Source organism: Miscanthus floridulus, chromosome 12 (assembly GCF_019320115.1).
Source record: "Miscanthus floridulus cultivar M001 chromosome 12, ASM1932011v1, whole genome shotgun sequence".
In the NCBI taxonomy this organism is placed as follows: domain Eukaryota; kingdom Viridiplantae; phylum Streptophyta; class Magnoliopsida; order Poales; family Poaceae; genus Miscanthus; species Miscanthus floridulus.
Genome location: NC_089591.1, coordinates 45,484,289 through 45,554,988, shown reverse-complemented (window position 1 = coordinate 45,554,988; position 70,700 = coordinate 45,484,289). Strand labels below are relative to the sequence as shown.

The following is a 70,700-nucleotide window of genomic DNA, read 5'->3' as shown; positions in this document are numbered from 1 at the left end:
GTGATCGTGGATATTTTGGGCCTGATTTCATCAAAGGAGCTCGAGAGCAAGTTAGCATTATTTAGAGCCATTTGAAGGCAGCTCAAAGTCATCAGAAAACTTATACGGGCAAGAGAAGAATTCCCTTGCAATTTGAAGTTGGTGATCGTGTGTATCTCAAAGTGTCATCCAAGAGAGGGGTGCATCATTTTGGTGTTCGGGGAAAGCTAGCCCCTCTCTATGTTGGACCTTACAAGATTTTGGCCCAGTGTGGTTCTGCTACCTACCGTATCTAGCTCCCGGATATTTTGTCTGTAGTACATAATATCTTCCAGGTTTCCCAGTTAAAGAAATGTTTACGGGTCCCTGATGAAGCTATGGAAATTGAAGGACTTCCCCTCCAGCCTGACTTGTCTTATATTGAGCATCCTATCAAGATCTTAGATGAAAAAGAAAGAGTGACTAGAAACAGTATGGTGAAGTTTTTATAAAGTTTAGTGGCAAAATCATTCGGAGGACGAAGCAATGTGGGAGCAAGAAAGCAATATCTTGAAGCATTATCTCCACCTTCTTTCTAGTTCACCGAGGTAATTGTTTAAATCAGAATTTATTTCTTATCCCACACTAGGCACATGAAATCTCAGGACGAGATTTTGTTTAAGGGGGTAGATTTGTAACACCCTCCATGTTATACTATAAATCATTTACTAAAATATGTCATGAGCATCATGTTTATGTGTTCAAGCATGTGATAAAGTGTGTAGATCAATTTCTGTAACTCGAAACGATCAACTAAAATGCAAAACGAAAGTTGATTCGGTAGTCATGTTATATCACTTAGGGTTTAAAACCAATTTTTATTAAGCAAAAATGTTATAGAACATGTATGTGATACTTAAATAAAGTTTGAAATACAAACTTTATAGGTGACAATAAAATACTTGCGGTCAAAAAATGATATTACTAGTTAATATTTCCACTTGCTTAGAAATCGCAAATGGAAATCAAATTCAGCTCAAAAACATAGAAATTTTCAAGTCTGCCAACGGTTAGACACTGCTATGTTTAGCAATTTGTTATGAGAGATTGGGTTTAAGGAGTGTTGCAGTGTTATAGCTCAATTTGGTCGTCTCATGTGCCATCTTGAGGATGGTGAAGATGGTTTAGGTCCTTCTACGGCGTCCTGGCTCGTGCAACCACCGCCCATCGTCTCGCGTCGAACCCTAGGTGAGCGTTGGCCTCATAGATAGGTCAGCGTGGGTCTCGTGTGGCCGGCGCAAGTGCTAGTGCCACCGCTCGCCGCGCTAGAGCGCACTGGGAAGGCCAGGGGCCTTGTCGTTGTAAAGAGGAGAAAGATCCAAGGGTTCCATTGCAAAGTCGTTGTCAATAGAAATAGTAACACGGACTACGGGTTGTTTTGCTCATAGTTCAGGGGCGTTTTTGCTAATGTGTCGGCGCACGTGGGATTCCTCCACCGTAGGCCGCCTCACGTGGGCCGCCGCGCGCTCACGCGCGTGCGAGCGTTGCATCGCGTGGGCCACGTTGAGCCAAAATCAGTTTAGTGTTTTCGTGGAGAATAGAAATATCTTTTCATTTTAATTCTGAGCTAAACTTTGGTAATTAATATAAAATCATGTATGTATCCAAAAATTGTGAAACCAATTTTGTTAAGTTCCAAAAATTGTGCTCTATCTGTTAGTGTATTTAGTTCATATATATACTTATTGGTACCAGGAGCTATTAAATCATTTGAGAGTGCTTAATATTATTATGTTAAATATAGTAGGAATTTTTGTGGCAAAATAGTGATAGCTTTAGCTTTGAAAATTTTATAGTAGCTTCATGGTATTATTATGTGCCTACTGTAATTTTTGTAGCTTTAGAATAGACTTAACATAAGGGTAGTTAAATGCTCTTTGTTTCAAATATACATTAAATCATTAGTAGAAATAGAGATATATCCTTCATTTGTAAAGCTAGGTGTTTGTTAGTTGAACCCTACACTTTACTTGATGAAGATGATAGTTAGATTAGTATCTTAGTCATTAGAGCTAGCTTAGTAGTTACCATGTGTATTCTTATTTTAAAAGTTATTGTTGCTGAAATGCTAAGTGTTGCATCATCATCGCATGCATGTAGAGAACGAGCTGGCGGAGATCGTGACCATCAGAGATCATGAGTTCAAGAAGGTGATCGAGGAGTATGAGGAGGAGATCCTCGTGCAGGAGGAGGTCTTGGAGCCACCACTGACTGACTGAGCTGACACTGTGCCTACCCATGGCAAGCCCCGGTGCATAACCCTTATTTTGAATAATCACTTGATATATATATGTGATGTGCATTTACGTTACAGGTTTATTGTTGAAACTACATGCATAGATATACCTACCTATGAGTCCTACTAGCTTAGGCCGCGTAGCTGCTATGCTTAGGTTTTTTGGTAGTGTGAGTAACCTATCGTTACTCGCAATAGGTGATTATTAAATATTACTCTCATGATAAAATGGTGAAAGGAAATAGAGACTGGACAGGGATATGGTATAGGTATTGGTGGGTGTAAGAGGTTGTGGCCAATGGGGCATAGCTTGGTTACATTATTTTTCCTATCCATATCGGTTAAGGACTAGCCATTGCATTGAATTCTAGTCAGGTCACAGACTTATTATCCTGAGCACATACTTGCTTATGGGAGCGGGAAGGCTCGTTGCTCTCTTATCGTGGGTTCTGACTCTTTCTGGACTGACTGATTGGAGGCGGGGATGGTGGAGGTCTAAGCACCACACTGAGTTCGGGACTGAGGTGTGGGGGCTTCGAGTCCAAGTTTGGACGAGGACCTGGACCCCTTGACAGGAGAGTGTGTAACACCCCTAGTGTTACGAGCTTATTTAGCACCGCGATTTAGGCCTAAGTAAAATTTTCGTAATGAGTTTCTTGGAATTTTTTATTTAAAACGTACTCCTATAGGTAACTTTGGCGCTAGTACAGCTGTAACACATCCCTATCTGTCCTCTCCGCAAGACTGTGAAAGTTGACCAACTGCTCCTCTCTTGCTTGCCTTTTCTTTTCTCCACTCATCTGGCTCTGCTGGTTACTGCTGTCGTGTATTGGTTTGCTTGAAATTTCCCTCAGGATTTCACGTAAACGTAGCCCCGGTCGTAGTGCTGATGGGATGCATCGCTGCTTGGCCTAACCCTACCGACCACATTGGGCTAGGACGTCCTGCCACGCCGTGTTGATGAAGAAGGTGACAAAGCCACTATTGTCTCCTTCCCACTCGATTCTGAAAAGTCGCATATCAGCATTTGCCTTAACTGAGTATATTAGCAATTTGATTCAGGTTCTAGTGTACCCGCGCTTAGCATAGGGAAAATCCTAGAATGAAGTAAGTATCATTTTTGTTGTCATGCCAAAGCACATACTGTTATCCATCATGGTATGCAGAGGAAACTGAGAATGGTAAAACAACTGGCAGCGATATTAGTGACCCCAAAATAAAATAAAATAAAAACAATGGTACTAGTGTCCCTATGCGTATTTTCTATCTTACAATGACATGCCATACCAGAGTGGTCTTGTCTAAATATTTTAATGTGAGCACCAGTAGCTAGCGCATTTTTACAGCACCAGCAACCGAGCCATCGCAGCTAAGCCCGTTCTTCCTTGGTTTTGACTGCGTCCTGTGCCGGCCTCCGCCAACACATAGTCTTGGCCGCATGTGCTGTTGTCTACCCTACCCTACCGTGTCCTTTCAATTTCCTATCGGTGCGCTGGAGCACCACTGTCGGTCGTGTCATGTCGTGCTGCCTCTGCTTGCCTACCTCTGTTGTCTTTGTCTGTCTCTGCGTTGCCCTACGTTCGCGCTCAAATGGAGTCCAAATCCTCGCGCTGCTCCTCTCTCCCTACCACGCGCTTGAGCCCCGGCATGTGCTGATTCACCACCCGAGCAAGCGCCGATCCCTTGGTTCTATGCTAGAGCCACAGCATCCCACCATTGTCCACGCTGGGTCCACCACTGCCTAAGGGTCTGCCCTCGTCGAGCCACCGTGACTCGCAGCACCCTATCCGCGCCGCGCTGGACCGCTCCATTTCTGGCCGCCCGTGCCCTGTGCCTGCTCGCCCTTTCAACCACACTGCTGTGAACCAGGCCGCCCTCCCACCACCGTCGCACCGCCGTGGCCACTTCCGCTGCCACCGCGTGAGCGCGAGCGCGCAAGACCCGCGCTGGAGCCGGCCCTCCCTTCGTCGCCATGGCACACCTCCCCACGCTGCCACCTGGAGGTGTTCCTGAGCTACGCCACGCACACCAAGCCATAGCAGCTGGTCCTCTCTGTCGCCGTGGACCTCTCGCTGAACCTAGGAGGCCATGTACGCTGGCTTCTTGGCGTCCACAGAGTGGAGCACGCAGCAGCCATCGGGCGTCGGTCGGTTTCCCCTGCTGTGCTCTATTTTGAGGAGAGAGCAAGGTGAGGAGGATATAAGTCCAAGCTAAAATGTTATACAGGGTCCTTACTACGAATACGTGAGCCATAGGAATAATACTGATTGTACTATGGGGCGATTTAGTAGAAGCTCAAGGACCGCTTTGCAAATGTGTCGCGTCACCAGCTGCCTGGGCCGGCATGCTACCGTTGTGCTGAAGCCATGGGCTGGCTTGGTTGGGCCGCCTGGTTGGAAGGCCGCACGCGCCCCTATGAGCCGCACCGCGCTGTTGGGCCATGCGCGCTGTGCCCGCTTGGGCCGCGCGAGCGCTTTTGGGCCAGGCCGGTTAGCCGGTCATGGGCCATGTTTGAGGCCACCATTACTGGGCCACTGCTCTGCCCTCGACTGCTGGGCTGCTCACGCCCCATCCATGCATGGGTCGGCCTGCCGATGCGCCTAGGCCGCTTGCACCACGCGCCGTGCCCGCCTAGGCCGGCCTACTCCCACGTTGCTGGGCCGGCCTTGCATCACTGGGCCACGCGCGCGCTATGCACCTACAGACTGGACCAGCTCACCACCGTGGGCCTCGCTGAGGCCGCACCCTCCGCTGGGCCAAATAGGTGGCCGCTGGCCCCTTTAGCTTTCTAAAACATTTAGCTAATTTAGTTTTGGAATAAAACTTGTAAAATCAAAATAAAATTGTTGATGCAAAAGTGGATCCGCAAACACAAAGGGCTAATACCCGAATCGATATCCAAAGCGTGCCAGTCGATTTGACCTGTTAATCGACAAGGATGAAGATACGAGCACTTTGGTCCTGACAACAGCGATACGCCCGGAAGTCACGGCCAAGAGGTACTCATGCGGAACTCGAGAATCGCCGAAGGTCGCACTAAAGCGATGCAACTCGCCGAATCAATGAGAACTCGTAAAAAGGAGAAATATGCAAATTGACAAAGTCACCAAAAAGTAAGTAGATGCAAATAGGAGTAAAAATTGGTTTTGATATTGATTGATATATATTACATTGCCCCTCAATCTATATTTATACCCTGATCTAAAGAGACATAATCAAATACGACTAGGACACCAAGTCCATATCTAAGGAAACACGTAACTCTTACATGAATCATACTCTAACAAATATAGAAAAGGAAATCAACTCCTATCCATTTCCCTGTCCGCCTCAATTACGATGGAATTCTCACCGACCTCCTTTCCATCGGCATACTTCCTGTTTCATCGGTAGTAGTTTTCAAGCCTTCCTTCATCGGCATCGACAATAACATCTCCAACCTTATCGGCAACGCCTGAGTCTAAATCAACCTTTCCATCGATCACCACCATTCATTGGCAACCATCTTTACAAGCTGATTTTCATCGGCTGTCAGCGTATACAGTAACTTTCCTCCTGCCGATTAGCCCACTCTGATCATTTTGACACGTGCAAAAAATGGTGTCAACACATGCCCCCCAATTTCGGAGTATAAAACCATTAATGCTCCAAAATTTACTCCAGATAATGTTTGCCTTCGCCCAATTACCGTAACTCATCCTCCAAGCCAAAACTTGATCTGTTATCAAATCTAATCTAATCAAATCTAGTCCTGATTCACGCACCTCAGTAAATATCGCACAATTTCCAACCACTCTTGCCCTGATTATGGTTAAGATACCGAAACAATAATCCATTGGCAAGATCCTAACATAATAATGCTGCCATTTTTAGAATTAAAATATCCTGTACCGAGATCTCTTCCAAGTCATAATTACTTGCCATCAAATCATCTATACAATCCCTTGATTATCGTGCGAACAGTTACCATATCCATCTGAACCACCTCGACCCACATGCGCACGGCATAGAGATAAGTCCAGAATACCCCTACTCCAAGCGGCTTATAAATAGATTTCTTCGGAACGCTCGTCTTCTACCCTCAGACTCCAATCTTTGACATTCTCTCTTTCCGGCGGTGACTCCGACGAACAACTGCGCGACCTCAACCAACAAGAACTTTTCTCCAGCGTCAACCTCGAGTCTCCAGCTCATGCCCCCATCTACCTCAAGATAATGGCAATCAACTTCGACGTCCCTGCGGTTCGTTCCACTTCCGTTACTTTTTACCTCGATTCCTCTGGTCTTTGTGAGTTCATACAGTTGGTAATCTTTTCTCTTTTTCTTTGTTCTTTGGATCCTCTAAACTTAGGAACTTCGCAACAAATTAGTTATTCCAACCGATCAGCCGCATTTCCAATGCCTAGGACCAATGGGCAACCCAGATCCAACTGACCTGATTAATGCAGAGGTTAACAAAATCCCTTTTAGAGCCCAAAATTTCTCTCTGAATTTATGGAAAGATACATTCCGATCTTGGCCCAAAACCACCAAAGGGTGGAAAGATTGGTACTTGAGGGTCAACAGGTCGATGCAAGTACACTGGGCAGAACAGAAGCTAGACCAATGCATTAGGCTATCCATTGCCGATATGCAAAAGAACGAGTCAATGATGATTGCAGCTGCTTACTTCTGGTCAGACACAACAAACACTTTTATGTTTGGACATGGCCTAGCTACTCCCACACTTGCCAATGTCTACATGCTCACTGGCTTGAACATTTCAACTGCCGATGAAGGCTCCATCTATGGTAGAAAATCTGAATATAGGGTGAATACCCACAACATCGGCGGTTGGACGGGATACATTCAAGAATGCCAGAGGACCAGGACAGTTAACCAGACGGAACATGCCACATTCTTGAATATGTGGTTAGAAAAATTTATCTTCTGTGGTTGATCAGTAGGACCAACCAACGCCTTCCTCCCCGCGGCTGAACTCTTGGCCAATGGTGTAAGGTTCCCTCTTGGCCGATACCTTCTGAGCTCCACTTATCATCTTCTTCATCAAGTGTCTCAGAAACTTTTGCTTGGTGAAACCATCGGCAACTTAGGAGGCCCGTGGTGGTTTATCAACATGTGGTTGAATGCCCATATGCACAAACGTTTGTAATGGGACTTCTTTGCCCAACAATTCCCACGAGAAATTGCTGAAGACCACGTGCTTGGGGATGAGGAATCGGCAACACGCTCACCCCTCAATTTTGGTGAAGCCATAATTGTCCTCCCTGGAACAGAGGCTAATGAAGACCAGATCGGCAGATTCTTCCAAAGCTTCTACAATGGTCTTTCTCGTGATCATAGGACCTGGGTACCTTATATTGACGAAGAAAACAAATTCCCCCTTCTTTTCAACTTTGCCGATGACACTCTGAATCAAGATAATGAACTCATGATGGCCATCATTACTCCTAGGGCAATCCCAGTAAACACATTCGGTAGCGGGAAAAACACCAATATTACGTATGAATTTTACAATCCATCGGCAGTATCCCGTCAATTGGCTTTTGGGCAACTGCCAATCAAACTTTGTTTTGCCGATGTGATCAAACCTAGAGAAACAATCACCTATGGAATAGATTGGAGCAGGGTAGTGCGACTCTCCCCCGATGCCGATACTATAGATGTCAATATATCCATCTGGACGCCAGCATCTTTCATCACCAAATCATATAAGCAATGGAGGCGAGAGTGGAGGGAACAACTGTTTGCAACATCTGCTCACACATATCGGCACATGATCGACCCTGAATACGCCATTCCCGATGACGCAGTAAGTTTCTTTTAACTCCCTTCTGCTTTTTCCTTTCATATATCGGTAACTAACTTTCTCGTGATAGGTTAACAACCCAGCACCATCTATGAGCAAAAGTGGGAAACCCTTCAATCTTCGGCCTATTTCCCCGATATCACCGATCGGCTACAACACCCCCACCTTAGCTGCTTTGACTCACCAGAAGACCCATGCCAAGACCATCACCTCTAAGTCCAAATTGGCTACAGCTAGGGCCACTCCATTGGCTGCTGCTACAACCCTGATCAAGGCATTCAAGGTAACAACCCTATTTATTTCTACTCATGCCGATCACAAACTGTATTAACATTAATCATCAGGGTGTAAGAGTCGTTGCTGGATCATCATCGGTAATTCCTCCGACATCAAGCACCACTACCTCTAACAAACCTTCAGAGGTATTCCTTTGATTTTACATTTTATCTGTTAAATATCATACCTTACACTTGTTTTACAGCAACAAATGGGTACATCGGCAAGCGTACCAGATGTTCAAGCTCCACAACCAACAAGTGTCGATACCCCCCAGCCAACCGTTGCTGAGGCCCAAGCAAAGTGCAAAGCCTTAATAGATGCCGAGGCACAGCCAAAATGACAGAAGTCCATGCCGATCCCCACATCTGCCCCAACGTCAGCGGTCATCATACCCCAAGGGCCAACCACCGATGAGGCCACAGAGGATATCCCATCGGCAAGCTCAGCCGATCCTCCACACGACATACTCTAGGCTGCTTCCTCCAGCCAAGTACAGGAAATTGCCTTGAAACAGGTAAGTCAATTGACCTAGTCGATTTATAATATTCATACTTATCCTTAACTGACCTCTTTTTCTTTTTCTCAGGAACAAGACTCCCCAAACAGCCTATTTTCCTTTGCCATTGACGTTTCTGACGATGATGGAGAGGAAACAAGTTCTTCCCTTGCACTGGGAACAATATCGGTAGAAATTAAGTTCAAGTTGGAAGCTCTCCTGGACTTGTTACAGCAGGATACCGCCCAACTGGTAGATGACTCGGACCCCGCAAAGGCAATTTTCAAAATAATCCGTGGCCAGGTCCCTACCGATGTTGAAGAAGCACTCTTCCCAGCAGCCCATTTAGAAAGCCGCCAACTGCAATATCAACGGGCTGCTCAACGCATTGCCGATAGAGCAGCTCAGGCTCAACTCAAAGAAGAGATGCTACAACTGAAACAGATTGCCAATGAGAAGCACAAGGGCATCGGCAACTTGTAGACTTCGGGCGCTGAACTTAAGCAAAAAATCTTAGATTTATCGGCAAAGAGGATGGCTCTATTGGCTGAATTGAAAGAAGTCGAGGCAGCCTTAACTCATACCCAACAAGAAGAAAGCCAGCTACCCGATGCCATCAAGGCCCTTCAGCAAGAAAGAGACATCCAAGCTCACAAAGCCTTGGCCATGAAGAAAAAACTCAAGCCTGTGGAGGGTGCTGCCGATGAAGACATCAAAGAAATGAAGGAAGCCGACCAGATTCGCCTGCGTGCGATATTGGCTATCCAATCCTTGTTAAACTTGTAAATCTTGTCTATTGCATCGTCACTTTATGAGACATTGACATCCTTGTATAATTTTAGCCGATAGGACTGTTATCGGCACTTATACTTTTATGCATCCATCCAGATACTAGGGTAATATTTCTTTAAATATTTTCCATTTAATGCTCTATGAAACACAACCCCTTCGAGGGTTTCTAGAATATATGCATTACCAGGAATAGACTGATTTATCCGATATGGACCTTCCCAATTAGGAGACCACTTTCCAAACTTTGAACTTTTAGTCCCAATCGGTAAAATCAATTTCCAGACCAAATCTTCATCGGCAAACTCCTTTACCTTCACCTTCTTGTCATACCATCTGGCTACTCTTTTCTTATTTTCTTCGATGCTAACTAAAGCCCTTAACCGATGACCCGCCACATCTTCCAACTCATCCTTCATAAGAGTATCATAATCATCGGCTGTCAGCTGATTTTGAGAACGTATTCTCCTAGAGCCAGTTTTAATTTCCCAAGGCAATACTGCGTCGTGTCCATATACTAACTGATAAGGTGTTACTTTGGTTGTACCATGACATGACATCCGATATGACCACAAGGCTTCATTTAATACTGTATGCCACCTCTTAGGATTTTCTTTAATTTTGCGCTTAATGAGTTTGATGATCCCTTTGTTAGAAGCCTCAGCCTGATCATTAGCTTGAGCATAATATGGAGAAGAATTTAAAACTTTAATTCCCATACCTACAGCAAACTCATCAAATTATCCCGATATAAACATAGTACCCTGATCGGTAGTGATAGTTTGAGGAATACCAAATCGGTAAACAATATGCTCTTTCACAAAATCGATCATATTAGCCGATGTCACTTTTTTTAAAGGAATTGCCTCAACCCATTTTATGAAATAATCGGTAGCAACCAGAATAAATTTATGTCCTTTGCTCGATGGTGGATAAATCTGACCGATGAGATCGATAGCCCATCTCCGGAACGGCCAAGGTTTAATTATAGGGTTCATAGCCGATGCAGGCGCTCTTTGAATATTACCAAACTTTTGACACCCCTGACATCCTTTAAAATATTTAAAACAATCTTCTAGAATAGTCAGCCAATAGTATCCATTCCTTCTGATCATCCGCTTCATCTTGAAAGCCGATTGATGCGCTCCACACACTCCTTCATGAATTTCACCCATCAAACTTTTTGATTCATCACTGCTAACACATCTGAGTAAAACTCCATCTATAGTTCGATAATATAATTCATCATCGAGGAGCACATACTTGGTAGCTTGGAACCTTATACGTCTTTCAACCTTTTTATATGGATCCTTTAAATAATTGACAATCTCCTTTCTCCAGTCATCGGTATCGACTACCGATGTTAGCACTTCCTGAATAGGCTGATACCCTGAAGCATGCTGAGCTAGTCAATTAGCCTTCTCATTATGCAGTCGAGAAATATGTTCTAGATGAAAATCTCTAAACCCTTTCAACAATTGCAAACATCTTTCATAATACGAAATTAAAACTTCACTTCGACATTCATAAATCCCAGCCAATTGATTTATAACTAGCATAGAATCACCAAAGATTTCAACAGCATCGGCACATATCTCCTTCAGCAATTCTAACCCTTTTATCAAGGCTTGGTATTCAGCCTGATTATTTGTCGATGTAGCAGCAATCGGCAATGAAAACTCATACTTCCTTCCTTGAGGTGAAATCAACACAATGCCGATACCTGCTCCTTCACCACATGTGGACCCATCGAAGAAAAGTGTCCAAGGAGCAATCTCCAGAGAGTCCACTGTATTACAATGCTGAGTGACAAAATCAGCCATAACTTGCCCCTTAACTGCCTTAGTCAATTCGTAACGTAGTTCAAATTCTGATAATGCTAAAATCCACTTGCCGATTCTACCACTTAATATCGGCATCGACAGCATATACTTGACTACGTCGTCTTTGCATATGACCGTACATTCGGCAGATAACAAATAATGTCTTAATTTGACACAAGAAAAGTATAAACACAGACATAATTTTTCGATGGCCGAATACCTTGTCTCAGCATCCACTAATCTTCTGCTCAAATAATAAATAACATGTTCTTTCCCTTCAAATTCTTGAATAAGAGCTGAACCGACAACGGTATCATCAGTTGACAAATACAACCTGAAAGGTTTCCTGTGTTGAGGTGGAACTAGCACTGGAGGATTTGTTAAATATTTCTTAATTTCATCTAGGGCTAACTGCTGCTTAGCTCCCCATATAAATTCCTGATCGGCTTTCAATTTAAGTAATGGACTAAAAGCCTTGATCTTACCCAACAGATTAGATATGAATCTTCTAATGAAATTAATCTTACCGATCAAAGATTGCAATTCAGTTTTATTGGCAGGAGCAACCACCTTGTTAATTGCATCAATAGACTTCCTACTGATTTCGATGCCCCGCTGATGCACCATAAAACCCAAGAATTGACCTGCCGATACACCAAATGCATATTTATTAGGATTCATCTTCAATCCATGCTTCCTTGTGCACTCCAGTATCTTTCGTAGATCGGCTAGATGTTTTGTGATATCTCCAGACTTAATCACTACATCATCAATGTAGATCTCCACTAATGTGCCGATGTATTCATGAAAAATAAAGTTCATAGCTCTTTGATAAGTAGCGCCGGCATTTTTCAAACCAAACGTCATGACTATCCACTCAAACAACCCTACATAACCTGGACATCTAAAAGTAGTCTTGGGAATATCTTCTTTAGCCATGAATATTTAATTGTAACTTGCATTACCATCCATGAAGCTGATAATTTGATGTCCGGCTGCAGCATCAATCAACAAATCAGCAATCGGCATTGGATAGCCATCCATTGGTGTGGCTTTGTTGAGATTCCTAAAATCAATACAAACACGAAGTTTTCCATTTTTCTTATAAACAGGAACCACATTAGAGATCCACTCTGCATATTGACACTGTCGAATAAACTTTGCCTCAATTAATTTAGTTATTTCGGCCTTAATGTCAGGGAGTATATTAGGGTTGCATCGGCGCGCTGGCTGCTGATGTGGCCGAAATCCAGATTTGATAGGTAACCGATGTTCAACTATCGATCGGTCTAATCCAGACATCTCAGTATAATCCCAAGCAAAACAATCTTTATACTCTTTTAACAAATTAGTTATTTGCTGCTTACACTTGGAATCTGACTTAGCACTAATAAAAGTAGGTCTTGGCCTATCGCCATCACCAATATCTACTTCTACTAAATCATCTGCCGATGTGAACCCTTGACCTAATTTTCCATCATCGGCAAACCTATCCATTAAAACTCTTCTTCAGAACCGACTGCTTGGATCGGTGGAATTTCATAATCAGCAACTCTAAGGAACTCTTTTTCCCAAACTTCTCCTGATATGCATTTAGTTCGCTCATAAGTATCTGATTCTGCCGATGCGATGATATAAGAAGAATCACCAGGGACAAACTCAATCTTATCCCCAATCCATTGTACGAGGCATTGATGCATTGTAGAAGGAACACAACAATTAGCATGAATCCAATCCCTCCCTAGAAGAAGATTATATGCACCCTTGCCTTTAATAACAAAGAACGTCGTCGTCAAGGTTTTGCTGCCGATGGTCAATTCAACGCATACTGCCCCTTTAGCCGGTGACATATTGCCTTCAAAATCCTTCAGCATCATATCGGTTTTGGTCAAGTCTTGATCTCCCTTACCAAGTTTCCGATACATCACATAAGGCATAATATTAATCGCAGCCCCTCCATCGATAAGTATCTTAGATACAGGTTGCCCATCAACTCTGCCTTTCACAAACAAAGCCTTAAGATGCTGTCTCTCGTCATCGGTAGGTTTCTCAAAAACAACCATCATTGGATCTAGTGTCAACTGAGCTACTTGATCAGAGAGAACAACTTCTTCCTCATTATCAGATAGTGCCAAAAACTCCATTGGCAACATGAATACCATATTAACATCTGCCGATGGACCCTTATTTTTGTGTTTTACCTGCCACTGCTGATGACCAGACCTCTCATTGGAGGAATTTTCCTCTTGGTATAAATCCTCCTGATGCTCACGTTGCATCCTCCTTTTCTATGTCTTTGTCAGACCCTCCGGGCACCATCGAGGAAACTTGGTTTTCCAAACCGGCTGATAACAGGTCCTAGTTGATTCTACACGGCGTATATTAGGGTCCCTATAGAATATTTCTTCATCAGGAACTCTTGCGTTTGCCATCTCCTCAAGCTCCTCTTGATTCCTTAGAAAATATCCAGCACGTTTACCAAGCCTCTCATGTACACTAAGTCTGCCCCCCAGCCGATCATGCATTGATGCTCTGCCTCTGATCGGCTCATTGATAAATAAACCCTGATTGCCAGGTTGAAACCTCCTTTCTGACCGATTGACCCCATAATAACCATTGCACTCAGGGCAATTTTCAACAGTTGGCAATTTAATACCTTCTTCCCAGCAATAGATGAAAAATGGGCACCTCCAATGATCTTTATGCCGATACCATTCTTCCCGACATCTCTCTTCTTGTTGTTGTCGATATCGGTCCTTACGCTGATGCCAACCCTCCTAGTGCCTTCGATGGGTAATCACAATGCCAGGTCGAGAAGGGTTTTTGGAACTACTGCTTTCTCCCAGCAAACCCTTACTTTTTGCATCATCGGTAGTTATCCGATGTTAGGGATCCACTGATGCGTTTTTCTCAGCAGCTTCTGACGTCAATACCTTGGTCTTCCCTTTGGCCTCCAACATATTTGCTGGAAAAGGTTGTTGATCAATTTTCATCGGCTTCTGGGCCTTGGAAGTACCAAACTTAATTCTCCCAGATTCAATAGCCGATTGTAACTATTGCCTGAACACCTTGCACTCATTTGTACTGTGTGAAGTTGCATTGTGCCATTTGCAGTACAAGATCTTCTTCAACTCTTCTGCCGATGGGATCACATGATTAGGTGACAGCTTAATTTGGCCCTCTTGAAGCAGAAGATCAAATATCTTGTCGGCCTTGGTGATATCAAAGGTAAACTTTTCTGGCTCTTTCTGACCAAAGGGACAAGATATCGGCTTTTTATTCTTAACCCACTCAGCTAAGCCGATAACTGGTTCTTCATCAGAATCAGAATCTCCTACTTCTTCAACAAATGATACTTTTTTACTCCAATTCTTTTTAGGTTCAAAAACCCTAGTATCTTGATCAGAGATCCTTTGCACAAGATGACTGAGGCTTTCAAACTCCTAAGAAGCATATCTGTCTTTAAGATGTGGCAATAACCCTTGGAAAGCCAGATCGGCAAGCTGCCGATCATCCAGCACCAGGCTGTAGCACTTATTTTTTACATCTCGTAGCCTTTGCACAAAGCTTTCTACCAATTCATCATTATGCTGTCTCAATTTTACTAAATCGGTAAGCTTCTTTTTATGGATTCCAGTAAAGAAATACTTATGAAATTGTTTTTCTAGATCAGCCCAAGTAATAATAGAATTTAGTGGTAATGAAATGAACCATGTAAATGCCAATCCAGACAAAGATGATGAAAATAATCAAACTCTTAATTCATCTCTGCTAGCTGCCTCTCCACATTGAATAATGAAGCGATTGACGTGTTCCATTGTTGATGTATCATCTTGCCCAAAGAATTTAGTGAAATCTGGTACCTTGTACCGATTTGGGAGAGGAATTAAATCATATGCAGGAGGGTATGGAGTCCGATAAGAATAAGTATTGACCTTGGGCTTTATCCCAAACTGATCCTTCATAATTTCTGCTATCTTATCGGCCCAAAAAGCATCAGCCTCCTGCTGACGAACTGGCTGAATTTCTACAGGAGGTACCTGCTGATATCCCTCCACATATCTTTGTGGCCCACGATCTCCAGCAATCGGCATATTTGCCGTTACTTGTGGTCCATTAACCTTCTAGAAAGGATTCATCGGCTGAGCTGCCGATGCTTGATTCTGGAAACTAGCTTGCATATGACCTTGTTGAATCCCTGCAACCTGTTGATTTTGCTGAACTGTATGTTGAACAGGTAACTGTCCTGACCAACCATTATTAGAACTCATCGGTACAAAACTTATCGATGGCTGGTAATTTGCTGACATTGTTGGATAATTATAACCAGCTTGAGGTATGAACTGAACCCTAGTTTGACTCATAGCAGGGGCTTTCTGCTGCATCAGCAGTAAGCTTGCCGATGGACTTGAATTGGGTGTTTGAACCAAAGGCATCTGGAAACCTCCTGGAGTTAATTACACAGTAGTTGCTGTGGCATATTGAGGCACTTGAGCCATCGGCAAAACAGCCGATGGTATAGGAGCTTTTCCTACTACATCAAACACTTGAGGTAACCTAGGATTGAAAGCAGCTGACTCCGGAGGCATACCATATCCCCACCAATTAGCAGGAATCTGGCTATTCTGAGACACAGGGCCTGACATAGCTGATGTCAATAGATCTATATTAAGCTGAACTCGTCCTCCTGGTAGTACCGGATCTGATCGTATCGGTGTAGATTGAATATTAGGTAAGCCTGCCGATACTGGAGGAGAAGTAACTTCTGTATCCACAATGGCCGAGGGAGCCGATGGAGTATTGATAGATGCTAGCTCTGGTTGGTGATAGGCAGGCCCAACGTAATGCGGTGATGCTTGTCCTTCTTTGAGAGTTCGAACCATAGCATTATGAATAGTATTGGACAGCATATTAGAATGATTAATCAAAGCATGATTTACTGTAGAATTAACCATCTCTTGAAGTTTACCAGGATTGGAGTCAAAGGTAACCTACCGAGGCAACGGCAAATCTTGCTTCTGGATGACTTGTCCACTCTTGTTTAGGCTAAACGATCTCAGACAAAGCTGCTTGTATTCTTCTATAGCCTTTTCCATAGCCTGCCTCTGCTCTTCCTTAAGATCTTCTTCTAATACCGCGATAATGTTCCCTGAATCGATCTCGGGATTGAACATATTGATCGGATTGATTTGTCCCACCGAGCGTGCCAAAAGATGTGTTGATGCAAAAGTGGATCTGCAAACACAAAGGGCTAATACCCAAATCGATATCCAAAGCGTGCTAGTCGATTTGACCTATTAATCGATAAGGATGAAGATACGAGCACTTTGGTCCTGACAACAGCGATACGCCCAGAAGTCACGGCCAAGAGGTACTCACGCGGAACTCGAGAATCGCCAAAGGTCGCACTGAAGCGATGCAACTCGCCGAATCAATGAGAACTCGTAAAAAGGAAAAATATGCAAATTGACGAAGTCGCCGAAAAGTAAGTAGATGCAAATAGGAGTAAAAATTGGTTTTGATATTGATTGATATATATTACATTGCCCCTCAATCTATATTTATACCCTGATCTAAAGAGACATAACCAAATACGACTATGACACCAAGTCCATATCTAAGGAAACACGTAACTCTTACGTGAATCATACTCTAAAAAATATAGAAAAGGAAATCAACTCCTATCCATTTCCCTGTCCGCCTCAATTACGATGGAATTCTCACCGACCTCCTTTCCATCGGCATACTTCCTGTTTCATCGGCAGTAGTTTTCAAGCCTTCCTTCATCGGCATCGACAATAACATCTCCAACCTTATCGGCAACGCCCGAGTCTAAATCAACCTTTCCATCGATCACCACCATTCATTGGCAACCATCTTTACAAGCTGATTTTCATCAGCTGTCAGCGTATACAGTAACTTTCCTCCTGCCGATTAGCCCACTCTGATCATTTTGACACGTGCAAAAAACGGTGTCAACAAAAATTATGTAGGTGCCCAAAAATGATGAAACCAGTTTTGTTAGTCTCATAAAATCATGATCTATTTGTTAGTATATGTCGTTCCCATAGTTTGATAATATTCTTGGAAGCTATATAATTAATTTAAGGTACTTAATATTGTAAAATATAAACTTGTAGGAATTTCTATGATAAATGGGTAATATTGTTGAATCTAAAATTTGTACAGTAGACTCATAGCAATATTAGGCACTTACTGTAATTGTTGTAGCTCCGAAATAATTAGCTTGCTAGATAGATAATGATGTCCTATTGCGAATAAACATTAAATTGATAGAATAGAATAAAGAAACAATCTTGGTTTACATAACTAAAATAATTGTTGAGAAATAACGCCTTATCCGACAATGTATATATGTAGCCTAAATATGGTCGTCGTTAGAACTAGCCGTTAACTTGAGAGGCATATATTGTATTTTACGAGTCACGATTGCAGCCAATTAATTATGTCTTTGCATTGCATCGCATTGCATATCATAGAGGTACGATGATGGATCAACGGATCAATTGAAGGATGATTGGGAATCCAAAGATGGGGTAATGGTATTCTCTCCAGGAGATGATGCAATGGGCTTGTTATTCAACTGATGGTGGATGATCTGAAGATGCAAACACTAACTTTTTAATATATCTTACCCAGGCAAGCCCTGGTGCATAGCCCCTACTTTCTACAGTTTAAATTATATTTGTGCATTAATTTTAAGGAGTTGAATGAAACCCACTTGCATATATATCTTTATCCTATGAGTCTTACTAGTATGACAGGATCGTGTAGAATGCTATGCTATAGGACTCCGGTAGAAGTCGAGTGATTGCCTGTCACTTGCGAGAGATAGAAAATATATTACTGTATTATTATCATTTGAAAAATATAAATGGTGGAAAGGAAAAATGGTGACTGGGCAGGGATAGGGTTTGGGTATTGGTGGGTGTAAGAGGTTGTGTTGCCGTGGACTCGGGGCATAGCTTGGTTACACTATTTTTCCCTATCTGGTCGGTTAAGGACCAATCGTTGCATAAGCCATCGAGGCAAGTCACAGATCTATTGTCTCGAGTGCATACTTAGGTATGGGCGTAGGGAAGACTTGTTGCTCTCTTGTCACGGATCCGGCTCTTTCTGGACCGACTGATTGGAGGCAAGGATGGTAGAGGTCCTTGCACCACACAGAGTCCGGGACTCAGGAGTGGGGGCTTGGAGTCCAAGTTTGGACAGGGACCTAGACACTCGGAATAGGAGAGTGATGGGTTAGTGTGGTAGAACTGCCTAATCTAATGTCTCACAGGAGTTCTTGTCTTCTATTAGACACTAAGTACTCAAGGGAGAACACTAAATTACTCGGTTCCGTTGGGCACACCCTAGGGGAGAACCCGAAAATCCACATTTTTGTCGTCAGAATCACAAATGAGAGAATAAAGCTTACATCACTCTTAACCATTTCTTACATCACTTTTAGAACAACATCAGAGTATAATATTTATTTACTATAACAGCGGAATGTAATTATATTATCAGAATTATGAATAACTTAATGTAACAGCGGAATATAAACATGTTAACAGAGTTATGACAATTTAAGTTAACACCGGAAAGAAATATCTATTCATGACATGTTGAAGTATTGATATATAACAACTATGACAACAGATTATAAACTTTCAATTATAAAAACATTTGGTGAGAGTTATAAGTATCAACTACGATCGCAGGGTAAAGGAATCCTCGCTGAGCCCACCAGGAGGTATCCACACACAAGGGTCAGCTCTAGCATCCACCTTGTCACCTGCAATAGGGGGAATAAAACCCTAAGTACTCAATTATACTCAGCAAGACTTACCCGATAGAAAGAAAGAAAAGACTCCAAGGATATGCAAGGCTATATGGCTTATGGGTTTATTGCATTTACAGGAAGCATTACTAAGTGTGTGTCCTTATATTCGATTTTTATTAATAGCCACATTGGTTCATTAACAAACCATTCTATGTAAGCACCTGAACTACTTTCAAGCAGGTGGTAAGCAATCAGATTTCCTTTTTCCATCTTCTATCTTTCAGTTCTTACTACGGTGCTAGAGTTAAGACAAGTCGTACCGACTCGGCGGCGATTCACGAACCAATGTGCCTAGCTAGGTGCCTCGAAACACACGCCCCGCTTGTATCCTAGGCACAAACATGACTAACCCATCACTCTCCTGTCCCAGGTGTCTAGGTCCCTGTCCAAACTTGGACTCTAAGCCCCCACTCCTGAGTCCTGGACTCCATGGTGCAAGGACCTCCACCATCCCTACCTCCAATCAGTCGGTCCGAAAAGAGCCGGATCCGCGACAAGAGAGCAACAAGTCTTCCCTGCGCCCATACCCAAGTATGCGCTCGGAACAATAGATCTGTGACTTGCCTAGAGTCATATGCAACGATTGGTCCTTAACCGACCAGACTCGGAAAACAGTGTAACCAAGCCATGCCCCGCGTCCGCGGCGACACAACCTCTTACACCCACCAATACCCAAACCATATCCCTGCCCGATCACCAGTTTCCCTTTCCACCATTTATAGTTTTCCAAGTGATAATAATACAGTAATATATTTTCTATCTCTCGCGAGTGACAGACAATCACTCGACTTCTACCGGAGTCCTGTAGCATAGCAATCTACATGATCATGCCATACTAGTAAGACTCATAGGATAAAGATATATATATATATATATGCAAGTGGGTTTCATTCAACTCCTTAAAACTTAATGCACAATTATAATTTAAACTGCAGAAAAGTAGGGGTTATGCACCGGGGCTTACCTGGGTAAGATATATTAAAAAGTTAGTATCTGCATCTTCAGATCATCCACATAATCTGAATAGAAAGCCCATTGCATCATCTCCTGGAGAGAATACCATTACACCATCTTTGGGTTCCTAATCATCTTTTGATCGATCTGTTGATCCATCATCGTACCTATATGATATGCATGCGATGCAATACAAAGATGTAATTAATCAACTGCAATCGTGACCCGTAAAATATGACGTACGCCTCTCGAGTTAACGGGCTAGTTCTAACGACGACCATACTTAGGCTACATATACACGTTGTCGGATAAGGCGTTATTTCCCAACCATAATTTTAGTTATATAAACCAAGGTGTCTCTTTATTTTATTCTATTCATTTAATCTTTATTCGGAATAGGGCATCATTATCTATTTAGCAACTAGTTATTCCGAAGCTACAAAAATTACGGTGAATACCTAATATTGCTAGGAACCTAGTGTAACAGTTTCCGATCCAACACTATTACCAATTTATCAGGGAAACTCCTCCAAGTTTATATTTTACAATATTAAGTACCTTAAGTTAATTATATAGCTCCCAAGAATATTATCAAACTATGTGAATAAAATCTACTAATAGGTAGCTCATGATTTTAGAGACCCAACAAAACTGGTTTCATCATTTTTGGACACCTACATAATTTTATTTAGATTTTACAAGTTTATTTCCAAAACTAATTTGCCAATTGCTTAGAACTTAAAAGTCAGCGGCCCATGCGAACAGAGCGGCCCAGGCGCGTTGTCAGCCGGCCCAGCGTGAGCGCGGCGTGGGCGGCCCAGTGCACGGGCGCGAATGGCCCAGCAACCGGCAACGCCGACCCACGTGCGGCGAGCGTGGCCCAGCGGCGCAAGGCCGACTATGGCCCAAGCGGCCAGGCAGCACGGACAGCCCAGTGGACTAGCGATTTATGCAAAAAGGACCTTGCGTTTTCTTGAAATTAACCCACAGGACATTGGCACTATTTACTTGAGTCATGTATTTAGCAAAAAGGACCCCGTATAAAACTTTTTCTTGGACTCTTACCCTTCTCTCCTTTACTACTCTTCCCAGGAGCAGATCACGGATAGAGGACCTTCGGCCGGCGACCAATCTCGGTCGGAAAGGACACGGCAACGGCAGAAAGCCCACCGACGAGCTGCACGACGCCCGCGCGGAGAGGCACGTGGCTGCGACCGGCTCGCCTGCCCACGGCGCGGACCGAGGTGGTCTGGCCACGAGAGCTGGCGGCCGGCAGGGATGCCCACGGCTCCATGCGGCCTTGCGCACTCGTGCTCACGTGGTGGCAGCAGAAGTGGCCACGGTGGCGCGACGGTGGCGGGAGGGCGGCATGGTCCTCAGCGGCGTCGGCGATCTCGGCGCGCAGCCATGGTGCGACTGGAGGGCAAGAGCCGTGGAGTAGTGGCAGTGGCGTTGCGGCTTGGTCCAGCGTGGGGTCACGGCACGAGACCCGGGCACACAAGTAGACGCGATAGCCAACAATGGGAGCACGGCCATGGCGGCGCTGCTGGACCAGTGCAGGCCACCGAAAGGCAGCGGAGCACGGGATCATCATCGCGAGCAGTGGGCAAAGCTGCACGCGGGTCGTGGCTCGCTCGCGGGGAGGGCCGATACCGGCTGCGAGGCGAAGTGCTATGGGAGGGGCGGTGCTGCGGTCGGCCACAGAGCACCTGCAAATGGCGCGGTACGATGACTATGGTAGGCAGGCGGGCACGGTGGCCACGCACGGCCGTGGCAGAGGAGGAAGAGGAGGGGCGAGTAGCCACACATGGATCAGGCGCACCAGCGCGTGCGGTGGTCGAGCAGCGGCATGGCTTGCGCCGTAACGCCAAAGCCAACAACGAAGGCGAGCTGGAGAAAAGCAGGGCTGGGGTCGCGTCTCTAGCGCAGGGACGGTACGCGGCCACGATCGGCATGGGTGCGCTCGCAAGGAGGAAAAAGACTGGTGCCGGTGCAGGACGCAGTCGAAGGCAAGGAAAAGGGACCTAATGCAGCTGCGCTGGCTCGGCTGCTGGTGTAGTAAAAGAAATGCTAGCTGCTAGTGCTAAAAAAAGGTGAGTCGCGGAGGACGGCTGGTACTCCCATAAAAATATTTGGACAAGACACCGGCTATCGCTACTAATAGAAAGTGCACGAGCAGCACGGGCAGCAGTGCAGCGAAAGGACAGAGAGAGAGAAGGGAGAGTGCACAGGTAGGCAACTGAAGCACGCAAGGCAGGCAAGGCAGCAGAGGCATTCAATGTGATGCAAGGTGAGGTGACAGAACCGGCAGTTGGACGGTGGCGCGTAGCGGGGCATGGACACGACAGCAGCGTGGCCGACAGAGCAACACGGCGTGACGCGAACGAATTGGATAGTTTTTAAAATCTAACTTTGATTTTTGAGCTATCATATATATATATATATATATATATATATATATATATATATATATACTATTGAATACTTTTACTTACCAAAACAAGAGTTGCATTTTCCTTAATTAAACTTGCGCTCTCGATTTATTAAGTACTAAATACAAACTATATTTTATTTTGTTTATAAAACTATTTTTCATGTTTAATCAATTAAATACGTCGTTCGCTATTTATTTGCTAGAATCGTTATCGGATATTTCTAAACATTTCTACGCACTGCGTAATTTATCTAGAGCGTTTATTTGAGTCCACGAAACTAAATCACACAGGATCCGCTTATCACGGCAAGTATATTTTAATTCAAAATCTGAGAAACTCGCTTTGAAAACTTTAATTAGGCCTAAATCACGGTGCTAAATAAGCTCATAACACTAGGGGTGTTACAGTTAGTCCTGCTTGTGCCTTGGGTACAAGCGGGGCATGGGTTTTGGGGCACCCAGCTGGGTACATCGGTTCACGAATCGCCACCGAGTCGGTACGCTTTGTCTTAACTCTAGCATCGTAATAAGAATTGAAAGATGAAAGATGGAAGATGGAAAAAGGAAATCTGATGGCTTATCACTTGCTTGAAAGTAGCATAGGTGCTTACATAGAATGGTTAGTTAATGAACCAATACGGCTATTATTAAAAATCGAATATAAGGACGCACGCTTAGTAATGCTTTCTGCAAATGCAATAAACCCACAAGCCAGATGGCCTTGCATATTCTTGGAGTCTTTTCTTTTCTCCTGTCGGGTAAGTCTTGCTGAGTACAATTGAGTACTCAGGGTTTTATTCCCCCTGTTGCAGGTGACAGGTGGATGCTAGAGCTAACCCTTGTATGTGGATTCCTTCTAGTGGGCTCATAGAGGATTTCCTTTACGCTGCGATCGTAGTTGTTATTTATAACTCTCACCAAATGCTTTTATAAATAAAAATTTCATAATCTATTGTTGTAGTTTATATATCAATACTTCATCACGTCATGATTAGCTATTTATTTTCTATTGTAATTCTGATCACATGTTTATATTCCGCTGTTAAATTGAATTGTTCATAACTCTGATAATATGATTATATTCCGCTGTTATAATAATAAATACCATACTCTGGTGTACATGTAAAGTGATGTGAGAAATGGTTAAGAATGATGTAAGCTTTATTCTCTCATTTGTGATCCTGATGGCAAAAATATGGATTTTTGGGTTCTCCTCTAGGGTGTGCCCAACGGAACCAAGTAATTTAGTGTTCTCATTTGGATGCTTAGTGTCTAATGGAAGACACGCACTCCTGGGAGGCATTAGATTAGACGGTTCTACCACAGAGTGGTGGGTTGGTCCTGTTTATGCCTAGAGTACAAGCGGGGCGTGTGTTTCGGGGTATCCAGCTAGGCTACATTGATTCGTGAATCGCCGTATAATACGGTATGACTTATCTACGATTTAACACTGTAGTAAGAACTGAAAGATGAAAGATGGTGAAATGAATCTGATTGCTCAACCCTTGCTTGAAAGTAGAACATATGCTTACATAGAATGACTAGCTAATGAACTAATCATGACTGCTAATAAAACACATACATAAGGATTCACTACTAGTATTGCTTTTTATAAAAAGAAAACTCAGCAAACCATAAAGCTTATCATACCCTTTAGAGTCGGGTAAGTCTTGCGAGTACATTGTGTACTGAGGGTTTATTTACCCATGTTGCAAGTGCAGCTTGAGAAATAGCTGTTGTGTGGAGGATTCTTCTGGTGGACACAGACGGATCATTGTACCTTATTGTTAGATGTTTATTTTAATTCCGCGCTCTGAACTTGGTATTATAATAATGTATTTCTGAGAACTCTTGATATATGAAATTGACTAAGTATTATAAACTCGTTCTCATTATTAGATTCAGGAGAAAAAATGTGGATTGTTCGAGTTCTCCCTTGGGGGTGTGCTCGACGGAACCGTCCGATGGAGCTTGTTTTCGGGATGCTTAGTGTCTGGTGGAAGACGAACGCCTTCGGAAGCGTGCTATTTCGGACGGTTCTGCCACATTGGGCAAATCTAGCATCAGCTCGCACATTGTCGATGTAAATATTAAGCTCCATTATACGTGTATAGTTGGTGTTTGTTGCATTTGCATCTCTTTTGGAAGTTCCTCTATCTGGATTCTCACTGTCATCTCTTCTCGAAGTACCTCCACCAAGATTCTCCATTCCATCTCTTCTGGAGGTGCCTCCATCTCCATCAACATTTTTATTATCACTTGCTTGGACTGATTTCCTTTTTCAAAAAACAATCCATTGTGCTTTGGTTGCCTATCAAATTATTCGATCAACAAAATTAAACGCACAAATAGATATTGAATACACAGTTAGGCATTAGCTACACTATGATTACAAAGTCACTAATTTACTATCCATTCGGCTTACCTTATATCCGGCTTGTTGGACTGATTTACTTTTTCAAAAAACAATCCATTCGGCTTACCTTATATCCGGCTTGTTCGATTTTTTTTTTCAGCCGGAACAATATTTTTCTCTCATAATATTTTAGTCAGAATAGTATTTTTCAGCTAATTTCAGCCAAGTTCCAGCGAGCCGAACGGGGTCGATAAATGTCAAACTCACGCCGATGAGGAAATGGGATACGGAAGCCAAAAGCCCAAATGGTGGGCGCTTGTAGCCTGCGTGGTCGAAATTGGGCTACTCTCCTATGTTGGTTTTGGCCTTCTTCACTCATTACCAGTTTGGGCTCAAGCATCGATCTTCCCACTGGAAATATTGAAGGGCCGGGGATCTGTGCCAAAGTTGGGTAGGGCAGCCGTCACAGTCCACAGCTCGCTGGCAGGTCCGCCACTGCTGACCATCACCGGCGACACCAACGTCGGCCGCGGGCGAAGGAACAGCCAAGCCTATCCCATCGACGTGGTCTCTCGTGGACACGCCGCCCCCGCTTCCCTTGCCCGCCCTCTGCTGGGTGGGACTGCACCGGCGTGGAGTATACATCAGGGGGACTTGGATCGGTTTCTCCGTTCCAATGGCTAATCCAGCCTGAGAAATGACCTAGAGCGGATGTATACTATAATTTTTTTGCTAACTAACGGTGACATAGATGTTAAGAGCTAAAGATGTAGAACAACAAATAAAAAACAAAATGTTCTTCAGATTGAGCAACATTACCGCTTTCACGAGTGCTTGGGCTCAATTACAACCACCTGCCGAGTTTTCTACTACTACTACCAAGGAAGTTTTTCAAATTTGCATAAATAATAAATTGAATCGGACAATGAGTAATCAAATCAAATAATCAAGGCATAATTTGCTACATGATACTAAAAGCGACATCCCTTTGCTGCTGGACATAAAAAACAGTGAGATTTGCTGGAGTACACTTTGGTTCTCCTTAAATTTGCTAGTGGACAATATACCCAATAAAATATTTATTTCTGACTTTCGAGTAGAGAGAAACATGGTGAAATGTCCTTTTTTTTTTTGCCCCTGCCCCTTTCTTCTTCATCACTCCCGGATCTTCTTCCCCTGCTTGCCCGGCTGGCCGCCGCTGCGCAGACCGAGCAGGCTGCGAGCACGGGGCCTGCTGCAGCGCAGGACAAGCAGGCCCCCAGGGGCGGGGCACCGCTGTTGGGCACCACAGCCAACGAGCACGCAGGAGGCGCGGGCGTGGGCACTGCTGCCGCCCCCGCCGTCGGTGAGCACGTAGGAGGCGTGGCCACGGGCACCGTTGCCGGCCCCACCACCGTCGGCGAGCACGCAGGAGGCGCGGGCGCGGGCACCGCTGCCAGCCGCCGTCACCGGTGAGCACGTAGGAGGCATGGCATGGACCCGCCTGGGCAGCTAGCCATGGTTGGGACAAGGCCGTCGTCGCCAGGGAGGAGGAGGACCTGCAAGCCGCAGAGCGACGGAGAAAGGATAGACAGGGAGAAAGGGAGAGGGGAAGAAGAAAGAGGCAGGGGCAAAATGGACCTTTTAGCGCGCTTTTCTCTTCTCAAAAGCCAAAAATAATTTTTTTGTTGGGCACGGTGTCCATCAGTAAATTTGACGAGAACCAAAGTGTCCAGCAAACCTTACCATTTACGGTGTCCACCATAAAAGGGAGGGCACTCTCAGTGTATTGTAGCCAGTTTTACCAATAATTAACCATAAAATCCTGCATAGGCAGTAGAACTGGATACAACACAGGTCCAGGGCAAGTGGTAGGAGCTGGAGCTAGTCACCAGGGGCTGGTCTGGGGCCTGCCAATGGCTGAGTCGGGGAGGCGGGGGAGCCTTCGGCGGGGGCTAGACTTGGACGGGATCCGCAGATCCAGGGATGGCAAGGGCGAGGGCGAGCTGTAGCGTTGGAGGCCGCGGGGCGCGTCGGTTGACAGTGGTAGGAGCTGGAGCCGTGGAATGGGCGAGCGTCGAGCGGTGCCCACCCTTAGAGCAAGTATAATAGCACGCTGTAAGCCGGCTGAATATTGAGGTGGAGAAGAGAAGAGAAGAGAAGCAGGCTGTAAGCTTATAGCCGGCTTAGATATAAGAACCGAAAAATTTTATGAGAGAGACAAATAAATCATGTATTAACAGTGAATAGCTAACTACTGTATGGGTTGGCAGAGAAAAGGCTGTATGTTGGGCCGCGACCCAGTGTAAGGCGCTAGGCCCACGACGCTCTCCATTCTCCATCTCCGCCTCGTCTCAACTCGAATTGAACGGGATCAGCGAGCATTGTCGCCGTCGTCTTCAACCTCGGCTCTTGGGGTGTGGCGTAGGGGTGCCCGGCCCTAGGGCGGCCGCCCTAGCTCGCTAGTGGTGGCTCCGCCTCTGTCCATTCGTTGGTACGTGTAAAAACCTTATCCTGCACTGTTGTAGTTTGTTCGTTCGTCCGTCAGATCTATTTTCTTTCTCTCCGTTCAGTTATTTGCGGATTTGTTTGCTTATCTAATCCGACCCATCCACCATGGATCCATTTGGCCCTTCTTCCTATTCCTAGCGACAAGGCCCATCTATTCGAGGCCCCGAGCTGCTTGGGGTTGCGTGCGAGCTCCCGTTGACGGAGGAGATGGACAAGTTGTTGCAATTCGGGCGGAAGGTATGGTTCATCGTGCGGGTGATGTCTGGTCACGAGGAGAGGAGGATCCGGTCCTACAGGCTGCAGCTGCAGAAGCGCCTCGAGATGGCAAGTGTTTTTTTTTCCCCACGAATTGCATGGATAATGTTGTAGTGCCTAAATGGCCTTTAATTGTGGAAACATTTCTTGGTAAAAGTAACCATTTATGCTTTCTAAGTGCATGATACCAAATCTTCTAGTTGTCCACATGTGCTCTTGTTTTGTTCAGTGGCTGGCGGATCCAGAAACGAGGCAAGAGGGGGGGGGGGGGGGGGGGGGGGGGGGGGGGCGGGGCGCTGAGCGTTAGGGCATCTGACTGGGCCTTCTAGGCCAGAGTTTTGATGGGCTGTTGAGGAAGAAAAAATAGTAGTAGTAGTCACTTTGTTTTGGGTTTGACCAGGGCTGGAGCCCCTCGAGCCCGGGTGCAGATCCGCCCCTGCTTTCAGTAGAGGTTCTGTGGTGTAATTGCCATTACCTGTACCAATTGAAGTTGTGACATTCTTGTTTAGCTGATTTTCATGGCTGTGGATGAAAACACCATTTTACTACAGGTTTTGTGCTTATTGTTTCAAAATTCTGCTGCTTTAGTAGTTTAGTGTGAAACCCATATGCGTGTGTGTTTCCCTTTTTGATTGTTCATGTGTGCGAAAATAGTAGTAGCTACAGGTGCTTGCCTCGAAAGTCTCCCTTTTTTTTCCATCAAATTGATTGATCGATATCCCATGCATTTCAACTTCTATCTAGTTCTTACTGTTGAGGATAACCGATTGTTACATCATTATCGATTTAGAAATGATTGTTATTGCCATATTTTCCCCTACATAATGGTTGATCATTGGTTGACAACATCAGTTACTCTTATGACTGAGTACTTCAGAATACTGTCAAATGTAGCTTCATTACGTGGTACAACCCAGATAACTTCCAACGTTTTTTTTTGTTAAATGATGTAATTTTATAGGAAAACCATGTGGTTTCCTCTTTGATCTTGGTGTTACAACAGACTACCTTGTGGACTATTTAGTGGTTTAACTCGTTAATTGCCATTGTTGTCAGAAACATGTTGCAAGTATTTTACCACCTGTCCACTTGTATTGTCTTTTAGTGAGGTTTAATGTATCACAGTTCTTATTATTCATGTTACTGTTTTGTACCTCAACATTTTAGCAACCTAAATATTGAGCCAACAAAGTTCTGAGTTTATTTATACCAATGATGTTGTACCATCACCTAGTGAAACATATATATGATACTATTGCTACAATGTTAGCAAGTAGTAGCACCTTTATGTCATGCAAATCAGTGGTCTGTTCCAAAAACTATTTCATTTACAGTGGAAGGAAAGTGGTATTCTAGAGCTGTCCTGTGAGAGGTAATTAGGAAAATGGTGTAAGGCTGTCTGTTGATTGTTGAAGATACAAAAAAAAAAAAGAACAAGCTCTTCATCTTCTTAGTCTCGTCTATATATACGATGGGGCGAAGTGCTGTGCTCACTTCTCCTTTTTATATGCAGAGAATTTACAAATCCCTCAGCCCTCATGGTAAAAGTTTAATCTCTTTGTTTTTGCTATCATTCATTCAGGCACAAGCTAGAAAGGAGGAGCTGCGGAAACAGCCAGAACAAGTTATCTTATCGGAGGTTCGTCAAGTGGTTCAGCAGATGCAAGCTCTAAATCAGCACCTTGACGAAGCTGTAAGTTTAAGTCGCAAAAAATTGATTCATTGCTTGCATGGGAAATGTACACAGAATTTTACAAGAAAACTATTAGTTTCTGAATAAATGAATTCATTTGTGCTGACATCAGTGAGAGACGATTGGGCAAATATTTTCTATCATACTGTTGGCACCCAGAAAACAATGCAGCTGTTCTTTTTTTTAGAAAGGCGGCAAGAGCTTTGCCGAAATTATATTAGACGAGGGAAAATAAAAATAAGTACAGAAAGGGGAAACAAATGGCCTCTGTCCGGTAAACTACAACTGAGACCCCTGGGACGGACACAGAGGCATCATTTCCCCTGAGAACGAAGCCGAAACAAGCCACTGACAACGCCTGGACAAAGCACAGAACCAACTGAAACTACTAAAACCACTGAAAAAGAAAATACTGAAACGCCCAGACCAAAAGAAACTAAGCAACTAACCATCCGTAACAATCGGTTTCGTTGCCAACTGAAATTGCCGAATATCATGTTTGCAGAGTATCGCGACTTGACTTGGCTGCATAGAATTATTTTTGGAAAGTTCGTCTATTCCGTTCCTGCCAAATAGTTACAGCTGTTCATGAGACATTAATTTATTATATTCCAAAGAGGCCAAATACAGTAGACTAATTGTTCAGTTCAGGTTTCTGGTGACACTAAGACTGATGCTTCCTGTCTTATTCACAACCATTTGCAATAACTTTCTAACTTTTTTTTATCATAATTTTCAGGAAGCTGCTATAGATGAATATTTTAAACCAATTGACAAGAATGCTAAAATCATAGCGGATCTGCAGTTGGAGAAAGAGGAAAAGCAAACGAAGGAGATGGCAAAAGTTATGCAGGAACAAATAAAAATGCAAAGAGAAATCACAATGAAAAGAGCTGAGGCTGCAAGCGTCAAGTCTAATGATACTAAAGTGGGTGAAAAAGTGGCTGAAATCCCACCGAAATAAGAAACTGTAAAATAGATGCTAGGTATTGTTCCTCTTTTTTTTGAGCGAAGTTATTGTGCATGTGCATACTATTTGCATATGTGCTATGGGCTAGGTTTTAAGTGTGTACTAACAATGAGACAATCGCCAATTTTGTGCTTATCAAAGGCTATCGGGCTGCTTCTTCCTTTTCTTGTTTTAATACCCACAGAAGCTTTGTTTTGCGCCATAATGTGTTCTGTCCATTAACATGTTACCTCAGTCTACAGCAAGTATGTTGAGGTGCTGTGTCAGTTAATTTTTCCGAGGGGTTGATGAATTTTGCAAGCGCTGTTGGTTGTGATGATTTTGCTTTACTCAGGGAAGGGAAACCTGTTTTCTCTGGAACTTCTCTGGATTATAAGAATTTAAGTACAAAATTTGACATCAATTGGTTCCATAGTGTAGTGGTTAGCAGTCCAGACTTTGAATCTGGCGACCTGGGTTCGAATCCCGGTGGGACCTTTTTTTTACATTGTGTTTTTTGTGTTATATATGCGTAGTCTGATTAAGCTCGCTGATGAGTGGTGATCGATCCACTGGACTCTGGATCCTTCTGTTGTTGTTCCTTTGTTTTTTCTTCTTCTGTTAAGGATCATTAAGGCGATGGACAACTGGTTGTTCGTGTAAAATGGAATGAAATATGGAAACGGTTTTTTCCTTTTAGCAAGAGCTATATGGACTCACAGGGAAAAAGGCATTTGGGCAGAGGATTTGAGTGCATCGCAACTCAAGCAAGAACATGTGCTACGCGTGTGATGGCATTTGAGTGTTGCGGCACAAGTCAGCTCTTTTTTTGTTAAAACAAGTGCTACGTAACAATAACAGAGCCTTATCAATCTCTTTTGCCAATTGGAACATAGACACTGAAACATGCGGCCACCGATGCTCCCAAGAATAAATGACACCCAGTACAAGCTTGATATATATCATAGCTTAATATTGTTCACAAATCACAGCAGCCGCCAGCGGTATCAGGCAAGCACACAACCAGCTGCCTATTGGTTCATCAGAGACTGCATATATACCAACATGAAACAAGCTCAGAGCAGCCACAACAGGTGCACGCAGGCGCGCGCACACAGACGCAGCCGCTGGTTATTCAAAAGCTACTCCGTCTCCAGCAGGGTAGCAGGCACTCACCAAACCACACGAAATCAAACACACACAATCACACATGCAGCAGGATTAGGTCTGCATGCACACCCAGCTGCTGCTTCATCAATCCAAACTCGCAATCCACACGCACCGGCGGAACCTGAGCGCAACACGCGCGCAGCCACAAATCCAGGCCGGGATTTATTGCAAAGCAGAAAGCACGCAGCAGCAACAGATATATAGGCCAACCCGGCCATCAGCACAGGCAGGAGCCAACCAGAGGCCCGTACCTCTTCATGCACAACAAACTCGACCAAAGGTAGCAGGAAGCAGCTGAAGGAGGGGTATCCAAATCCAACAAACATAATCAGCAACAGGCGCACGTACGTACGCCGTGAACCAAATCAGCATCAGCATCGAGACACTGATCTTGCACACCAGGCCCACCAGCCGTAGAAGAGGCAGGATTCACCTAGGCAATGTAAGCAAGAGGCAGAGTTATACTAATGGCGAGTGAGTTTACACACAACAAACAGAGTTAAATAAATAGCGGGATGGATTATTTTGTCCACCAATCAATCATTACGCAGAGCACGTGAGATTAATTAAGAATGAACGTACCTGAGCACGGTGCCTCTGAGGAGATGGCTCCGCCTGTAGTAGCGCGAGTGCGCGGGCTGCTCGAAGAGGTCGGGGTGGTGGCCGGCGGCCAGCCCGTCCCACTCCAGCGAGTCCCACACGTCCTTCTCGATCTCGACGGTCGTCTTCTTCACGCCTGGCTCGCGCGCCGCCATGGTCGGAAGGCGCGAGCATCTAGACCTCGGATATCTCCTGCAGCTTCGGCAGGTCGTGCAGGTGGATGGTGGTCAGCTTCAGGAACGGTAGTCCTTGGACACATATCTTCTCTGGGTACTTGTTGTCCAGCACGAAGACGTGCGTGAGGTTGCCGCAGTGGATGATGTGGAGGGTCTCCAGGTTGGGGAAGGAGGCGACCCACACCGGTAGCACGAACTGGAGCCTTGGACAGGAGCGCAAGTGCAGATGTTGTAGATTCCAGAATGAAGAAGTTGACCGAGAACCTTCGCTCCAGATGCAGCGTGCCATCAGCAGATGTGATGCCCAAATGGTCTGTAGTTCGTTTTCATGCCCCCATTGCTCTTCAGGAAAGACCGTGTCTAGGACATCTCTCAATGCGACACCACTTTAGTTGCCCTGCACTCTGCAGACATACCAGCGCTAGTAGAGGCATCGTGCAAATGCAGGGAACTAGCATATAATCTCATTATCCCAGCTAAACCGTCATCCAGAGAATAACGTTCCATTTCACTATCCAAACCACGGCTCCCATCACTAATCTCGATGTGGTGATCCAATGGCTGTTTCGGAGGTCGTGGGAAGATTAACATTGGGGCAGCACCAGTTTTGAAAAATGCATCACTATACATGTATGTGTTTAAAAACAGTAGTGATCGAGAGAAAGAATGAATCGAACCAACCTTTTCCATTGATCGATCTCACAATTTATACAGGTTGAAGCGACGCCACGGGAGTTGTCAGACGCCCGTTCGGGGACGCGGATACGTGGCTTCCCAACGGGTAGCGCTCCCGGTGATGTCGGTTCCGAAAGATGGAGTAGTCCGTACGAAACTACAGTGATTACAGGGAGAGATTACACTGATGGTTGGATTTAGATCTAAGGCTAAGGTTGATCCATGTCACTAATCTGGTTGGATGGGATCTCTGTAATCCTATTGGTTCTTCTTCTTGATGAACGGATTGCTTCGTAACACTCCCCCTGATCGCATCCAGTCTTGAGATCAAATAATATCTTCAGGGCCTCTAAAAACCTTGTAGGAAAAATATGAGGTGCTATATTGTTGATATGTCATTAAACTCCTCAAAAACCCAGTGGGGAAAAATCAGGAGAAATGATATGACATATTTTTAGATTATTGTCCATTGTAAACTTATACGGAAAAAAAAAAACTTTATAGGAAAAATCCATAATTTAGTTTAGAACAATATAATGGTCTATGGGCAATGTCCTCCTCCAAAACCACGTGGGAAAATATGAGGAAGAGAATGCCTTTGATATTCCCCTTAAAAACCTCTTGTGAGAAAATAGGAAATATGACATATTATATATTAGATATTGCCTCATTAAAAACCTTTTATGAGAAAGTTTTTTGTAAAAACTCATAATAGGAAAAGAGTGCAATATAATATTTAACACAAATGATTATTTTCAGAGATTATCTCCCCCTGAAACTTGCAAGTCTTTAAGTCGTCGCATACCAATACTATGAACAAAATTTTGGAACATGGGACCTGGTAATGACTTAGTGAATAAATCTGCAAGATTATCACAAGACTTTGTTTGCAAGATTTTTATTTCTCCATTCTTTTGTAATTCATGAGGATAAAATAATTTGGGAGAAATATGTTTAGTTATATTGCTTTTGATATAACCTGTTTCCATTTGTGTAATACAAGCAGCATTATCTTTGTTACGAAGCAATCCGTTCATCAAGAAGAAGAACCAATAGGATTACAGAGATCCCATCCAACCAGATTAGTGACATGGATCAACCTTAGCCTTAGATCTAAATCCAACCATCAGTGTAATCTCTCCCTGTAATCACTGTAGTTTCGTACGGACTACTCCATCTTTCGGAACCGACATCACCGGGAGCGCTACCCGTTGGGAAGCCGCGTATCCGCGTCCCCGAACGGGCGTTTGACAACTCCCGTGGCGTCGCTTCAACCTGTATAAATTGTGAGATCGATCAATGGAAAAGGTTGGTTCGATTCATTCTTTCTCTCGATCACTACTGTTTTTAAACACGTTATCAGCACGCTCTGAGAATCGAGAGAAATTTTCGTCGAGAAAGGTGAGATGGATCCCGAAACCTCACCGTCGATCATGACCGCCATTCTCTTCGGAGTTCCCCTCACCCGCCGCGCTCCTCTGCTCCTCGACGCCGCACGCCTGGCGGAGAGCCGCGCCCAGCACCGTCGCGTCTTCGGCCGTCGCCGTCGCCGCGGCCGCCGCAGCCGCCGTCGCACTCGCCGTGGCCGCGACAACCGTCGCCGCCCTCGCCGTAGCCGCGGCAACCGCGCCCAGCGCCTCATCGCCAACAACGGCGCCCAGGCTTCAGGAGCGGTGCCGGCACCACCAGCGCCGGTCGCGACTCCACCGCCACCACCGCCGGCCGCGCCTGCAACTCCTCTTCGTCTGCCGTCGCCGACCCCAGGGTCCTTCACCCTGGTGGCCGGACCAAGGGACGGCCCAGCGCCGTACGCGTTCCAGCAGGCCGGCCGGTCCAGCGCCGTCACGGCTCCAGCAACCGTCCCGGCGGCAACCCCGGCGGGCCTGGCTCCAGCAACTCCTCCGTCGGTGTGGGCGCGTCGCGTCCGCCACCGCCTGACCACCGAACCCGAGGAGTACAGCCCCGGCCTCCGCCCCGGCTCCTGGACTGCGACCTTCCAGAGGCTCTCCAATGGAGTCCTCCCCAACCGCTCCAATGGCGAGACTGGCCCCTCCGGTGAGGGGGGCTACTCGCCCAACTAAGCGACGAAGCAGGACTGGAAGGAGGCGGAGGCAGCAATGGCAGACGACGGAACGACCGAGCAGCGAGTCGGAGTGGCTGGATGAGTTCTCAACCTTATCCCCGCTAATAATTTATTTGCGTCGTCCTGCCTTCACGTGTCGTACAGAAAATGTCGGCATTGTGTGCTCATCCTAATAAAGCTGCCTCTTGCTTGTGGCGCATGTGACTTGTTTAGTAGTATATTCTAATTTGTGATTTGTGACTAAGTTTAGTACTAGTGACTACAGTTAGTATTATCAGCAGCCATTCACTTCAAATCCTTCGGGGGTTTTATCATGTAATTAGCGCTGCACATTGTGTCAGGACTCGGTTAAATGTTCAAAGTATTTGTTCGTGTGACAAATCCAATAGCATTTGTTCCTGTTACTATTTTATTGCAATTATTTATATTTGTATTTTTTGCAATACGACACAATTTTTAAGTCTACTTTAACTATGCAAAAGTTGAATACTTAAATAAATGTCACAATCACTTCACGTGTACCTTAAAGAAATAATATTGGATATTTTAAATTTATTTGCCTTTGCAAATAAATAATTTTTTTTATATGGTCTATATATTATGTCATCACATAATCATTACCTATAAAATGTTTCCAATATTTAAATTTCACATTAAATAAATCATTCTTGATTCAAATTTAATGTGCCATTTTACGGTTCACATTTAAGTTTTAAATTTTTACTTAAATATATTTTACATATATCTTACAACACATCAATTGCCTTACATTAAAACATTTATACAAATGTAGGCAAAATGTCCGAAGTTGTTGGCAAATTAAAAGACAAAGAATTTGACCAACTCGCACTTGATGGACATAATTTTCCAACATGGTCAATGGATCTCAAAGTTAGCCTCTCTTTACGGGGATTTTATCATGCCATTCTTCCACCAAAAGAGGGTACTTCGGCACCTGATGACAAAACTAAATATAGTGCCTTATACATCATAAGGGCTCATATACATCCAGACCTCAAGTCTGAATATTTGATGGAAGAAGATCCACGCACTTTGTGGAATGCTCTCAAACAACGCTATGAACAGCAAAAGGCAATTGTCTTACCTGAAGCTTTGCATGAATGGAACCATCTCCGTCTACAGGATTTTAAGACTGTTGGAGAATACAATCATGCAATTCACAAACTTTGTGCAAAACTCAAATTTTGTGAGAAAGAGCCTTCTGATGCGGACAAAATAGAGAAGACTTTGTCTACTATGATGCCTGCAGATAGAATCCTTCACCAACAATACCGTGAGCGAAATTTCCAAGTTTATTCTGAGTTAATTAATACTCTACTTCAGGCCGAACGGCATAATGAGATCCTTCTTTGGAACTCAAATAAACGCCCATTGGGTGCTGCCCCATTACCTGAAGTACACAACCACTCAGAACACAAACAAACAGGATGGTGCCAACAGGAAACCATTCAGGAAATTCAAAAACAAAGGTAAAGGTAAAGGACAAGGTAACAATAACAAGCGCAAAAGAGAGCAAAAACCGCATGATTTTAACAAGGGTAAGGACATTCCTAAAAAGAATTTTGACAAATCCCAACTTTGTCAAAAATGTGGTTGTTACAGCCACATCACTAAGAAATGTCGTACCCCCCGTCACTTGGTTGACTTGTACTTAAAGTCCGTTGGTCGTGATCGCCCAAATCAAGGACGCAAGTACGAAGCTCATTTCAACTTCCAGAATGATGTTATGATGCAAGATGTTGCTCCGTACAACTTCACTAATGACATTAACATGGCAGAAGCTAGTTGCTCCAAAAGTGTCCCCAATACACTGAGCAACCACAAGACTCCACCACCTGCGGAAGACGACTTAATGGACACGGACAAGATGCTTGTAGAGTTTGCCTCTACTGACATGTTTGGAGATCTCAATTAGACTCCCATGGTCCCTAATTAGTACTATGTACTCATTATGTCCCGACAAAGTGTTGTAAATTATTGCTAAATATAGCAGTCTTGTAAATATTTGTGGCTTGTATGCTATATCCTATATATAGCACATATATGTACCAAGCACAATCGAAAATCAATAAAGTATGTATAATTATATATATATGTCATTCTCAGATTTTTAATTCTCTTTCATATATATAGATTTCTACGGGACAAATCCAATGGAGGAGGAAATGTGCCTTGTAGATAGTGGTACTACAAATTCTATACTAAGGGACACCAAATATTTCCTAACTCTAACTAAGAGACAAGGAAATGTCATAACAATCGCTGGACGCGATGCGACGATAGTAGGCTCTGGTTGCGCTACTATTACGCTCCCCATGGGTACTCAAATAACAATTGAGGATGCATTATTGTATCCCGATTCAACTCGTACCTTACTTAGCTATAGAGATATCCGTAAAAACGGATTTCACGTGGAAACACATGAAGAACATAAAGAGGAATTTCTCCTCTTAATTAAAGATACCGAACATGGCAAACAACTTCTTGAGAAAATTCCCTCTTTACCATCTGGAATATATTATACATACATCAGACCCGTACCACATGTTGCCTATAAAATAATTTTTCAGAATGTTAATGCATTCCAAACTTGGCATGATCGCCTTGGTCACCCTGGCATAGGGATGATGCGAAAAATTATAAACAATTCCCATGGTCACAACTTAGCTAATTCTAAGTTCCCAGAATCTTCTGATTTTACATGCACCGCATGTGCAACTGGGAAATTGATTTTAAGACCATCTTATCTTAAGATCAAAGCTGAACCACTTAAATTTCTTGAAAGAATTCAAGGAGATATTTGTGGTTCTATTACTCCATCATCTGGGTCATTCAAATATTTCATGGTTCTAATAGATGCATCTACACGATGGAATCACGTGTGCTTATTATCCACACGCAACCATGCTTTTGCCAAAATAATAGCTCAAGTTATTAGACTTAGAGCAAATCATCCTGAACATCAGATAAAATCTATTAGAATGGACAATGCTGCTGAATTTTCCTCAAAAGCTTTCAATGACTATTGCATGGCTCTAGGAATTCAAATTCAGCACTCAGTTCCATATGTCCATACTCAAAACGGTTTAGCAGAAGCTCTTATCAAAAGAGTTAAGCTAATAGCAAGACCACTATTGCAGAATTGTAATCTACCGACTTCATGTTGGGGTCATGCAGTCTTACACGCTGCTGACTTACTACAATTGCGACCAACTGCATATCATACTGCTTCCCCACTACAATTAGTACGTGGAAATCCACCGAGTATTTCCCATCTGCGGAAATACGGTTGCGCTGTATATGTACCGATTTCACCACCAAAGCGTACATCTATGGGTCCACACAGGAAATTAGGGATCTATGTCGGGTATCAATCTCCGTCGATCATTAAATACCTGGAGCCCCTTACAGGGGACCTATTCACGGCCCGATACGCTGACTGTATCTTCAATTAGGATCATTTCCCGGCATTAGGGGGAGATTACAAGTACCAAAATCAATGCCGGAAATAAATTGGGATGCACAAGACATCTCCACTCATGATCCACGTACACAAGAATCTGAACTTCAAGTTCAGAAAATCATAAATTTGCAAAACATAGCAAATAATCTGCCAGACGCATTTACTGATTATAAAGGTGTCACTAAATCCTATCATCCTGCTAGGAATGTGCCTGAAAGAATAGAGGTACCAAATAAAACTATTCAACTCCCACCTTCGAAACCGGTTCTAGGTAAGAGGGGGAGAAGTAAGGCTATCAATCAGGATGTGGCTCCTAAACGCCAAAGGAAACAGGATAACAAAAATTCTAAATCAGTAAATGTGACACAACAACAAGTTGTGGGACACCAAGTGAATAAACAAAATTCACATCCCACATCAACAGTGCACTCAATACCTGATGTTGGGACATCGGAACACCCTGACGCTATCGTATTGGGAAATAACGAACCGTCACGAGGGGTACAAGAAATTTCCATAAACTACATTGATTCTGGAGAATCATATGACCGAAAGACTACAATTGTCGACATATACTTTGCCAAAACAATTGCCGAAATTATCCAAACTGATCCAGATCCCAAGACCATGGCAGAGTGCATAAAGCGCTCGGACTGGAACAAATGGAAAGAAGCAATTCAAGCAGAGTTAGCCTCGCTCACAAAAAGAAAGGTATTCTCATCAGCAATACCTACACCTTCACAAATCTTCCCTGTGGGATTTAAATGGGTTTTCGTCCAAAAACGGAATGAAAATAATGAGGTGGTGAGATACAAAGCGAGACTTGTAGCACAAGGGTTCACGCAGAGACCTGGCATTGATTTCAATGAAACATACTCTCCAGTTATGAGTGGAATAACTTTCCGATATTTAATAGCATTGGCAGTTCAAAATCATCTATCTATGCAGTTGATGGATGTAGTGACAGCATATTTATATGGGTCACTTGATTCGGACATTTACATGAAGGTTCCCGATGGAATTCCTATTCCGAATCCTAAAGCAAGTCGCGCCACATATTGTGTGAAACTTAATAAGTCACTATATGGCTTAAAACAGTCAGGACGGATGTGGTACAACCGACTGAGTGAATTCCTATTACAAAAGGGATACACCAATAACGATGATTGTCCATGTGTCTTCATAAAGAAATCCCAAACAGGGTTCTGTATTATATCCGTATATGTGGATGATTTAAATATCATTGGCAACCCACATGATATCAATGAAGCACGCAATCTCTTAAAGACGGAATTTGAGATGAAGGATTTAGGTCAAACTAAATTTTGCTTGGGTTTACAAATCGAGCACCTTCACTCAGGAATATTAGTGCATCAATCTGTCTATATCCAGAAAACACTAGAGAAATTTAATATGCATAAATCATATCCATCCAAAACTCCCATGGTTATTCGGACTCTAGACATGGAGAAAGATCCATTTAGACCAAAGAACAAAGATGAAGAGGTACTGGGGCCCGAGGTCCCATATCTCAGTGTCATTGGAGCACTAATGTATCTTGCAAATCAAACTAGACCTGACATTGCATTTGCAGTAAATTTACTGGCTAGATATAGTGCTACTCCAACTAAACGTCATTGGACGGGAGCCAAACAAATCTTGCGATATCTCAATGGCACCAAAGATCTTGGATTATTTTTCCAAAGAAACCAAGATTCAACTGTAATTGGATACACTGATGCTGGCTATTTATCTGATCCCTATAATGGCCTATCCCAGACAGGCTTTGTATTCCTATATGGAGGAACAGCTATATCATGGAAGTCATCTAAACAGACTTTAGTAACAACTTCCACAAATCATTGTGAAATTGTTGCACTATATGAAGCATCACGGGAGTGTGTATGGCTCCGCAGAATGATTAATCACATACATCAATCTAGTGGGATTGGTCCCATTGAATCACCCACAATTATCTATGAAGATAATGCTGCTTGTATTACACAAATGGAAACAGGTTATATCAAAAGCAATATAACTAAACATATTTCTCCCAAATTATTTTATCCTCATGAATTACAAAAGAATGGAGAAATAAAAATCTTGCAAACAAAGTCTTGTGATAATCTTGCAGATTTATTCACTAAGTCATTACCAGGTCCCATGTTCCAAAATTTTGTTCATAGTATTGGTATGCGACGACTTAAAGACTTGCAAGTTTCAGGGGGAGATAATCTCTGAAAATAATCATTTGTGTTAAATATTATATTGCACTCTTTTCCTATTATGAGTTTTTACAAAAAAACTTTCTCATAAAAGGTTTTTAATGAGGCAATATCTAATATATAATATGTCATATTTCCTATTTTCTCACAAGAGGTTTTTAAGGGGAATATCAAAGGCATTCTCTTCCTCATATTTTCCCACGTGGTTTTGGAGGAGGACATTGCCCATAGACCATTATATTGTTCTAAACTAAATTATGGATTTTTCCTATAAAGTTTTTTTTTTTCCGTATAAGTTTACAATGGACAATAATCTAAAAATATGTCATATCATTTCTCCTGATTTTTCCCCACTGGGTTTTTGAGGAGTTTAATGACATATCAACAATATAGCACCTCATATTTTTCCTACAAGGTTTTTAGAGGCCCTGAAGATATTATTTGATCTCAAGACTAGATGCGATCAGGGGGAGTGTTACGAAGCAATCCGTTCATCAAGAAGAAGAACCAATAGGATTACAGAGATCCCATCCAACCAGATTAGTGACATGGATCAACCTTAGCCTTAGATCTAAATCCAACCATCAGTGTAATCTCTCCCTGTAATCACTGTAGTTTCGTACGGACTACTCCATCTTTCGGAACCGACATCACCGGGAGCGCTACCCGTTGGGAAGCCGCGTATCCGCGTCCCCGAACGGGCGTCTGACAACTCCCGTGGCGTCGCTTCAACCTGTATAAATTGTGAGATCGATCAATGGAAAAGGTTGGTTCGATTCATTCTTTCTCTCGATCACTACTGTTTTTAAACAATCTTCATAGATAATTGTGGGTGATTCAATGGGACCAATCCCACTAGATTGCTGTATGTGATTAATCATTCTGCGGAGCCATACACACTCCCGTGATGCTTCATATAGTGCAACAATTTCACAATGATTTGTGGAAGTTGTTACTAAAGTCTGTTTAGATGACTTCCATGATATAGCTGTTCCTCCATATAGGAATACAAAGCCTGTCTGGGATAGGCCATTATAGGGATCAGATAAATAGCCAGCATCAGTGTATCCAATTACAGTTGAATCTTGGTTTCTTTGGAAAAATAATCCAAGATCTTTGGTGCCATTGAGATATCGCAAGATTTGTTTGGCTCCCGTCCAATGACGTTTAGTTGGAGTAGCACTATATCTAGCCAGTAAATTTACTGCAAATGCAATGTCAGGTCTAGTTTGATTTGCAAGATACATTAGTGCTCCAATGACACTGAGATATGGGACCTCGGGCCCCAGTACCTCTTCATCTTTGTTCTTTGGTCTAAATGGATCTTTCTCCATGTCTAGAGTCCGAATAACCATGGGAGTTTTGGATGGATATGATTTATGCATATTAAATTTCTCTAGTATTTTCTGGATATAGGCAGATTGATGCACTAATATTCCTGAGTGAAGGTGCTCGATTTGTAAACCCAAGCAAAATTTAGTTTGACCTAAATCCTTCATCTCAAATTCCGTCTTTAAGAGATTGCGTGCTTCATTGATATCATGTGGGTTGCCAATGATATTTAAATCATCCACATATACGGATATAATACAGAACCCTGTTTGGGATTTCTTTATGAAGACACATGGACAATCATCGTTATTGGTGTATCCCTTTTGTAATAGGAATTCACTCAGTCGGTTGTACCACATCCGTCCTGACTGTTTTAAGCCATATAATGACTTATTAAGTTTCACACAATATGTGGCGCGACTTGCTTTAGGATTCGGAATAGGAATTCCATCGGGAACCTTCATGTAAATGTCCGAATCAAGTGACCCATATAAATATGCTGTCACTACATCCATCAACTGCATAGATAGATGATTTTGAACTGCCAATGCTATTAAATATCGGAAAGTTATTCCACTCATAACTGGAGAGTATGTTTCATTGAAATCAATGCCAGGTCTCTGCGTGAACCCTTGTGCTACAAGTCTCGCTTTGTATCTCACCACCTCATTATTTTCATTCCGTTTTCGGACGAAAACCCATTTAAATCCCACAGGGAAGATTTGTGAAGGTGTAGGTATTGCTGATGAGAATACCTTTCTTTTTGTGAGCGAGGCTAACTCTGCTTGAATTGCTTCTTTCCATTTGTTCCAGTCCGAGCGCTTTATGCACTCTGCCATGGTCTTGGGATCTAGATCAGTTTGGATAATTTTGGCAATTGTTTTGGCAAAGTATATGTCGACAATTGTAGTCTTTCGGTCATATGATTCTCCAGAATCAATGTAGTTTATGGAAATTTCTTGTACCCCTCGTGACGGTTCGTTATTTCCCAATACGATAGCGTCAGGGTGTTCCGATGTCCCAACATCAGGTATTGAGTGCACTGTTGATGTGGGATGTGAATTTTGTTTATTCACTTGGTGTCCCACAACTTGTTGTTGTGTCACATTTACTGATTTAGAATTTTTGTTATCCTGTTTCCTTTGGCGTTTAGGAGCCACATCCTGATTGATAGCCTTACTTCTCCCCCTCTTACCTAGAACCGGTTTCGAAGGTGGGAGTTGAATAGTTTTATTTGGTACCTCTATTCTTTCAGGCACATTCCTAGCAGGATGATAGGATTTAGTGACACCTTTATAATCAGTAAATGCGTCTGGCAGATTATTTGCTATGTTTTGCAAATTTATGATTTTCTGAACTTGAAGTTCAGATTCTTGTGTACGTGGATCATGAGTGGAGATGTCTTGTGCATCCCAATTTATTTCCGGGCATTGATTTTGGTACTTGTAATCTCCCCCTAATGCCGGGAAATGATCCTCATTGAAGATACAGTCAGCGTATCGGGCCGTGAATAGGTCCCCTGTAAGGGGCTCCAGGTATTTAATGATCGACGGAGATTGATACCCGACATAGATCCCTAATTTCCTGTGTGGACCCATAGATGTACGCTTTGGTGGTGAAATCGGTACATATACAGCGCAACCGTATTTCCGCAGATGGGAAATACTCGGTGGATTTCCACGTACTAATTGTAGTGGGGAAGCAGTATGATATGCAGTTGGTCGCAATTGTAGTAAGTCAGCAGCGTGTAAGACTGCATGACCCCAACATGAAGTCGGTAGATTACAATTCTGCAATAGTGGTCTTGCTATTAGCTTAACTCTTTTGATAAGAGCTTCTGCTAAGCCGTTTTGAGTATGGACATATGGAACTGAGTGCTGAATTTGAATTCCTAGAGCCATGCAATAGTCATTGAAAGCTTTTGAGGAAAATTCAGCAGCATTGTCCATTCTAATAGATTTTATCTGATGTTCAGGATGATTTGCTCTAAGTCTAATAACTTGAGCTATTATTTTGGCAAAAGCATGGTTGCGTGTGGATAATAAGCACACGTGATTCCATCGTGTAGATGCATCTATTAGAACCATGAAATATTTGAATGACCCAGATGATGGAGTAATAGGACCACAAATATCTCCTTGAATTCTTTCAAGAAATTTAAGTGGTTCAGCTTTGATCTTAAGATAAGATGGTCTTAAAATCAATTTCCCAGTTGCACATGCGGTGCATGTAAAATCAGAAGATTCTGGGAACTTAGAATTAGCTAAGTTGTGACCATGGGAATTGTTTATAATTTTTCGCATCATCCCTATGCCAGGGTGACCAAGGCGATCATGCCAAGTTTGGAATGCATTAACATTCTAAAAAATTATTTTATAGGCAACATGTGGTACGGGTCTGATGTATGTATAATATATTCCAGATGGTAAAGAGGGAATTTTCTCAAGAAGTTGTTTGCCATGTTCGGTATCTTTAATTAAGAGGAGAAATTCCTCTTTATGTTCTTCATGTGTTTCCACGTGAAATCCGTTTTTACGGATATCTCTATAGCTAAGTAAGGTACGAGTTGAATTGGGATACAATAATGCATCCTCAATTGTTATTTGAGTACCCATGGGGAGCGTAATAGTAGCGCAACCAGAGCCTACTATCGTCGCATCGCGTCCAGCGATTGTTATGACATTTCCTTGTCTCTTAGTTAGAGTTAGGAAATATTTGGTGTCCCTTAGTATAGAATTTGTAGTACCACTATCTACAAGGCACATTTCCTCCTCCATTGGATTTGTCCCGTAGAAATCTATATATATGAAAGAGAATTAAAAATCTGAGAATGACATATATATATAATTATACATACTTTATTGATTTTCGATTGTGCTTGGTACATATATGTGCTATATATAGGATATAGCATACAAGCCACAAATATTTACAAGACTGCTATATTTAGCAATAATTTACAACACTTTGTCGGGACATAATGAGTACATAGTACTAATTAGGGACCATGGGAGTCTAATTGAGATCTCCAAACATGTCAGTAGAGGCAAACTCTACAAGCATCTTGTCCGTGTCCATTAAGTCGTCTTCCGCAGGTGGTGGAGTCTTGTGGTTGCTCAGTGTATTGGGGACACTTTTGGAGCAACTAGCTTCTGCCATGTTAATGTCATTAGTGAAGTTGTACGGAGCAACATCTTGCATCGTAACATCATTCTGGAAGTTGAAATGAGCTTCGTACTTGCGTCCTTGATTTGGGCGATCACGACCAACGGACTTTAAGTACAAGTCAACCAAGTGACGGGGGGTACGACATTTCTTAGTGATGTGGCTGTAACAACCACATTTTTGACAAAGTTGGGATTTGTCAAAATTCTTTTTAGGAATGTCCTTACCCTTGTTAAAATCATGCGGTTTTTGCTCTCTTTTGCGCTTGTTATTGTTACCTTGTCCTTTACCTTTACCTTTGTTTTTGAATTTCCTGAATGGTTTCCTGTTGGCACCATCCTGTTTGTTTGTGTTCTGAGTGGTTGTGTGTACTTCAGGTAATGGGGCAGCACCCAATGGGCGTTTATTTGAGTTCCAAAGAAGGATCTCATTATGCCGTTCGGCCTGAAGTAGAGTATTAATTAACTCAGAATAAACTTGGAAATTTCGCTCACGGTATTGTTGGTGAAGGATTCTATCTGCAGGCATCATAGTAGACAAAGTCTTCTCTATTTTGTCCGCATCAGAAGGCTCTTTCTCACAAAATTTGAGTTTTGCACAAAGTTTGTGAATTGCATGATTGTATTCTCCAACAGTCTTAAAATCCTGTAGACGGAGATGGTTCCATTCATGCAAAGCTTCAGGTAAGACAATTGCCTTTTGCTGTTCATAGCGTTGTTTGAGAGCATTCCACAAAGTGCGTGGATCTTCTTCCATCAAATATTCAGACTTGAGGTCTGGATGTATATGAGCCCTTATGATGTATAAGGCACTATATTTAGTTTTGTCATCAGGTGCCGAAGTACCCTCTTTTGGTGGAAGAATGGCATGATAAAATCCCCGTAAAGAGAGGCTAACTTTGAGATCCATTGACCATGTTGGAAAATTATGTCCATCAAGTGCGAGTTGGTCAAATTCTTTGTCTTTTAATTTGCCAACAACTTCGGACATTTTGCCTACATTTGTATAAATGTTTTAATGTAAGGCAATTGATGTGTTGTAAGATATATGTAAAATATATTTAAGTAAAAATTTAAAACTTAAATGTGAACCGTAAAATGGCACATTAAATTTGAATCAAGAATGATTTATTTAATGTGAAATTTAAATATTGGAAACATTTTATAGGTAATGATTATGTGATGACATAATATATAGACCATATAAAAAAAATTATTTATTTGCAAAGGCAAATAAATTTAAAATATCCAATATTATTTCTTTAAGGTACACGTGAAGTGATTGTGACATTTATTTAAGTATTCAACTTTTGCATAGTTAAAGTAGACTTAAAAATTGTGTCGTATTGCAAAAAATACAAATATAAATAATTGCAATAAAATAGTAACAGGAACAAATGCTATTGGATTTGTCACACGAACAAATACTTTGAACATTTAACCGAGTCCTGACACAATGTGCAGCGCTAATTACATGATAAAACCCCCGAAGGATTTGAAGTGAATGGCTGCTGATAATACTAACTGTAGTCACTAGTACTAAACTTAGTCACAAATCACAAATTAGAATATACTACTAAACAAGTCACATGCGCCACAAGCAAGAGGCAGCTTTATTAGGATGAGCACACAATGTCGACATTTTCTATACGACACGTGAAGGCAGGACGACGCAAATAAATTATTAGCGGGGATAAGGTTGAGAACTCATCCAGCCACTCCGACTCGCTGCTCGGTCGTTCCGTCGTCTCCCATTGCTGCCTCCGCCTCCTTCCAGTCCTGTTTCGTCGCTTAGTTGGGCGAGTAGCCCCCCTCGCCGGAGGGGCCAGTCTCGCCATTGGAGCGGTTGGGGAGGACTCCATTGGAGAGCCTCTGGAAGGTCGCAGTCCAGGAGCCGGGGCGGAGGCCGGGGCTGTACTCCTCGGGTTCGGTGGTCAGGCGGCGGCGGACGCGACGCGCCCACACCGACGGAGGAGTTGCTGGAGCCAGGCCCGCCGGGGTTGCCGCCGGGACGGTTGCTGGAGCCGTGACGGCGCTGGACTGGCCGGCCTGCTGGAACGCGTACGGCGCTGGGCCGTCCCTTGGTCCGGCCACCAGGGTGAAGGACCCTGGGGTCGGCGACGGCAGACGAAGAGGAGTTGCAGGCGCGGCCGGCGGTGGTGGCGGTGGAGTCGCGACCGGCGCTGGTGGTGCCGGCACCGCTCCTGAAGCCTGGGCGCCGTTGTTGGCGATGAGGCGCTGGGCGCGGTTGCCGCGGCTACGGCGAGGGCGGCGACGGTTGTCGCGGCCACGGCGAGTGCGACGGCGGCTGCGGCGGCCGCGGCGACGGCGACGGCCGAAGACGCGACGGTGCTGGGCGCGGCTCTACGCCAGGCGTGCGGCGTCGAGGAGCAGAGGAGCGCGGCGGGTGAGGGGAACTCCGAAGAGAATGGCGGTCATGATCGACGGTGAGGTTTCGGGATCCATCTCACCTTTCTCGACGAAAATTTCTCTCGATTCTCAGAGCGTGCTGATAACGTGTTTAAAAACAGTAGTGATCGAGAGAAAGAATGAATCGAACCAACCTTTTCCATTGATCGATCTCACAATTTATACAGGTTGAAGCGACGCCACGGGAGTTGTCAGACGCCCGTTCGGGGACGCGGATACGCGGCTTCCCAACGGGTAGCGCTCCCGGTGATGTCGGTTCCGAAAGATGGAGTAGTCCGTACGAAACTACAGTAATTACAGGGAGAGATTACACTGATGGTTGGATTTAGATCTAAGGCTAAGGTTGATCCATGTCACTAATCTGGTTGGATGGGATCTCTGTAATCCTATTGGTTCTTCTTCTTGATGAACGGATTGCTTCGTAACAGTATGGTCACTTGAACTTGATGTTGCTGACTGCTGGGTTCAATCATCTCCTCGCCGGTGGTTTCAAGTTGAACACCCCCACTAGACCCAGATGAAGAGGTGACATGGATATTAAAATAAATATCATTACGAACTATTTCATATCTATAGCCACACCACAGAGCAAACAGAGCACACAAGGACCTTGAGAACCTCGCATCTGCAAGAGTAGCATGCAACTGCAATATGAAAGATTTATGCTTGACAGGGCATGGCTGACAAAATCCATGCGCCATCCATGGTAGTGCGTCCACACATAGCAACTTCAGTTGTCGCACTGAATCAGCGGTGCCCCACTTTATGGCACGGAGGTGCTCACAACCCAGCAGTATGAGCCGCTTGAGCCCCGGGACATTTACGACCATAGTTCCAAAGTCAAGTACCTTGATTGCGCTTCCAGAAAGATCTAGCTCCTCAAGATTAGGCAGCCCGCGTACAAACAAATTCTCCAACTGTGTGCAGCCTTGCAGGGATATCTTGGAGGTCTTGACATCACTTGCATCTGCATCAGAATTATGCTTCTGCTCTGAAATTTTTGGAGGCGGCTTAAAAGATGATGTCCAGCGGGTTGCCGGTCCATATCCATCAAAGCTAAATGACCTTAGGGAAGAGGGAAGCCCGTCGGGCACAACAACATTTTCTAGCACATCACAACCATCAAGAATAAGCATCTGGAGGCTCCTTGCTGTTGATGAGCTTATTGATAGGTTTTTCATGTCTCTGTTTCCAGACAAATCTAGTATCTCCAGCTCTGTCTTGTCCACAAATAAGCCGCTGCTGTCAGTTGATGTATCTGCCTTGTGCATAGGTTTGATTATTCGAAGTCTTTGGAGGTAAAGCAATTTTCCATGTAATCTAGCTGCCAACTGCCAACACATGAATCCCTCAATATTCGGCTCCCTAAGCTTGTCCATATTATCAATTTTTTCTTGAGATAAGATATCACCCCATTCGGTGTAACGTAGGTCAAGCACCCATAGGTTTTGTAGCCATGTCCACTTTGCATTGTTCTCTCCTTCACTTGTGTTGTCATGTGTGCAGTGATTCAACCCGAGGAATCTCAACTCGTGGCACCAGAGGAAAGGTGGTGATACAAACCTGAAGGCACAACGACAGAGAATTAGCACTCCAAGATTGCTGCAGTGTTTAAGAAAACCATCTGGTAAGCCTTGCGGGTCATCAGGCTTTCCAAGTGCTATGAACAAAGAAGATACCCTTTCCAATATAGCTTTGTTGGTATCCTCCTGTATTATCAGATTCTTTGAGGTGACAGAAATCCAAGGATAAGGCCTCTTTATTAACAAGGGCATGCCGTCTTCGGCTATAAAAAATGGAGCCTCGGGGTCTTTGACTACAAAATATGGAGCCTCGGGATCTTTCATCAGGCTACGAAACATTATTCTGGCAGCATCGATCTCCCAATGTATTTCCTGATGCAATGTGCTACTAATCTCCCTTGTTAGGCCCCCTTTAATGATACCATCGCACACCCAGTAGTTGGGAGCATGAGATGCCCAATCAAATCCTGTGGCTCTGTGAAAACTATATTGCATGAATAACTCATACAGGCAACACTCAGTTACCATTGTTATGTCGATGCTTGGCATCCATGGATGGCGAGCCACTATGTTAGCGGCCTCTTCACGCAGCAATGCAAATTGGAGTGAACTTGAAAAGAAGTTGACATCCGCATACATACTTAGATAAATGTCAGTGTATCTTAGCTTGTCTGCTATCTCACGACGGTGGTCATGCATGGGCAAAGACCGTCTATTGAATGCCCATAATATCGTGTGGTCACGGTATTCAGGATTAATACCGAACCTGCTCACGTCCACCTCATCATCACTTCCATTAAGAAAAATCATCATAATTTTTCTGAGACCCACAGTTTGGTCAATTACCTCTGAAACTCTGCTTAACATATCCCTAGAGCCATGGTCCTTACCACTGAAGAAGTCTTCCTCGTCCTGCTTGTCAAATATGGCCATTGTTTCAAGGTCAAATTCTAACTCCTCTGCTATTTTTCTCTGCATCACCCTTCTACTTTCCCATGCAGAGCAGTCTATGTAAATTATCCTATCAAAGCATAGTTCTGCAGGAGTTTTCTTATCTTTGATCAATCGAAGTTCTTGTGCTATGGATCTGAGGACCGGGGCCGCACCAAAGCCACTCTGACTCCAACCAGGAAAATAGATGACCTTTTGCTCTCTGTGGCGCAGAATTATATAATCAAGTATCTGCTCTCTGGCTTGGTAAACGTCTATTGCATTGATGACCTGAAGTGGAATAAGCAGGAAACAAAGTAAGGCAACATCAATTCGTTGCAGCTTCAGTTAATAATAATAACAAAATAATCCGATATGAATGCATGCTCTTGTACTGGTAGGGTGTATGAATTACTCAATAAATGTTTGGTGGGCATATACTCCAGCTACTAGTAGAGTGCAGTGGTGTCTGAAAACTTGTTTGAATCAAAAGTACCAATGCTTATGGTCAAGTGAATTTGTCGTAGTAGCGGACCTCTGTTTCCATGATGAAATTCCTCTTGTTGCAAGTGACCAAACAAATTAAACAGCAAAGGTGCACACGAAGCCGATCTAACCCATAAATAAGAGTCCACTGAATCTATCAAGATCCCTCTCCAGCTGCTGCAGGCGCAGACACCATCCAAGTGTCAGTACCAGACTTAACGAGCTGATCGATCAGGGAGAAAATTAATTAATGCAAATATAGAGCAGTCACACATGCACCTGATTTCCCGTCCGGCCAAGACCAAGGAAGGAAGCAGCACCAATCTAACCCATCATTCATTCCATGCACACTTCCTTCAGATCAGAATCAGATGGAAGCCGGCCGGAAGATCGCGATTCGAGAGGCGAAGGACGGCAGAAGAGTTGTGTAACTGATGACTAACTGTTGTGCATGGTCAGGCACCACGGCAGCTATCTTGCTCTTTCAGAGACGCTCACGCATATGGTTCCTTGCTTGCTGCCTTCCTCCCTCTACAGTGGCACACGAGTACACCACCAAAGCATTGCCTCTTATCTTTGCCAAAGCATGAAATTCGAGCGACCCCTTTTGCTTTCTGAATACATGTTTCCGGACGTAGCTCTGTAATTTGTGTTAAAGACAATACATGCATTTCATTGGCTGTGGAGCTCCTCATGCCAAAATAAAAGAAAAATCTTTTTCTGGTTAGTCCTAAAGGACAGGTTAAGCACAAGAGAGCTCCTTCAGCGCTGAAACATGTCTCTCCCGGATTATTGCTGTGTGCTATGCTCTCAGGCCCCTACAGAATCTCGTGATCATTTGTTTCTCAGGTGTCCCTTTGCTTTGACATGTTGGAACACGCTCCATCTTGCTGTACCTTCTTCTGCCGATCTTCTTGCAGCCAGTCAGTTTCAGACAGCAGCTTGGTTTACCTTTCTTTATGGAGATTATAGTCACAATGTTCTGGGCCATTTGGTCTGTCCGGAACGATGTTATTTTCAGGAACATCCTAGCATCAGTGGAGAGATGCCGATCAATCTTCAAGACTGAATTTGCTCTAGTTATACTACGGGCAAAAAACAAGTTCCACCCTTCGATAGATTTATGGCTAGAAGCTTATGTGTAGTCCTTATTTTCTTTGTATCCTTTTTTGTTTCATGAGTTTTGTTATAAACCTTTTTATGCAATAAAGCACAGTAGGGGCTCAAACCCCTCCTGTTTTTTTTTTATCAAAAAAAAAAAAAGACAATCCATGCATGCATGACCCGGTAAAGAGCAGCAGCCCTCTCTCTCTCTCAAAGAGAATTGATCATCTTTTTTTGTTCCTTTTTTATTTAGAGATTGGTAAAAAAAATCTCTGGCCAAGCAGTAAAATACGAGCACAAACCTGGCTCTTTGAAGTTTGAACCCCTTCCCGCCTGTAAAATAGCCCATTGCAGGCCTTGTTTGGATGAATGTGTATTCAATTCAATCCGCATGTGTATTGGATTGAAATGGAACATAGTTTAATTTCACTCCAATTCACTTCAACACATATAGATTGAGATAAATACATACGCATCAAACAACCCCGCAATATTCTCTTGTGGTAGTGGATCTGGCTCTCGCCCCAGTTTATCCACACAGGCCCATCAGATCTTGGCCCATTGAAGTTTCGGTTGGGCCAGGCCAATGAGCTGCCTGCTTCCATCAGTAGCCGAAGCTGACACGAGCAACGAGCTGAGCCAGATCGGGGGGCTGCGCCTGCGGGAGCACCGGAGTCAAAGGGCGATGGTGAAGGAGGAGGGCGGCGCGGCTGAGCGGACGCTGGATGCCCCTCCGCCGGAGACGGAGAGCATCGTGTGGAGCGAGGACAAGGGGAGGTTCGAGACGCCCGACGGCGAGGCCTTCCTCCAGTACCGCCTCCTCGACGGCCACGGGGGCGGCGGGGCTCCCGCGGCGGCGGTGATGGACATGGTGCACACGTACGTGCCGCGGAGCAAGCGCGGGCAGGGGCTCGCGGCGCGGCTCTGCGACGCCGCCTTCGCCCACGCGCGGGGCCGTGGCATGCGCGCCGTCCCCACCTGCTCCTACATCTCCGTGAGTAACCACCGGCTCGTGTCCCCTTCTTCTCTGCTCTAGACGAATTCCTCTCCTGCGCCTCGCTTATCTCCTTCCGCTGATGCTCTGGGGAGATTACGGGAATTCGTGAGTAGGATTAGTCCTCCTATGGCACTGATTTATCTGACAAAATAAGATATCGATTGGCAAATGTTTTTTTTTTCTTTTTCTGGAGGAGATGGTAAATGATCTTCAACTACCGAGTTTGTTAATGGCGTTACAATTAAACCTTAAATTGTTTTTCAGTTGCTGACCTTGTGCCATCCTAATTTAGCAGCAATTTTACTCATTCGAGGCTGAATGTTTCCTGAGATGCAGGACACGTACCTGCCTCGTAATCCGGCGTTGAAGGAGCTCGTGTACAAGGATCAAGAACCCCATCCCAAACCCAGCAGCATGTAGATTGTTGACTGTACACAATAAAGCAGCTGCTACTAAATAAGCAGATATCAGGCCAATAGAAATTTCTGACTTGATGACGCCTCTTCAAAGGCCTTGATGTCAGATGTTACACATTTGTTATCTCGTGCAATATCAGAACCATTTGATTTCGAAAAGATAATAAGCTTCAAATACAACCTTCTGCAGAAGAACAGGTATAATACCGGTCATTCAGTACTCGAGTAGCTAAACCCTCAACGTCAAGGTGTCGTTCCAATAAATGAAAGAAAGATGGTGCAAAGGTTTAACTGTACAATCAGAAAATATATATTCAGACTAAAGTGTTTACAACGATCGACTGCTTGTTTCTAAAGTACAGACCTACATTCCTTCAGGAGGGTAGTTCCACTTGTTTTGATAATGAGTTCATTTCTCCCACACTATTTTCAAGCACCAACAAACATAATGTATAATTATTCATTCATACAACAGCATGCAACCAACCGAAAAGTGGAAACAAAACAACACTGTATTTACACATTCCTCTAGCAAGCGATCTGCGAGGGAACGAAATCGTTGGTCACCATCATTTTAGCCTGTAACATGGCCATCAATCATCTCATTCTCCAATGACCATCATCGTCATGAAGAGCTCATCCAGGGACGTAGTAGTCCATCTTCTCCACTGGGAGGTTTAGCACCGAAGTATCAGCCTGAACAATTTACACACTTCAGTTAATCATACTATGCTCGGGATAAAAAATTGAACTACAAGTTGCAGTTAACCATCCCTCCAACGGCTGGTCACAGCGAACTAGATAAAAATAATGTACCTCCTCAAACGGAACAAACACAAAGGGTGACAAACCCCTGCTGTGCGAAACGGCAGGCACATCTGGGTCATGCGTCTCATCCTCCTCCCAGCCCTCAACGAGCTCTAGTATGCTGCCTTTCCAGTTTTGCAGTTCAGTTGCATTCACTCCGGTGGTTAGAATCTTCAGTACATCCAACCTGTTATTTGCACCAACTGTGGTGCCTCTAAGCCTGCAGAATGTTGGAACAAATTTCAAAGGCTAGGGAATGGCAAAAATCATCAAAACCTGGGCAACAATTTCATACAAAATACCTAAGGCACATCCTGACAAGTGTGTACCGATGCCCTGGATACAGGAGAGCCATTTCTATCTGCATGCCAGAAAGAGTAGCTCATATTAGCCCGTGTTCAGTTCCAAAAATAGTTCCAAAAAAGTGCTACAGTACCCGTCACATCGAATTTTGCGGTACGTGCATGGAGCATTAAATGTAGACGAAAAAAAAAACTAATTGCACAGTTTGGTTGAAAATCGTGAGACGAACGTTTTGAGCTTAATTAGTCCATGATTGAACACTATTTGCCAAATAAAAACGAAAATGCTACAGTACCCAAATTCCAACTTTCCCTCCAACTAAACACAGCCTTAGGAAGAATGTGAAGAGCAGCTTAAATCGTCTGAACTCTCACCTGGCCATCCTCTGACAGTATGTAGTCGCCTTTAAATACACAATCAGCCTTTGATGCCCGGAAATGCATGCACTTAACAGCATCTTTAACTTTATCTGGGGAGATCTGGTAATTCACAGGGATGAAAAAAAAAGATAAATGGAGCAGGTGAGAAATATGCTGTTGAGTGATAAATGACAACATGAAAGTTGTGATAGGGACCTTATAAAGAAACTTCCCACTAGGGAAAAATCTCAAGTAACGGTAGTAGCAAACCTGAACATGAATGGGTTGTATTGTCATTAATACCAACAATTTAGTAACACTTAAAACATCAAATCAATAAGATAACGGATAATAATATGTTCATAATGATCAGGATTTGTAAACGTGTCACCACCATACCACATTGACAGTTTTCTTGAATTGCCATTCTGTAACTCCAGTATGAATATATGTGTTCCTGCTCACATAGAGACCTGAATAAGCAACAAATATCAAAGTCGGTCAGTGCAAATATAATACACCCACAATACTGAAGGCTCAGCAATAGCAACAGAGCAAATTAGGAATTAAATCAAGAACTTTCAGACAGTTTTCAAAGAGAAAATCAATATTTATCGGAGAAGAACTATCTCCATGAATTGCAATGGGATGAGTTCTGCACCCAAAACTAAACTAACAATTCCAGCATGCCTTCATTTTGACACACAATTGAGTCCAAGGAGCATGGCTACTGGCTTACTGCAGATCTATAGATCATACTGATAAACTACAGCTCTATGTTGTATATTTGTATGAATATCCATGATGCATCAGACCTGAGTGTGCACTATGCAAACTAAATCGGGCACACTACAATTACGTGGCAAATCACAGCTCTTTGTATCCACTTAGTATATATGAGATTTTGATTTATGTTCACAGCCCCATTCAGAAAAACATCGTAAAGAACCTTTCAAATAATCATTCAGTCACTGGCATGGTCATCATTTTATGGATGAAATCATAGAGATAAGGCAGCACTTGACAAGGCTAAAAAAAGATTCAAAATCCGCAAAACATTCTTATCTAATTGTAGAAATATGCTTTCGGTAATGTATTCTCCCTCCGTTCCAAATTGCAAGTCATTCTGGCTGTTCTAGATACATAGTTTTTACTATGTACCTAGACATAGCGTATATCTAGGTGCATAGCAAAAACTATGTATCTAGAAGCCAAAACGACTTACAATTTGGAAAGGAGGAGTATTGTTATATGATATAAGGCTTCTTGAATATTTACCATCAATTCGGATTCTTGGTCTCTGCAGCCACATTCTCCTCCAAGATGAATCATACAACGACCGAACCATCATGTAGTTTGCCTCCATTCCACTCCTCTTCATAACATAAAATTGGATGCTTGAGAAACGTAAGAATATGAAACTGAATAACAAAATCTGAAAATCAAGTACACTAACCTGCCAAGTTTTCAAGCATGCAGCACGCCACAAAGTAGGATTACGTGCAGTATATTTCCACTTGCGGCAGACACATGCAGCCCTCCCTAAAGTATATGGGCTCATTCTTGTGAAAATCTGTTGAAAAAAAGGGCTTGAAACAGTTGAGCAAGCAGTATTGCATTGATCACTGGCTTCTTTTCATGCCGAAGTCATGATGGGATGAGGCACATGAGTGGAACTTGAATTATGCCTTATCTACTTAGCGAGAAGGAAAAAAATATCCATTTTACTCCCCTGAAGTTCCACTAGAGCCACGTAAAGTACTGTTTGCTTTACTGAACCCTCTTAGATTACAATAAGGGTTGACAACACCCCTATGTCGGTTTTACTAAGAAGTTTTGATGATTTCGAAGATTGTGTTGCCATGTACCACATCATCCCCATTTCATATATTGCGGTACCCCCCCCTCCCCCCCAAAAAAAATGCCTCCTCTCATAGGTAAGATCAGCACTCAAACATTAGCACTGATATGATGCATGGAGTTATGTGCAGATTGCATCATATTTGCATTGCATTTTGGTATGCTAGAAACTATTGCTAAGCCCCCTTAATGGTCTGCATGCACATCATGCCATTGCTTCCAGTCTGCATATCATATGGTGGAAGTCATGAGCTCATGGGAATACTTGGAGAGCACCACAGCAGCCGCATGATGGCACAAAGCAACATCACTGGGATGAGCAATTGGGTATGTAGTTGCAACAGAGGGATCAGGTGGTGAGAGAGAATGAGGAACCAGATGTTAGGGCCACACAACCTTCCGTGTCATCAAAATAGTTTAGTAAAACCAGCATAGGGGGAAGTGGATGATCCGACCCCTTATTATAATCTCAAGGGATTAAGTAAACCAAACAATACTTTAAGAGGCGAAGTGGACTCTCGGGATGCTTCAGTGACAGAATGGACTTTTCCGAAGCAAGACATGCATTATGGATCAATCAAGTATATTAGTTCTTCTTCATGATGATTGAATAATACAATGAGATATACAGAGATACCTAGCAGGAAATACACATGGAATGGACATAAGTGGAGAAAAATTCAGTAAAATGTTTTCCACTTATACAACAACAACAACAACAACAACAACAACAACAACAACAGTCCCAAACAAGTTGGGGTAGGCTAAAGTTGAAATCCACCAAGAGCCCCAAGTCACGGTTCAGGTACTTCAATAGCTGCTTTCCAAGTACTCCTATTCAAACATAGATCTTTAGGTATATCCCAAGCTTTCAAATCTCTTTTAATTGCCTCCCCTCATGTCAATTTCGGTCTTCCTCTACCTCTCCTCATATTATTAGCTTGGCTTAGGACTCCACAATACACTGGTGCTTCTAGAGGTCTCCTTTGGACATGACCAAACCACCTCAACTGATGTTGGACAAACTTTTCTTCAATTGGTACTACCTCTAGGCGATCACATATATCATCGTTCCGAACTCGGTCCATTCTTGTGTGACCACAAATCCATCGCAACATACGCATTTTTGCAACACTCAGTTGTTGAACATATGGAATCTTTGTAGGCCAACATTCTGCTCCATACAATATAGCCGGTCTAATCGCCGTTCTATAGAACTTGTCTTTTAGCTTTTGTGGTATCCTCTTATCACAGAGAATGCCATAAGCTTGTCGCCACTTGATCCACCCTACTTTGATTCTATGACTAACGTCCGCATCAATATCTCCATCCCTCTGTAGCATCGATCCCAGATACCAAAAGATATCCTTTTTAGGCACTACTTGACCTTCCAAACTCACATCTCCCTCCTCCTGTACAACTCTGCCAAAGTCGCATCTCATGTATTCGGTTTTAGTTCTGCTCAATCTAAAACCTTTAAACTCAAGGGTCTGCCGCCATAACTCTAGTTTTCTATTTACTCCCGCCTGGTTTTCGTCCGCTAACACTACATCATCAGCGAACAACATACACCAAGGGATATCCCCTTATATGTTCCTCGTAACCTCATACATTACCAAGGCAAAGAGATACGGGCTTAAGGCTAACCCTTGATGAAGTCCAATTTTAATCGGGAAGTAATCTGTGCTACCATCGTTTGTTCGAACACTAGTCACAACATTGTTGTAGATGTCTTTAATGAGGGTCACGTACTTTGATGGGACTTTATGTTTGTCCAAAGACCACCACATAACATTTCTTGGTATCTTGTCATAAGCCTTCTCCAAGTCAATGAAAACTAAGTGGAGGTCCTTCTTCTGCTCCCTAAACCGCTCCATAACCTGTCTTATTAAGAAGATTGCTTCTGTGGTTGACCTTCCAGGTATGAAACCAAATTGATTTGTTGATATCTGTGTCGTTCCTCGCAGGCGCTGCTCGATGACTCTCTCCCATAACTTCATAGTGTGGCTCATCAACTTAATTCTTCGATAATTAGTACAACTTTGGATATCTCCCTTGTTCTTGTAGATTGGTATCAATATGCTTCTTCTCTACTCCTCAGGCATCTTGTTCGATCGAAAGATATTGTTGAACATCTTGGTTAGCCATACTATAGCTATATCCCTGAGACATCTCCACACCTTGATTGAGATACCATCAGGGCCCATCGCTTTGCCTCCTTTCATCCTTTTCAAGGCTTCTCTGACCTCCGATTCTTGAATCATCCGCACAAAGCGCCTGTTAGTGTCATCAAACGAATCGTCCAGATGAACGATGGTGTTCTCGTTCTCACCATTGAATAATTTATCAAAATACTCTTGCCATCTATGTCTGATCGCATCCTCCTTCACCAAGAGCTGCTCCCTCTCATCCTTTATACACTTGACTTGGTTGAAGTCCCTTGTCTTCCTATCACGAGCCCTAGCCGTCCTATAAATGTCCTTCTCTCCTTCCTTCGTACTCAAACGTCGGTAAAGGTCCTCATAGGCCCGCCCCTTTGCCTCACTCACAGCTCGTTTTGCAGTCTTCTTTGCCACCTTGTACTTCTCTATGTTATTTGCACACCTGTCATGATACAAGCGCTTATAACACTCCTTTTTTTCCTTAATAGCCTTTTGCACATCTTAAATCCACCACCAAGTGTTTTTCGAGTCGCATTCGCTCCCTTTGGTCACTCCAAGCACCTCTGAAGCAACCTTCCAAACGCATGTTGCCATCTTCTCCCACATGCTGTTTGCATCACCTTCATTGTTCCAAGGGCCCTCTTCAATGACCTTTTCCTTAAAGACCTTTGATGCTTCCCCTTCTAATTTTCACCACTTCATTCTAGCAACCCTAGCTTATTTGTTCCCACGAGCTTGCACCAGAAAGCGGAAGTCAGTCACCACCAGCTTGTGTTGAGCGACCACACATTCTCCAGGTATCACCTTACAGTCCACGCATGTTTGTTTATCCCTCCTTGTAAGGACAAAGTCGATTTGACTAGAGTACTGGCCGCTACTAAAGGTCACTAAATGGGACTATCTCTTACGGAAGAAAGTGTTAGCTATCATCAGATCAAAAGCTATGGCAAAGTCTAAGACTTCATCTCCCTGCTGGTTCCTGCTACCATATCCGAAACCCCATTGAACCGCCTCGAAACCTGCACTTGATGTACCTACATGGCCATTAAGATCACCTCCAATAAAGAGCTTCTCGCTACTAGGGACACCTCTAACCAAGCGATCTAAGTCCCCAGAAAAGCCGCTTAGCACTCTCATCATGGCCTACTTGGGGGGGGGGGGGGGGGGGGGGGGGGGGGGGGAGGGGGGCATACGCACTAATTACGTTTAAGACCATATCACTGATGACAAGTTTAACTAAGATGATCCTATCCCCTTGCCTTCTCACCTCCACCACACCATCCTTGAGGCTCATATCAATCAAAACTCATACTCTATTTTTATTTGAAGTTGTCCCTGTATACCAGAGCTTGAAGTCGGTATTGTCCACCTCCTTCGCCTTCTGCCCCTTCCATTTAGTCTCTTGGACGCATAAGATATTTACACGCCTCCTAACCGCTGTGTCCACTAACTCTCTTAACTTACCTGTAAGGGACCCTACATTCTAGCTATCTAAACGGATCCTAACTGGCTTGACTAGCTTCCTTACCCTTCGCACCCGCCGAGGTAGGTGTGAAGACCCTTGCTCATTTTGCACCATATCCGGGCGTCGATGTGGCACGCCACTAAGGATGCGATGACCCGATCCTTGCTCACTTGACACCGTGTCCAGATCGCGACACGGCGCGTCATGGGGGTGACGACCCGGCTCTTACTCATTTAACATCATACCCGGGTAAAAGTTTTCCACTTATATGTTAAGAAAATGAAATAAATGCTGCTCACTTCATATAACCATCACCTCGAGCATTAGTTCATCAGGTAGGCATTGATGAATGAGCGCTGGATCAGGTTTGTAGCTCAAACTGCTGAATGGTGGAACAGGCTGAACTCTTATTCCATATAATTCTGTCAAGGAATTAGACAACAAAAGATTAAAAAAAAACTGGTTACGTTCAATAGTCATTCTTCAATTAAAATAAAAAGGTGGCAGACAGCCAGTTCAATACTTTAATTCAAGTGACAACCTCATGTTATACTTACTCAGCCAGGGTCTATCTGTTGCAATGTATCGCATGCTTAGGAAATGATCAAATGAGTTTATGTCAGGACGAATATCAACAGAGATATCTGCATGAGAAGACATTATTATATCAGTATATCATGCAAGTGTGTGAGAGTGATTACTAAGAACGAATCCAGAATCAAGCCATAGAAACATGAATACACGATGTCCTGTGGACATGTAACTCTTGATGCAAAATATTCCTTAGCTACAATTGACGATGAGCACATGACTATGCTTACAAGGAAAGTCCAGTGAGACTGCGCATCCCCTTTATACACACATGGCATATCTCATAGAAATAGCCTTTGCCATGCTCTACCACAGCACAATCCAAAACAAGGTTGTTAGGATCAGATAGAGTTAGTGATGTGAACTGTGGTCAAGGATCAACCATAAAAAAACCTTAACTCCCTCATAATTTATCACAAGCAAATCATTCCAAAAGTCATATATATCAATTATTATGTAGGATCTGAATCCAATGTAAGATCTTACCGATATGGATGAGACTTTCATGTAGGATAGGGTGCTATAAAATTTCGGATGCATGGTGGGTTCAGTATCGTTTTGGCTTGGTAAGATCATAGTATAGGATTCTAGGATCCAGATTGATATCCCTAACAACCTTGATTCTAAATGAAGAATTAGGATAGCAGTTTATCGTCTAAATAATAGCACCAAAGTAACACACTTTGTCAGAGGATTCCATTGACACTAGATACCTGAGGGAGTTGTTTTTCCGTATTTTTATAGTCCCTGATACAGGATAACAACTTCCAACTACTGATGATGATCTCTGTATACCACATTGGATGTCCATTAGAATCCTGTAATCCTTTGTAATCTACTTCGATATCAAACAAACAATACAGTATCTCATGAAACGTTTGAGGAATGTGGGAAAACACATGTCTATGCTATTTTGGTGTGAGGATCATCTTTCCTCAATTTTACTTGTTTGCTGACAGATTTGATACAAATCTCAAGTGTTGGCTGTCTGCTGTAGGTAATTACATGAAAACAGATAACAAGGCCCCTTGCAAACAGCTGGGATTTCCGTGTGATCTACAACTTGGCTAGCTAATATTCATTGAGTAAAATTTAAGAACACCTATTGACGAGTCCCAACAAAAGGTACTATCTTTGCCACAGATAAAGATGAACAGACAATCAGGGCATGTGCTTGGCTCGAAAATAGGACACACTTTTTTTTTTGTTTTATTTGAACAACACCGAATCGCGTACAGAAAAGGATTCCAATGAAATTGCACCATAACTCAATTCATTCTAAGCCACTTATGGATCACCTGATACCAAATCATTACATTCACAGGTAGACCCAAAGAAAATAATCAAAGAAGTACCAGGTGGGAGGAAATGGAGACTCTCTCCTATCAATCCCACAAATTAGCGCGGAGGAATACCTGAGGAAGCCATTAGGACCCAGAAACTTGGACGATTTGCACTGAATCGACCAGGGGACGGTGGGAAACTCGCGGCCACAGGGAGTAAATCGCCGTTTCCTTTTCCGATGCCTTCTCAGCTGCAAATCACGCGCCAGGAAAAATCCGGACCTACGAACCAACGCTCGATGGTTCCCGAGCCAACCCCCCACCCCACCCCGCGGCACGCCGCGCTTCGCCGGGCAAGACCTAGACCACCGCCCTCGCGCCCCGCCGGCGAGCGAGCGAGCGAGCGAGCAGCGCGTGGGACCGAGACGTGGACGGCCGCCGAGAGCGCGCTCGAGATGTGGCTGGGAAGCGAGGGGAAGAAACGAAACCCGACGAAACGGGAGCACGAAACGTGATGGTTCGAGACGGCGAGGCGAGGCGCGGCGCGGTAGTAGCGACCTGCCTGCCGGCTGCCGACGTTGCCGTCCCGTCTCCGCCCGCCTCAATATCTGTGGACCGGGTCCCGCCCCGTGATCCAACGGCCGGCATGGCCCGCTCGCGAACGGACGGCATCCAGAGGCGTCAATGCCACAATAGGTTAGCGGCACGGCATTTACCCTTTTTTTTTTCTTTTTATTCATTTTTCTTTTTTTTTTGGTACTTTCAGTAGAGTAGAGTGGAGGACGATAGATAGGGCAGCATGGCGGCAACCTTCTGCGCCGGCCCCGCCGCATCCGCGGCAGCAAACCCTAGCTCCGCCCGCTGCCGACCCCAGAGCCTAGCTCGGCCTGGCGTGCTGTCTGCTTGCTGGTGGCCCGTCAGGCCGATTCCCGCCTTCCTCTCCCTCCGGCGCCCCAATGCCGAGCTGCGGCCGCTACGCGTCGCCGCCGGCTCCGGCGTTGACCCGAAGGTGAGGTATTTGAGACCTACTTTTGCGGTTAGTGGTAAGCAACATGGGTTGGGTGAGAGGCATCGAGGGAGCGATTAGCTCGCGGAGAATTTCGCCCCTTTTGGGCACTTGCAAGCTTGAGGAGCAGAGAGAGTAGGGAACATGGGATAGTTCAAGATTCTCGTATGTATAGGTGTGTCTTTTCTTCAATATCTTGATCCATGACTAGCTGCCATTGGACTGTTACAAAGAGTGACTGATATAGACATGAACTTTGTGTGTTAAGGTGCCATTACTAATTCTGCGATAAATACCCATCTTTAGTATGCTCTTAGTATGCCCTGGACTACAAGAACCTGCAGTCAGTCTGCACTAGCTGGGGTTTGTCAAATACAGAAGAAGATGAACTAAAATTAGACTGCTTTGCTATTACTGTGACTAATCACATGGGTGTCTGGAGGACATGGAAATGCCTTCTTTTTTCTCTGAGCTAAATCGGATAGTGTGAGAAAATAGGAGTGCAAGTTTTATGGTACAGTTGTAAAGTTGCATTTCGAGCTGCTATTGCAACTTGTGAGCAATGAGGTGAATTAATGAAATATTTATTTAAATGGTAGCAATGAAATGGGGAGAGAAACAAACCATTTAAAAAATGCTCATGTTCTCTGTTGGATCTTCTTGTCATGCATTTCATTTTGACCAATTGTGTTTCATCAAATTTCACCAAAATGAGTACTTCGCTGCAGGTTGTCAATGGGGAAGATTTTCCTCCCATGAAGGACCTAATTCAACTATACAGGACAGCTTTTCTAGAAGGAAATGATGAGGTTCTTGGTGAAGTTGAGAAGGCAATCACTGCTGTGGAAAAAGAGAAGAGTAGGGTAGCTTCTCAATTTGAAAGTGTTACAGCCGAAATAACTTCCGGGAAGGAAAAGTTTATTCGCTTAAATGCCGATCTGGAGAATTTCCGGAAACAGACTGAAAAGGACCGTGCAAAGTTTACATCAAATATACGGGTGGAAGTTGTTCAGAGTCTGTTATCTCTGGTTGATAGTTTTGAGAAAACGAATTTAGAGAACACCCCAGAGACTGAGAAGGAGGCAAAGATTACCACAAGCTATCAAGGCATATACAAGCAGTTGGTTGAGACACTAAGATATTTGGGTGTAGGAGTTGTGGAAACAGTTGGCAAGCCATTTGATCCTTCGGTAAGTAATATTTATCCTCCTGTCACCTGTTTCGTTCTCATGGTCTGGCTCCCCCACTAAAACATTGTATGCAAACAACATATTGGATCCTTTTGAACATGCAAAAAGAATTATGTTCCAGTATTAACAAGCGCATAATAATACCTAGGTTTTTATGGCCTGGTTCATACTCATGGGATTGAGCTTAGCTTTCACATAGTTTCCTGCATCTATGTTGCAGTACATCTCTTTTGATCTAAAAAGTATTGGGTATTTGGGAGGAAAAAATTATCATCTACTTTCAATGCTTACAGCTAGAAAGTATGAAGATATGCATGAGAGTCAAATAGTGTTACTTTTATGTTCATCATATATGCACCACTGCGGGGGCTCATTCTTTATGTTTTCTTATGCAGGTCCATGAGGCCATCTCACGAGAAGCATCCATTCAATTCAAGGCAGGGATTGTCACGCATGAAGTCCGCAGAGGGTTCCATTTGAAGGAGAGGCTGCTAAGGCCTGCTACTGTGAAGGTCTCTACTGGCTCTGGCAAACAAAGCGGAAGCTCATAGGAGGGGGGCAAACATGCTGCTTTGTGAATCTGATGAAACGATAGTGAATGTGTTTGATCTCAAATGATAGACAAGAAACCTCTCCTTTTGAGCAACATTTTTCTGTTCATAACATAACATGGTGAATGTGTTTGATCTCAAATGAGACAGGCCACCTATCTATGGTGTTGCCAGGGAGCAGCACCAGCTTGAAGTTTTGCTGTTACTTGTAATCTGCTAGAATTCTGTCCACCAAAAGAGATAGTGAAACATTGGACATACATACCGGATTTATTGACTTCCTTTCTCCGACTATGAGTGTTTTTTTCCTGAATTCATCTGCCTTCTTGCTATTGGGCTACTGGGACCTTTTTCACACATTCACCTCTTGATTAAAAAAGGAAGTTTGTTAAAAAATAAACTACACCTATTAGAAGGGATTTGCATCGATTCCTATACAAACAAGCTTACAAGTTACAAGCCACAAACCACACAACTAGCGCAACAAGAACACAGATATAACAAATAAACAATTTTATTTTGGAATGTGTAACTGTTTACAAATGAAGAATTGTTTCGGATGAATACTCTATCGTGCTTAGGTCAATTCCCTTGAATTACATGATAGCTATACGACAACTTTTTACACCACTGTCGGGCAAGGCAGGGACTCCGAACATATCTGCTCTTTGAGCTGCCGACGCAAACCCTTGTATTACAAAAGCCCAGTATGTATGGCCTGTAACATACAAGGCATGAGGTGCTGCTCTAATTGTTAGGCACGATCTGCTGCTTTATTTCTGCCTATGCAAGTGTAACTGGTATTTATCAGTCGAACTCCAGAACAGTTTCAGCGACACGAGTTGGTGCCTCAGAAGAACTTTTCATAGTCATGAGGTTGCTGGTCCCAAACCTCCATAAAACCTGAAACCATAAAGAATAACATTTAACAAACAACGCACAAGGACCAAGGATCTTTGGACATGATGCATTTCCCCTTTTCTCTTTAGGAAAATTAAGAAATTAAATCACATCTTATGTGTCTGTTTCAATTTTTCAACACATTCAGAGTAAAAAGGGGAAATGAAAGAATGCCAGCAAAGCCACACAGTTACCAAGAAATGACAATATAATAAAACCACATAATTGCATAAAGACAAAGCGAAGAAGCAGAAAAGTTACCTATGTCACCAAGAGAACTGTATATTGGATCATCCATCACAGTTATGCCCTGCAGGAACAATAACCAAAAAATGATTGAAGTACTCCATTACAGATGACAGAAATGAGGCAATATGTGATTCTGAATTCTTTACCATAAGTCTACAATGTGATGGCTAAAAATAGCTGGAAACCTCACCTCTGAACTATTTAGGCCCATTCCATCTTGAAGTTCTGTTTGTATTGATTGGTAGCATGACATATCAGCGCCGAGGTAATCTGAAATTGCAAGACTATAACCATCTTGGATACCATGTAGAGCATCGGTGTTCGCCGGAGGGTTCATCATGCTCTCCATGCTAGAATATACCATCTCACCTCTGATTGACAGCAGATTGTATTAGTACACAAATGAATCAGATTCAACATATGTGGCCAGATGCCACAGGGGGTAAAAAAGCATGTCCAGTAAACATTGTAACAACAGTTAGCTAATGCATAGACTAACATGGCCAGAGATGGCTGCTCCATATTACCAGTGCACCATGCAGAAATAACTGTGGCATGGACCAATAATAATAATTAGATTGAAAGGCACCAATCCATCCTCAGCACTGCTATGACATAGTTTCTATAATCAAAATGCATGCTAGCCAGAAATCTGTAACAAGTCTGATTAATGTTCTTAAGGATAAAATTCGATTGCCACTACAGCCCAAAGCCCCAAATTAATTCATGTTCCAGTAGCTATGAATGGGTTTCATGTTTATCTTGAATGAAAATAAATGTGAAAATGCATACCATGCTGTTGACTATTTGACATAATGGCAGATTTGCTTCGAATCAATCATAAACCAACTAGTAGCATGATAGCTGCCGACCTTGTTTGCCAACATCACATTTTTTTAGAAGTAACTTGTAGCTACCACTCATAATTTTCTATAAAAAGATGGTCACTTAAAGGTAACTAGTCCAAGACAAGTTTCTCATAGTCATAGGTCTCTGATTCCCCGTATTTTATCAACCCATAATATCAGAAATGAAAACAAGACATTCTCTCTATGACTCTCTATGTATTCTTTCACCAGGATGAAACAGCAGAGAAGAATAACTCACTTTAATTTTGAAGTGTCACAAGCACCAGCTTCAATTGGTGAGTCATCTTCGATATCAATAACTTGAACTGCCTTATTTCCCAACAGAAATGGGGCACATGTGTCAGTATTACTTGGATTGTTACCAAGAGCCGTTCCAAAGTCAACTTGTTGATTATTTTGTAGGTCCACTGAACATCCAGCAGTGGAGCTTTGGCCTAAACGAGGGTCACCTCGCATGTCAGCAACCTCTGGACTACCAATCTAACAACCGGTTTCAAGGACAAAGCCGAATGCACACCATATGTGAGCCCTGGAATTCAATTCTCACATATAGCTACAAGTAAAGGGTAGTATCAATAAACAATGTTTAATTACATAACGTACATAGTATAAAAGATATAACCTTAGGAACAATCAACGGATAGACAACTCCGATCTCCGGGTGTAGACTCCACTCCACTGGATCCAACTGACTGGTTGACCACAAGCCCAACTTCTCAAGTCTCTGACAGACTGTTATCCACCCTGAGGTGTGGGGGAAATTGCAAGAGTGAGTCCATGTCGAACTCCGCAAATATAGCAACAAGGTAGTGCAATCCATAACCACGTGATCAAGTGTAATTGAATAATGAATCGCACATAAACAATTTAAATGAACATACAACAATTCCCTCAGTTTTCCGGGCCGCCCGTATCCGTGGGCACGGCTAGTATACCAGTTTATCAAACTCTGCGCAGAGGTGTACACTTTCACTGTGAGTCATGATTCTCATATGCCCGGGTTAGCTAGGCCCAAAACACAGAGAACCATATAAAGCCACCCAAGAGCTCGTCTAACCGACTAGGGCCGCAGGGTCATCAGATATAGGAACCCCTTTCCAAAAATAAAGTAAAAGGCCGCTTCCAAAGCTAGGCTCAACAGGACAGAGGCTGTCCTATACCCAACTCGCAGACCTCTAACCAGCTAGAAAAGAGTTTCTTAAGCAACTAGAGCCAGAGCCATATAGCCCTCACAGCTGTACTGTAAATCCTAGCTTTTGCCAAAGGATAACATTCATCATTTATGTTTATATCACATTTCATTAAACAAGCCCAAGATCATGGTCACAGAAAAAAAACCCAAGCTATACTTGCCTTAAACTTAGATCCTTCTTCAAATCCCAAAACTTCGTAGAATTGCTTCTCGGTCTCCAACTTCCTTTAAATCACCAACGCAAAACTCACCGACTGAGACCGATCACAAAGCACCACACAAGCATCCGAACAAACATGCATTGCAAACATAGTAGATTAGAACAATACACCAATCAATAAAAAGGTTTGAAAACCAACATACGCATTGCTACGATCACACAGACAGGAGAAACACTCTAACCAGAACTATGATAAGAATTTAAACGAGATTCATGCCTAACGTGTTTAGACCAAGCAGGGTATAAATTAAATATATTCATGTTCTAATAAATCAAATTAACATTTGACATATAAAAGGGGACGTTAAACCTATATTGTTTTTATTATAAAACTAGTTGCGTGTAGATTAATAAAATTATTATTTGATTATATAAACACTTAAATAGATAACATGGTGAACGTACAGACTATCGGGTACGTCACGTCTTTAGGAAACTAACACAGAAAGAAAGGACTAAATAAAACAAAGCTAAGATGAGAATACGACCAGATTATACACAAGAGTTTACAGGGAATTGGAGGTGTAGACGAGTAGTTGTTTCTACATGGTGTAGTGCATGGATGAAGGTACTGGCTTGTGTGTATACAAGCATGCATGGCGCTGAGTTGGAACCATGCAGGTGTGCTTGCTAGGCAACGGGTTGAGCAGTATATGGATGGATAGCTTGCTTGGTACAGACACCCAACCAAGCCGAGGCAAGATGCAATTCACACGTGATGGACGAGGGAGACATGAACGTGTGCCTGGAGTTCTCACCGATCAAGTTTGATAATGAATCCGACGATCCACGGCACAAAGGCAGAATCGACGGGTGTGGCGGCGGTTCACAAGATAGCGAACAAAGACGATGGAATCAGCAATGAACGGACGTGGTTGAGCAGTCTTGGAGCGCGTAGGTCCCACTGCGAGTGGACGACGACGACGAGGCACGGAGCAGCTCAGAGGCAGGGCGGCGAAGGTACTCCTTGGACAACTTTGGTCGGGCATGGCGGTTAGGATCATGCATGAGGCCGGTGATGCAAGACGAGACGGCGGCGGCGACAGCGTAGGGCTGCGTACAATTTGATTACCTAAATTGGGATTGCAAGGGTTTGGAAAAGGATGCGATGGCTGAGTTTCCTATTTAAAGACGTACGTGACAAACGTGACAAAGATGGATGTTGCGGTCTATAGTTAGGTATAGGAAATATGGTCGGATTCCTCATAGGTAACGATAGAATCGAGGTCAGCAACAGGCTGACGTGTATCAGATACGCCAGGCCTAGTTGCCTTGCGTCTTTAGATTATGAACATCACACGTGGCAAAAGGTGCATGGAACAAAAAAGAAAAAAGAAAAGCACAGCATCCGTATTTTCATTGTATTTGTGGATTTGTTTTTCTAAAGGAAAACGACAAGAAAACATGAGATGATGTCATCAAAGCTAACAATGACATCATCAAGCTAACAAGGCATGCAAGCCCTTGGTTTGACTCTGGAAAGGAACATGAAGATACAGGAGGATCCAGAGAGCTCATGTAGGGATTTCTAAAGGACGATGAAGACATGCCGACGGTGTGCTTGGCTCATCTTGCTTTGGGCTGACTCGAGCCATGCATGAACTGAAAACGACGACGGTGGAGCTCGGCAAGGAGTCGAATTCATCGGTGATGCAACGAAACGGCTCAGCGTGCGGCTACCTGCGAATTCAACGGCGACGTGTGATGAATGCAGAACAAGACAGAGAGGAGGAACCGCGCCTGAAGCTTCTTCACCTTGATGCAGAATACGTCAACGGTCTAGGCAAGACGGCAGGGCAGCAAAGGTCGTCAACAGCGGCGGCGACTTCGTCTGCTTGTCAACGAGATCCAAACGGCACAGCGCGGGGCCAAGCTAGGGCAAAGGTGGCGGCGCACAAGGGACCCGGGGCACGGACGACGGGCTTTAGCTTTTATAGGGGCAAGGGTGAGGCATGCACGCCACAATCCGCGGAAGATATGAGCGCGGCTGTAGATTTCCTATCCCGGAACAAGTCCCGCTCGGCTTCGGCTGGATGTGGGAGACGACGCCGACGCGTGGGACCTCCTCGTCAGCGATAGATGGCACGGGACCATGATGTCAGCCAGAGAGAGGGAGAGGGCAGGCCGAGATAATGGGCCAGCGAAGCGGCTCGGGCTGCCTCCAGCCAAGCAAGGAAAGTGGCCAGCAGGCCGAAAAACAAGAGAGAGGAAGAAGTTTTCCTTTTTCTGAAACTGAATTTTCCAAGGCTTTTCAAATTCATTTTCAAGAGATTTTGAACTCATTTTCATCTTTAGTCAAAACAAATCAACACAACAGAAAATACGCAGCAGCATGAGTGCACACACATGTATCTAACCCTATATTTGATTTCAATTTCACAAAACTATTTATTTAGCCAATGTTAAATGCTCACAAAATGCATATTTAAATCAATTTTAACGATTTTGAAAACATGCAAATTTTAGGG

The 70,700-nt window shown here is 43.5% G+C and overlaps 6 protein-coding genes and 1 non-coding gene across 8 annotated transcripts; 4 read left to right on the top strand and 3 right to left on the bottom strand.

Moving 5' to 3' along the window:
• Window positions 1-27,344: 27,344 nt before the first annotated feature.
• Window positions 27,345-30,613, top strand: LOC136497559 (uncharacterized). The gene is made up of 4 exons (XM_066493396.1): window positions 27,345-27,516; window positions 27,672-27,857; window positions 29,371-29,481; window positions 30,221-30,613. The coding sequence occupies exons 2-4, from the start codon at window positions 27,741-27,743 to the stop codon at window positions 30,443-30,445; spliced, it is 453 nt and encodes a 150-aa protein (XP_066349493.1). The 5' UTR covers window positions 27,345-27,516; window positions 27,672-27,740; the 3' UTR covers window positions 30,446-30,613.
• A 243-nt stretch (window positions 30,614-30,856) lies between these two features.
• Window positions 30,857-30,928, top strand: TRNAQ-UUG (transfer RNA glutamine (anticodon UUG)). Its single transcript has one exon. It is a non-coding gene; the product is annotated as a tRNA-Gln (tRNA).
• Window positions 30,929-47,130: 16,202 nt separating this feature from the next.
• Window positions 47,131-50,225, bottom strand: LOC136495799 (uncharacterized). Its single transcript, XM_066491627.1, has 2 exons — window positions 48,207-50,225; window positions 47,131-47,703 (listed from the first exon to the last, which is right to left on the bottom strand). The coding sequence occupies exons 1-2, from the start codon at window positions 50,223-50,225 to the stop codon at window positions 47,131-47,133; spliced, it is 2,592 nt and encodes an 863-aa protein (XP_066347724.1).
• A 2,158-nt stretch (window positions 50,226-52,383) lies between these two features.
• On the top strand, window positions 52,384-53,405 carry LOC136498656 (acetyltransferase At1g77540-like). Its single transcript, XM_066494539.1, has 2 exons — window positions 52,384-52,806; window positions 53,146-53,405. The coding sequence occupies exons 1-2, from the start codon at window positions 52,399-52,401 to the stop codon at window positions 53,227-53,229; spliced, it is 492 nt and encodes a 163-aa protein (XP_066350636.1). The 5' UTR covers window positions 52,384-52,398; the 3' UTR covers window positions 53,230-53,405.
• Window positions 53,406-53,494: 89 nt separating this feature from the next.
• LOC136498654 (F-box protein 7-like) lies at window positions 53,495-62,590 on the bottom strand. Of its 2 annotated transcripts, XM_066494537.1 has the most exons (12): window positions 62,188-62,590; window positions 61,003-61,078; window positions 60,739-60,825; window positions 60,497-60,603; window positions 56,151-56,267; window positions 55,973-56,069; window positions 55,094-55,167; window positions 54,911-54,964; window positions 54,710-54,814; window positions 54,335-54,393; window positions 54,042-54,252; window positions 53,495-53,921 (listed from the first exon to the last, which is right to left on the bottom strand). In XM_066494537.1, the coding sequence occupies exons 3-12, from the start codon at window positions 60,770-60,772 to the stop codon at window positions 53,862-53,864; spliced, it is 918 nt and encodes a 305-aa protein (XP_066350634.1). In that variant the 5' UTR covers window positions 60,773-60,825; window positions 61,003-61,078; window positions 62,188-62,590; the 3' UTR covers window positions 53,495-53,861. The 2 variants fall into 2 exon arrangements, with proteins under 2 accessions (XP_066350634.1, XP_066350633.1); XM_066494536.1 differs by lacking the exon at window positions 61,003-61,078.
• A 235-nt stretch (window positions 62,591-62,825) lies between these two features.
• On the top strand, window positions 62,826-65,083 carry LOC136498655 (uncharacterized). Its single transcript, XM_066494538.1, has 3 exons — window positions 62,826-63,064; window positions 63,790-64,251; window positions 64,647-65,083. Exons 1-3 carry the CDS (start codon window positions 62,855-62,857, stop codon window positions 64,800-64,802), a joined length of 828 nt encoding a protein of 275 aa, XP_066350635.1. The 5' UTR covers window positions 62,826-62,854; the 3' UTR covers window positions 64,803-65,083.
• Window positions 65,084-65,300: 217 nt separating this feature from the next.
• On the bottom strand, window positions 65,301-67,293 carry LOC136498033 (uncharacterized). Its single transcript, XM_066493969.1, has 4 exons — window positions 67,059-67,293; window positions 66,142-66,322; window positions 65,964-66,012; window positions 65,301-65,705 (listed from the first exon to the last, which is right to left on the bottom strand). The coding sequence occupies exons 1-4, from the start codon at window positions 67,274-67,276 to the stop codon at window positions 65,653-65,655; spliced, it is 501 nt and encodes a 166-aa protein (XP_066350066.1). The 5' UTR covers window positions 67,277-67,293; the 3' UTR covers window positions 65,301-65,652.
• Window positions 67,294-70,700: the final 3,407 nt, after the last annotated feature.

What these genes read in the sequence shown, in the direction of transcription:
- LOC136497559 (XM_066493396.1), top strand. Translation starts at nt 27,741, where the DNA reads ATGGACAAGTTGTTGCAATTCGGGCGGAAGGTATGGTTCATCGTGCGG. An exon ending in TGCAGAAGCGCCTCGAGATG is followed by an intron (nt 27,858 to 29,370) that starts GCAAGTGTTTTT and finishes TCATTCATTCAG; the next exon opens with GCACAAGCTAGAAAGGAGGA. An exon ending in ATCAGCACCTTGACGAAGCT is followed by an intron (nt 29,482 to 30,220) that starts GTAAGTTTAAGT and finishes CATAATTTTCAG; the next exon opens with GAAGCTGCTATAGATGAATA.
- LOC136495799 (XM_066491627.1), bottom strand. Translation starts at nt 50,225, where the DNA reads ATGGCCATATTTGACAAGCAGGACGAGGAAGACTTCTTCAGTGGTAAG. An exon ending in GTCAGCAACATCAAGTTCAA is followed by an intron (nt 47,704 to 48,206) that starts GTGACCATACTG and finishes CGCCTGGCGTAG; the next exon opens with AGCCGCGCCCAGCACCGTCG.
- LOC136498656 (XM_066494539.1), top strand. Translation starts at nt 52,399, where the DNA reads ATGAGCTGCCTGCTTCCATCAGTAGCCGAAGCTGACACGAGCAACGAG. An exon ending in CCACCTGCTCCTACATCTCC is followed by an intron (nt 52,807 to 53,145) that starts GTGAGTAACCAC and finishes CCTGAGATGCAG; the next exon opens with GACACGTACCTGCCTCGTAA.
- LOC136498654 (XM_066494536.1), bottom strand. An exon ending in ACCAAGAATCCGAATTGATG is followed by an intron (nt 55,168 to 55,972) that starts GTAAATATTCAA and finishes TTGCTTATTCAG; the next exon opens with GTCTCTATGTGAGCAGGAAC. An exon ending in TACTGTCAGAGGATGGCCAG is followed by an intron (nt 54,394 to 54,709) that starts GTGAGAGTTCAG and finishes TCTGGCATGCAG; the next exon opens with ATAGAAATGGCTCTCCTGTA.
- LOC136498655 (XM_066494538.1), top strand. Translation starts at nt 62,855, where the DNA reads ATGGCGGCAACCTTCTGCGCCGGCCCCGCCGCATCCGCGGCAGCAAAC. An exon ending in GCTCCGGCGTTGACCCGAAG is followed by an intron (nt 63,065 to 63,789) that starts GTGAGGTATTTG and finishes ACTTCGCTGCAG; the next exon opens with GTTGTCAATGGGGAAGATTT. An exon ending in GCAAGCCATTTGATCCTTCG is followed by an intron (nt 64,252 to 64,646) that starts GTAAGTAATATT and finishes TTTCTTATGCAG; the next exon opens with GTCCATGAGGCCATCTCACG.
- LOC136498033 (XM_066493969.1), bottom strand. Translation starts at nt 67,276, where the DNA reads ATGCGAGGTGACCCTCGTTTAGGCCAAAGCTCCACTGCTGGATGTTCA. An exon ending in TGTGACACTTCAAAATTAAA is followed by an intron (nt 66,323 to 67,058) that starts GTGAGTTATTCT and finishes GCTGTCAATCAG; the next exon opens with AGGTGAGATGGTATATTCTA. An exon ending in TGGGCCTAAATAGTTCAGAG is followed by an intron (nt 66,013 to 66,141) that starts GTGAGGTTTCCA and finishes TTGTTCCTGCAG; the next exon opens with GGCATAACTGTGATGGATGA.